The sequence below is a fragment of the Physella acuta genome, unplaced genomic scaffold (assembly GCF_028476545.2).
Source record: "Physella acuta isolate Inbredline_101_S28 unplaced genomic scaffold, ASM2847654v3 ptg001742l, whole genome shotgun sequence".
Taxonomy (NCBI): domain Eukaryota; kingdom Metazoa; phylum Mollusca; class Gastropoda; family Physidae; genus Physella; species Physella acuta.
The window spans coordinates 157,501-217,500 of record NW_026733253.1 but is presented as its reverse complement, the minus strand read 5'-3'; the positions used below and the strand labels follow the sequence as shown (position 1 = coordinate 217,500).

The window sequence follows — 60,000 nt, the reverse complement described above, 5'->3', positions numbered from 1 at the left end:
TATTTTCGTGTTAAATTGTAATATCCATCATCTTTTTTGTAGTGAGGTGTGTGTCAGACCACATTTGTGTTTTTTTTATTATTCTTTTGATTTATTTTGGGGGTAGCGAGATTTCTGGTTGTTTTTTCTTTCCTCCAATTTTCGCCAGCTGGTCCGCAATCTCGTTTCCTCTTATCTGGCAGTGGCCCGGAATCCACTGCAGCACAATCTAGCTGCAGGTATTATTTAGCCTTTCAAGTACTGTCCTGAATGCTCTAGTTTCTTTCTCTGCTCTAAAATTGTCGGATAGGCTTTCTGTGGCTATTGACTTTTCCAGGCTTTCTCTGTTTGGCCATTCAATAAGGACGCCAGCCACGCCATTTTTTGTGAATACTCTAATCAAGGTATTGCTGGGGAACTGATCCTTAATGTGCTTATTAGTTATTTTCTTTAGTTCTTCTTGATCAAAGTCATATTATTTTTCTATGGTGTCTATTGAGTCATTGGTGATTAAATGACAGTGGGAGATCAACGGAGGTTAGAGATTTTGAGTTTTGATTGTTTCAGGAATGATGTTTTCGATTTCATATTTCGTTTTTAGATTCTTTGCTTCTTTGATAAAACTTGTTCTTTGAAGTCTGTTTAATAGACTGGGCTTCTGGAGTTTGTGTTTTAGATTATGGTTTTTCAGTGCCTCTAGCTTTGTGTATTGAGTGAGGATTTTTTATTCTCTTCTTTCTTTTATTGAGCTAAGAGCGGCTATTTCCTCCATTGCTTTTATAGGCGTTATTCTCATAGCTCCTGTCATTATTCTCAAACAGAAGTTCTGAACTTTGTAAAAGTTTCCCTTTCAAACCTGACGGTCTATGGTGCAAGTGAAGTAGAGTTCACTTGTTTCTGTGACCTCGGCATATGAACGTTGTCAATTTTGCTAATATTTGTTTTTGCTGCTGAGCCCCAAGCCGAAGAACAATATTCTAACGTAGGTCTCACATAGCTGGTGCAGGTTTTTTATCAGAATGTGATAATTTGCTACCTAGTCTGTTTCTGCCAGTTTTCTCATTAGATTAAGTCTTTTAATCCCATTACTTTGTGTGTTTTCTATTTGTTTTCTCCAGGAAAGTCGAGTTTCAAAAGTTACTCCTAGGTATTTGGGGTTTTCATTTTTTTTAGCTCTTGGTTTTCTAGGGTTAGTTTCATTTTTTTCATGTTTAGTTGATAGGGTGAATATAGAGGTTGTTTTCTTGGTATTTATAGATAAACCCCAGTTTTTTCCATTTGCTGAGCTTGTCAAGTGTTTCCTGGAGCCGAAATTTTGAAGTACCAATATATTCCTCTGTGCTGATTAGTGAAAGGTCGTCTGCAAGCATGCTTCTTTTTACTCTCCTTTGGATGTTTTCATTTAAGTCATTTATATAAATGACAAAGAGAGTAGGAGACAAGACTCCTCCCTGAGGGACTCCATTTTTATAGTTACAGTATGACTTCTTTTTCCTTGCATGGAGACTGATGCGTTTCGGTTGTTTAGGCAAACTTTGATCCAGTTTAGCATGTTATGAGATACTTAATGGTTTATTAGATTTAGATTTAAACCTTGCTACCAGACTTTGTCAAAGGCTTTTTTAAAGTGGACCCACACTATTGAGATAGTTTTTTTTTCTTGGAAGCCATCTTCTATTTTCTGAGAAATCAAGGTGATTTGGTCTTCCATAGATCTGCACTTTCTGAAGCCTACCTGTTCGTCTGCTAGTAGATTGTTCGATTCAAGAAACCTGGTCAGTCTGTTGTTTACTACTCTTTCCATCAGTTTACGAACGCAGCTTGTTAAACTTATTGGGCGATAGCTATCGACTTTGTTCCTGGGATTTCCTGTCTTGAGAACAGGTATTATGATTGCTTTTTTCCAAATACTTGGGATTTTCCCAGATTTCCAGCTTGCATTAAATATTTGGAGAAGCTTTTCTTAGCAATGGGGCCCAGGGCACGAGCATATCATTTGAGATTTTGTCAGGGCCTGGAGCTTGCTTAAGTTTGAGGAGCTTCATTGCTTCTCCAAGCTCCTTCTTGCTAATTAGAGCTAACATTTCAGTGGAAAAGGGAGGAGAGACTTTTTGTAGTTTTACTTTAACTTCAGTTTGTTTTTTAACCTCTTCTTCTCTTTGGTGGCTGATATTTATTCGTCCCATTTTGCTGAAGTGGTTTACAAATTCTTTAGCTGCATTCTTTAGTCTACCCTTGGCGTTGAAATATCACTTTCTGTTAATATTGCTATTTCAATTACAACACCTGCTTCCATCACCTCTACACGTTTACACCCATTTAAAGGAAGCTACTATTTGACTGTGTCATCGTCCCGGTATTTGAATGTGTTCGTCGTTTGTATGGTTGAATAATGGTCCTTGTTGTGTTTATGAAAGCTAGCGGTCTGACCTTTGGGGTCAAGGGTCAAAGCCACCACACGTCTACCTGCACAAGCTAAGACAGTGGTCTGCCGTGAAAGCCTTATTTTTGTAGGGCTGAGTGGCAGAAGCGGTTACACGTCTGACTTGATGCATGAAAGGCGAAGGCGAATATGAGCCGTGTGGAATGGTAGGTTCGGATCCCGTTGGTTACTGGTTCATCTCATAAGTATAGAAAAATAAGTGATACAGCTATAATAATTCGTTAACAGGGACGGAATAATGGGATGAACAAGTAAAAGTTTCCTTTTTAAGCCTGACGATCTATGGGGCAAGTGAAGTAGAGTTTACTTGTTTCTGTAACCTCGGCATATGAAGAGATAGTGTGGTCAGCACTATGCCCAGCTGCCCTTACTTCCCCTAATGTGAGTTAGGTACCCATCAGAGTTGGGTGGACTCAGGGACGGTCTACAGACTTGAACCCGGATTTGAACTCGAGACTTACGAGTTAGCAGTGGAGCTCTCTACCGCTAGATCACTCCGTCCCATGGGATGAACAAGAGGCCACCAATTTTCTGTTAATAACGATCGTTAAAAATTACCACTAAGATTGTGTTCGTTTTTTGCAATTTAATTGAATGTTTCATGTTCAAACCAGAAGTAGTCTCCCTAAAATAACAATTTTGTATACGATTGACCTCGCTTATAAAAAACTAGTAAAACTAAATCACGCAAGCGCTCTTTGTCAGATCTACAAGTGTCAAGTAGACTGATCACACATAAAAATAAAATACAAATTGACTTACCTATTATAACCCTGCCCCTTCAATTGTATCTACCTACACAAGCAGCAACCATAAACCTAACAAGTTTACAAAAGTAGGCCTATTTAGTAAGAAATAAAGATGTTTTCAAATGTTATTATCTCTATCAAATTGTTGTATAGTTATACTTTTTCAAGAGAAATTACAACATAAACAAGCACGATTTTAAATGTAAAGTAGTTGGAATATCATATGTATATATAGGGTATCCTGAATTTGCACTCCCTAGGTCATATAAATTATTATTGAGTATTATTCGTTTAAGCCCAATACATTTAAACTTAAATTTAAACAACGATGTTTGTGTATTAGTAAACGATTAATTAGGATCGTTGTTAGACAAATTGAGTTTTAGTTAGTCGACGCGTGTTTGTAACGCTAAGTAATTGTTCCACAAAGGGTGGTTTAAGCTATTCTTTGGTGGTTTTTTTTGCCCTATCTTAGAATACTTGCGTAATTTTTACTAGAGAGATAGAGATAGAGGTATTTATTTATATGTAGACCCCCCCTTGGTGTCCGATTAAAAGCCACCAGGGAATAATCCCCCCTACGACATAAGCCACATGAACATTAACCCGCCGCGATATTCACCTTCTAACTTGTGACTCGGCTCCAGAATCAAACAGAAGAAATTGTCCATCTTGTCTCATCGTATATTGATCAGGAATAATTATATTATCAACATTCCTTAGATCAGACAGTAGGAGTTTTAACGTTTGACATTGAAGCCTGATGATACGACCTATGTCTTGAAAAGAGGTCAGCTTGGCTTTTGCATCTCCACTTTATGTTCCTTATACGGAAACTGGCTCAGGGCTGGGCTCCCATTGGCCAGGCAAGCCTCAATGTAGCAAAGCCCGACCACGAGAGTTTCCTACACATCGGTCGCTACTTCCATCGGCTCTCACCGGGCTTTCCTTCCCCACCCACAAGACGCGGGACGTCGTCCTACAGCCTGGTACACAGCTTGATCGTGGGGGGGGGGGGGGGCGTTTGGCCAGATCAAAAAAAATCTAGCTGCTGTTGGCTACCACTAGCCATTCCGCACCCATTAGGGAGGTCATGAGCTTGGTCCGACTAAGGGCACTCTTCCGAAGCTACGTGAAGGCCGCAGCTTAACGTCAAAACATCTGGTTAGGGTCGACAGCGGACCCCTTTTGGTTCCCGGCAGTCTAACACCTCTCTTCCCCACGCCATAATGTAGGGGACTTGGAAGTCCGACATACCAGGCTTTTCGGAATTGCATCTCCACTAATCATTGTAATCGACTGAATGATGATCTGCTTGGGTGTCGCTTCTGTTTCTACTGCCAGTTGTTTTTCGTCTAATAAACCTCAGTTAGGGGGTTATTATCCACTGTATTTATGTCGTAGGGGAGTTTATGTCAAGGGGTTTTTTTTGTAAAGGGGGGGAGTTGTGATCGGGAGCCCTCCCAACGCCCAAAATTTAGTTTCTGCAGAGGGAACCGCTCAAAAAAATATTCGGCTCCTGCCGACTACCTAACTAAGCTTTAATGAAAAACACTCACCGAACTAAACTCTGTAAATGGCTGGCTTTTCCATGACGTTTCGAATTTTTAAATGGCTAGGATTAGGTTAAAATGATATAATTTATTGATTATCTAATTATGGATTGTTCTTTAATGAAGTGTGTCGAAAGTAAAAAAAAATCTCTTTATATGTGAAGAATTCCTAAAGCCACAAAACAATCAAACGTATTTTTAACCAACATTCTTTAAACAAAAACATAAAGTTTCTTTCACAGAAAGTTAATGAAATGATAAATAATTACAATCTTTATAAAATTCATAAAGAAATTAGTACAACAGACCATAAAATATGCATATTCTACCATTTAATGATCGGCAAGGTATTAATAACACGCTTGACATGTATTTATAAATATACTAACTTTTAAAAACATCTTTTAAAAAATGCAAGAGTTAAAAGTATTGTTACATTTAAAAAAAAACTATCTATTACACTAATTTACATATTTTTGTATTGTATATAAGCCATTTAAAAGATGTTTAGAATAACTTGATTAAATCAAATATTTCATTTTTAACCCCATTTTTACGTCAACCGCAGTGGTCAAAAAGATAAAACAATGGAAGTCCCAACAATTGTTTTCTATGATACAAAACACAATAGCGGTCAATCGGTATAGCCTAGTAGTTTATTTATATACAATTATATACCGTTTCTTATCACCACAACACGCTTACTTTATTAATCCAAATTAAAAATAAAAGAGTTTGCTTTGCTAATTTACTATAATATTACTAGTAATTATTTGTTTGAACATTTCCACCCTTACAAAAAAACAAAAAACATTTTATACTTTTTCTCAAATGTTATAAAATATTCAATTTTCGTTGAAAAATACGCTTTCGATCAAAAACATTTTGAAACCATTTGAATAATCCTTTCAAACTTATTATAATTAAGCTTAATTACTCGTTTCTACCTAAAACCATGAACACATTTCATTGAGTATTTACACTGAATTTTCTGCTGGGTTACCATGACTGTAACCCAATTTCAAAGCCAGGCTGGGAATAAAACAATAAATTACACCATTTTATTAAACGATCAGATATCTCAAGATACACCGAACTCAAAGTATGCACGATTGGATTTTATCCGCGCGGACAATAAAACTATTAATAAGGGTTTAGTAAATGCATATATGAAACTGGTTGGGTTTGGTACTCCCAAGAAGTATAATAACCACTGTGCTAGAATTTCGACATTACCAAACTCTGAGTGGTAGACCCAGATGCAACCCTCTAAACACGGACTCCTTTTGGAAGAAAAACGTGAAAATTTGAAAACTGACTATCTCTAGCTCAATCTACTCTTAAAGGTGAATTCTTCAGAGCATCCTTGATGACTGGTTTTGAAAACAAACTATATTTAAACCTTAATGGCCAAAATATTAAGCTGCTAGATACCGCAGAGACTTTGTATAAGTAATTCGCCATCGTATAGCGAATAACGTATTTTTTCCGCCTTCAACATAAATAATGGTTGCATTATATTGTCCGGTATACACAACATTCAACACACCCTTGGGTGACTTGAATGAAACAATTGATTACACGTTCATCACTCTTTGCAAGTGTGAGTTAAAACACGCTCTTCAAATAGGGCGACTTAAAACACGCTCTTCGTGTAGGTGAGTTAAAACACGCTCTTCACATGGGGTCAGTTAAAACACGCTCTACGTATAGTTGAGCTAAAACACGCTTTTCACACGTGTGAGTTAAAACACGCTTCCAACAAGTGTGAGTTAAAACACGCTATTCACAAGTGTAAATAACAATTCTAAACTAAGCGGCGACCGCAAAAGTGTCTGGGGCCCCAACGATGCTCTTGTGTGCAACTTGCTACATTAACGCGTGTGGCGTCTGCCCTTCCCCTGTTCGTTTTATTCATCAATCATAGTAGACAATGTTTTCTTGTGTTCAGCGCTCTTTAGAAATACATGGAGTCGGTGCGCTTACATCAGTGCAAGTTACATATTATGTTCATTTTATATCATTTAATACATCTTACATAAGTAAACCTTTCATCAGTGCATCTTAACATCGGTGAAGTCTACAGCAATGACTTACATCAGTGAGTCTATTGGTCAAAAGCCCCCTGAACATAAACCACCATAACTAACACCCACTGGACATACCATCCCAACATAAATCTCTTAGACAACCCCCACCCCCGCCACCCCCCCCCCCCCACCTCCAAAACGCGACATAATCTCATTGGATATTAACCTCCATTTTTCAACAGAGGTTTCCAAAAGGAAATAATAACTTGATGGTGATGAGAATTTCACTCGTGTTCATTTTTCGCCCTTGTGGAGGGCCAACAGTTTTAACTTAGGGCCTAACCATATACATAGGAGCATGTTAAAAAATGAGCCTGGTGTACAGGCGGTAAGTATCCTATAATCTGTGTTGCAATTACCCCCTGTTTTTCACATACATTTCAAAGATTATATAAGAAAATACAAGTGGTCAGCTTTGAGAGCTTTACAGATTTTTCCCGGATTTGGCATTTATTTTCTAACGTCCCAAGGCGTTTTTCTAGAAACTCACAAAATATCAAAGTGTGGGGGTCATTCGGCAACAGTCTTTTAATATATAGCTCATATAAGGGGCCGGTCAGACTTTGAGGCCGATAACTAAATGGATATGAATATAGCGATACAGGTATGGTGGTGGATATAGATAGGGGTAGGTAGAAGGATAGATATATTAAACAATTTTTAGCTTAATTTATTTATTATGTTAAGTTTTTATATGAATGTGTAAATCATCATTAAACTGTTGTCTAAATGTAGAATTTAGTGTTAAATAAACAAAAATATTGCTGGCACAAGAAATTGAGCTAAAAATAAAGAACAGCTCCCACATCAATGTCGAGAGATTGACGTAAGCACCTAAAAGTATATCAGGCAGTAGAAGATACACTCCCGTACTCATAAGTCTGGGAATGTTACAAACTGTATGGGTAATTGCAAGTTGAATAACAATTTTGACTAAACGTCTTTCTTTGGCTGAAAGTGTGTCCGTACTTTCCTGACTTGGATCAACTGACTGTTTGCGGACTCTTGAAGTCGCTTTGAGAGAAAATACCATTCAGAAACTACAGAGTACTATGAACACTTGTGATGGCACTGACAGAATAACGCCTGCGACTATGTTTATAATCAGTTCCCATTGACCCCCTTGTTCCGTATAAACCATCTGATATTGCATTACCAAATCACTGGAGCCATTTTGGTTTATTTTTCCGAAGTTGGATAAGTTCAATGTCAAAGGTTCAAATATGTAAATAGGAATAATTACACCAGCATGAATTATGTAGACTAATATTATCAAAACTATACATCTTGATTTCGTGAATACCTGCTTAACACGAAACGGTTGGGCAACACAGTAACATCTCTCTATAGCAATAAGCGTAGTTATCCAACAGGAAGCTAAATATACAATATACATTGCCCAGCCTAATACAAAGTATCCCATTGACCATGGGTCGACTGGGGCGTCTGGGTAAAGGTAAGCCACGAGGTAAGACACACACCCCGCCAGTTGTAACACCGACACCACGAGATCTGTAAAAGATAACGCCCAAAGTCCAACACTCATGCTGTCCTTGAGACCAAGTCTAGTGAAGACGAGCACGTTGACGCTGTTGGACAAGACGCCTGCTAGAGATATCACCCCGTGGAGGATCGTACTTAATCCAAGCATTAGTTCCAGTCGCAGGGATTCCGATATCAGGAATTCTTTTGTCTCAGCAACAAATTTTCTGGATTCCTCGTCGAGATCTTTAGAGGCGTAGTCAACCATTGCTTTTCTATCTATTGGGAAATTATCTAGCTCACAATACACCTGAAGAGCTAACTCTTGAAGTATTGATCATCAATCCTAAAAGAAAGAATAAATTCTAGAAGTTAAACTTACAATTCTAACACAAAAGATGATTATAAGGGTGTTAAGCTAAAATGTTAACTATGGCTACTTACTAATCAAAACAAATTAGTAGCTGTAAGAATTGGTATCAGTCAGTACATCCTGTAAACGAAACAAATGAACAATTTTTCATTTTTTAAAAATATTTCGTTATTGAAGACTATAATAGTTTACCTAAATGGCTATTAATTATTGTTGCATGGCTCAATCTTAAGAAAAATGATTATAGATTAAACGTAACACAGACACAATGTATTACGGACAAATTATCTTAGAACAAAATCTAATAGGACAAATTATTCTAGAGTGATATATAATAGGATACATAATTTTTGAACAAATTATATTAGGACAAATTATTTTAGAACAAAATATATTTGGACAATTTTTTTTAGAGCAAAATATTTTAGGACACATTATTTTAGAACAAGTAGACCGTCCTTGAGTCCACCCAACTCTGATGGGTACCTAACTCACGTTAGAAAAAGTAAGGCGGCTGGGCATAGTGCTGACCACACTATCTCTTCATATGCCGAGGTCGCAGAAACAAATGAACTCTACTTCACTTGCCCCGTAGACCGTCAGGTTTGAAAGGGAAACTTTACTTATTTTAGAACAAAATATTTTAGGAAAAAAGAAAACAAAATATCATTCACAAGATATATCTTAACGTTGCAGAGAAAAGTTATTCAAAATTTTTCTAAAATAAAAAACCGTGATTTAACTCTTGGTAGCAGAAGACCCAATCACTTTTTATAAACTTTTATTACAAGATTTTATTTAACTTGCTTCCCCAATGGAAATGTGTTTAAAAAAATAAATTAAATTCATAAGAGAATCAATAAAAATGTTTGAATCAAATAAAGTTTTACTAAAAACTGCGAAGAACAAATGAAATAACTGAAAGAAACAGTAATTTTTTTCAAACTGAATTGTAACCGTTGTTTTGAATGTTCTAAATCAGCTTTACACGCGTGTTAATATAAATTATAAATTGTTCTTTATATAATTATTTTAATTTTAAAACATATTCACAATTAAATTCAGCCAAATAAACTCACTTGCGTAATTTCGAGGACTATTATTTAAAAAAAAATAATTTGTAATTCTTTGTTGTCAGAAATAACTCAATATTTTAATCGTAATAAAAAAAACAACTATTTAATGATTAATCAAAAGAAAAGATTTCTTCTCAGACCAAGCGATTCGTCGAATGTATATGTCTATCGACCACGGCACTATGCCCAGCCGCGTTTATTTCCCCAAAAGAGCTGTGTCTACTTAGCAACGTTATACTGACTTGACCCGGATTTGAACTTGAGATCTTTCAAGTTAGCAGTCTATCGCTCTACCGCGAGGCCACGCCGTTCCATATAATAAATGATTCAAGTGGCTTAAAAATAGAAACAAATGTTATGTTCATTTAAGTCTAACAAAATTACAATTGTAAACATCATTTTCATTTATTAACGCCGATTATTACTATAAAGCAAGAACTATTTACCCGAAATCATAAACATTGTGTAAGCACTTAGATTTATTTTTTGGAGTGGTCAGGTGGCGTAGAGCGAGACTACTAACCCAAACCTGGTCGAGTTCGGATCTCGACCCGGAGTGCAGTAGTCATACACCGAACTTTCTAGTGTACATTCACATCTCATGGTACCTTCATCACTATGGGGAAATAAACGTCGACTGGGATTATTTCTGACCACACTATCCCTTCATGTGCCAGATTAGCAAAATTTACTCAGATGGCTTAAAACAACATTGCTTAATATGATGGCAGACGGGAATTAAAACAAAACTCACTTTTTAAATTGTCATACTGTTTTTGTAAAACTCAGATATGTATCTGTATGTAAATCATACAATTATTCTCTTATAAATTTAACACTTTATTCAAGTACCTTATAAACACAGTGGATAGGAAATTATCAAACTTTGTTTTAATACAAGTGATGATATTTATCTGGCATTTTTTTTATCAAAATACATCAATTAGTAGCCCCCGTGTCGTCTGTCGTTAAAGTCAATTTATTTTCGCTTCAACTTGGCCGTGCAAGCAATCACAAAACATTTACTTTTAATTATATTCCTGTCGTAATAATAAACGATACGAAAACATTAATTTTTGTAAAAAGGCACAGTAATTATTTAATTTTGTATAATTTTTTGAGTTCCATGTAATAAATTTCGCAGTGTTTATTCGATTTCCTTCCAGCTTGAAAATTGCTGTCAAACGTCAATAATCTAAATTTTAGTTTTATCGACTCCCGAAATGGAATTTTCTTTTTTTCTCTCTAAATCTTTGGTCGATTCGGGTTTTTTTTTTGCTTCAGGCGATTTTCATTGCTTGTAACGTAAATTGTGATTTTAAATTGCCACCTCTTAACAGAGTATTAATTTTTTTTTAATTTTACTGGATCACTATGCTTTCATTTGTAAATCCTGATTTTTATTAAAAACTTTTTTTTAGAATTATTTTACACAAAGAAATCAACTTTTATTATAATAAACTGCAGAAAGAAGTCAATATAACATGATCAAAATATGTATTAATAGAGTCGTTTTCTACTCTCGTTTATCTATATTGTACTGACACATTCATACATAAACGAGTGAGAAACACGATGAATGTGCTACACAGAAACAGAACAGGTAACAGGTAGATTCTGGTAGATTCTGGATTCAAATTTATTTAATATATTACAATACAACATTTGAAAATAATGTATATATATATATATATATATATATATATATATATATATATATATATATATATATATATATATATATATATATGTGTGTGTGTGTGTGTGTATGTATGGGTAGCACAAGTAGTTTGATATATGAAGTGGAAGTCCAAACCTTTTTCTGAGGATTCAAGTGACGTTTTGATATCGAACTCTCTACAACACTCGTTTATACTATCTCACAATCAAGATCCTGTTTGTAGGGATATCTCCAATAGGCGTCTTTTCCAACACCGTCTACATGCTCGTCTTCATTAGATTTGTCTCAAGGACAGCATGAAAATTGGACTTTGCACGCTATCGTTTTCAGATTTCGAAGTCCCTTTCCAGGTGTCAAAATCAAGGTTTATTTGTTGTATGTTTATAATCTACGTATTTCATTTTGATGTTCTTTTTTTTACTTATTTGTATGAACTATATTTAATTTTACTTACTTTATAGGAAACAGCCGGAAATAGTTCTCTTACCTACTTTGTTCACTTCATGGTTGTATTTGCAGTAAAAGAGGCATTCTGGGAATTCGTTTTTCATTTAATTGGGAAAGTAATTCAGTATTTACCCACATCAGAGGTCTATATACTTCTGCAGTTTCTGGATGGTCTTCTTGAGGTGATATATTCTATATTATAATTTCACATGTATAGGATGAAATGATGATGTCACATAAATGACGCTAAAAATGAAAGGCCTAGATGTGAAACAGCAGAACAGGAAAGTTAGGTGAGAAGGACTATCCTGGAGAATTGCAATGTACGTTGCCAGAGAAAGGTGGAGCAAAGCTTTATTGTTGATAAAACTATTTAGTCGGTCCGTGATATAAACGTGACAGTAACACTACCTTGTTGTTAATACCAGTAGTGTTGTATCTTGTTTGTTATAATTATATTACTGTAACCGCTGAAGTTATCAAAAAGATTTACGAAAATGTCATCTACCAGATCACAACACAAACGTGTAAGTGGCCTCTTGTCGAACTGATCCAAGATGCATACTTTCCTTTGTAACTCATGTTACATATTTGCTCTTTATGTGCTCTGAGTTTTCGCAGTAGTTTCAGTAGCGGAACTACTGTGTCGTCAAAGCAAACGAAACTCAAAGTGTAGATGCATTGCTACATTAAATTCTAACTAGAAGACTGGTTAGTTTACATTGGCAAGTTAGCCTTGCCATTATATCCCACTATATAATTTTAAGGGCGACACCACTTTACCCTTGGCGTTGAAATAACACTTTCTGTTTACATTGCTATTTCAGTTACAACGCCTGCTTCCACCCCTCACCATGTTTACAAAACATCGTGAGTGTGGGTCCACACCATCTCTCACAACAAAATGTGTGTGTGTGTGTCCATACCACCTCCAACAAAATAATGTGTGTGGGTCTACACCATCTCTCACAACATAATGTTTGTTTGTCCATACCACCTACCACAACATAATGTGTGTGGGTCTACACCATCTCTTACAACAAAATGTGTGTGTGTGTGTCCATACCACCTCCAACAAAATAATGTGTGTGGGTCTACACCATCTCTCACAACATAATGTTTGTTTGTCCATACCACCTACCACAACATAATGTGTGTGGGTCTAAACCATCTCTCACAACAAAATGTGCGTGTGCCCATACCACCTCCAACAAAATAATGTGTGTGGGTCTACACCATCTCTTACAACAAAATGTGTGTGTGTGTGTCCATACCACCTCCAACAAAATAATGTGTGTGGGTCTACACCATCTCTCACAACAAAATGTGTGTGTGTTTATCCATACCACCTCCCACAACATAATGTGTGTGGGTCTACACCATCTCTCACAGCATAATGTGTGTTTGTCCATACCACCACCCACAACATAATGTGTGAGGTTCCTTTTAAAGATTTCCATTACGCCTTATCGTTTAATATTAATATATTTGCCATTTTAAAAAAAAAAACTTTTAAATACAGTAATAAAACTATCAAAAATAATTATTCTATTAATAAAAAATTTGTAATAGAAATATCAAAAACAAGAATTCTTAATAGAAATAACATAATCAACCGTCAATAAGAAAATGTATTCAAAGTTGGAGTTTTCTTTAGCTTAGTTTTTTACATAAATACATATGTATATTTAACGATAATCCTGGTAGATTTGTCTCTAGCTAGGATTTACTGTACATAGCTACTTCGCACTAAGTGATGGCAAATTATAAGATCTGTGGACTGTCAAGCCAAATAAGAGTCTAACTTATTGATTTCAAGTAAAGTGGATTCGATCTTTAAAACCGTTACATCGATTCTGTACTACAGATATTTTGCGTTGAGATATTTCGTTTGTTTTATTTTATGTTCACGTTTTTCCTGTTATATTTTGTCCTGAGATCATCTATCCCTGACATATTTTGTCTTAAATCATAATATTAAATTTGTCAATAATAACATTTGCTTTGTGTCGGCAAAAACTATCGTTATTTTCCACACAATACATTTGACGAAAACGTTAGTCTTTAAATAATCAGAACGGTTGATTAGTACCAGTAAAGCCCCCTTTATACACCACTAAGTCCTGAACTTAATGCAATGTATTCCGTTATATGTTGTTTGATCACAATATTGAAGATAATCTTTAACACAATATAGCCTACACTATGAGCAACATGTTATTCAACCATCTACATCACTCTCATCACTGTATACGTCATCTTAGAGTGGGTGTTATAACACTTCGCATGACTAGTATTTCAAGGGGCGCTACCTTAAATAAGCCTTTACAAAGGACGGACAGAGTAGGTTCCCTTGTGTATTTTCTTATACTTTCAGTCTGCACATACCCGTGTTCAAGTTAAAACGACGTGAATGCTTCTCCAAATTTGAGAAGTACCTGACATAATTAGTAAATGTTTGGTGTCATAATACAATATGCATATTTTAGATGCATATTTTGTTAATAAAAAACAGGCCAAATTACAGAGAATAATCTAATTAGATTTTTTTTACTGTAATTATAGTAACGAGCCGACCCGCTGCGTATCATACGCCGCTATTTATTTTCTACTTTTCAGTAATTCATAATTTGTGAATTCGAAAGCACCAATGCTGCCACTGAAAATATTTGCTTAAAAACACTAACCCCCCCCCCCCCCCCCCCCACGTGAAAGCAGCCTCCCCTAAGTTTAAAATTGTTTCAAACTAAATTATCTGCCCCTATTAGCCGTCACCAAACCCGTCTCTATGATTGTAAAATGTAAACAGCGTGAACCACAGCTCACCAGATCATGTGAGGGGGTAGGGGTGGGGGGTGGTAGCAATAGAGAGGAAGAGAGGGGACTCTAAGGCGCGCTTGCAGCTTGTTTTCTAACGGCTCCCAGAAGAGAATTATATATATAGATTATCAAGAGATTGAAACCTCTTAATTTAACATATTCCTAAAAATTGTCATATTTCCCGTTGGTTACTATGTCACTTGGAGCAGATACAGTAGAGTTGATCGATTTGAACTAGCACAATATACAGGGAGACAGTGTGGTCAGCACACTGCCTATCCGTTTTGTTTCCTTTATGTGAATCCGGTACCCTTCAGAGCTGGGTGTGCTTATGGACATAGTTTCTTCCAGGCATCTCTTAGGGGAATTTATATAGAAAACATATACTTTTAACAGTGTCCGAGAATGTTGACTCCCCCCCCCCTTCCCAAAAATATCAAGTGCCCCCCCCCCCCCCCCCGGAGAACAAAAACCCTCGAAGAAACACTGCTTGTGGACAACTTACAACACAATAAATATCAAAAATACTTTTTGCTGAATTATGCTTCTAGAAAAGTATTTACATTAATAATTCAAAAAGCAGAATTTTAATTGTGTAACAGCTGTTAGAAAGAGAAAGAAACTTTTTTGTAGAAAGTTAAACACAAGTTAACGTAAAAATTTAGCAGTTACTATACTGCAACTGCAGCCGTAAAATTATATCAGTGGCGACTAACGATTTGTTTTTTATTTTAAAACTAAGCTCTATAATAAGGCTAAAATAAAGCATTTAAGTTTGGCTATAACATTCAGCCCATTTTGCCATTTGAAAAAAAAAAAAAAAACTTACTCCTAAAGTAATATTGTGTATAATATTTTACAATGTTCTGCAAGCAAAACTGCAAATAGTATTCTTGACAATAATCTACTTCTAATTAAATAGTAATCGTATAACACAGAGTTAAAAACACAAAACAACATAATACAAATACATAAATAAAGAAGTTTAACATGTTAAAACACAGTAGGTCCTATATACAATTTAAATAAAACATCAAACTTATATTTTGATTTAACTTTCTAAACTGAGACGATTGTGTTTAGTATTAAACTGTTCTGCAGCTTAATATGCCTTACACTGGTGCGCTAGGTCGGGTGTCAACCGGTGCGGCATTTCGTGGTGTCACCCCTCCATATATATATATATATATATATATATATATATATATATATATATATATATATATATATATATATATATATATATATATATATATATATATATATATCTGTGTTAACCTATATAAGCCAACATGTATGTGTATAAGCTTTAATTCCTGCAGACCTAATAGTAAATATGTTTATGTTTAATCTGTTAATAATACAGTTGGATGTAGCATTGTTTTCTCTATAGTTAGCGCTTTTGCGTCATGGTGTCACCCCTACCCCCTAGTAATAATAGTTGATTTAACTTTAATCAATCATTAATGGACCTGGCAAAAAAAAAACATTTTTCTTCTGTATAATTTGCAATTTTCGGCCTTGGTGTCCCCCCCCCCACCCCCACCTAAATGGTGTCACCGGGTGCGTTCCGCATCCCCCGCCCCGCCCTCGCATCTCATCTGATGCCTTATATAATATAACAATATTTGGGTTTTTTTTACACAATTCATCTATAGCAGTTTGATACACATCAAACACGTTAAACATTTTTTTTTCTAAAAATGGTTTGTCGATTTTACCCGTTTATCCGACCAGAACGAATAAGTGAATTATAAAATCGAAGAAAGCTAATACGTGTGTCAATAAAAAAAAACAGTTATGATTTGAAAAAAACTGTATCAAATCTGTTTAAAAATTATTATTATTGAATATATTTTTTCAGAATACTTTATTCTATTTTTTCTATAATAATACATGTTTAACACTACAATTTAGAGATCGGATTTGATACCGCTTATATTAATTCTAAACCTCGACTCGGCTTTAAATTAATTTCTGAGTTCGAAAATTGACGACGAGTTAATTGTACCATAGGTTTTTATTTAATTGCCTTAGGTCGTGCGTGTATTAATTTACCTTTATTTTCTACCGATTTTTACAAGCTTTTATTTAACTCACTTCCTCTGTCGTCAGTCTGTCGTCAGTCTAGACGGAAACGCAGGAGTGAAAATTCGGACAGTTCTACTTGACCGACACGATTCACAGTTGGCACGTGGGTCAAGACATGAAGACAATGCAATCTGAAACTAAATTTGACTTAATTGGATGCCTAATTGATTTTTTATGAATTAATTAAAATTTGGACTGAATTAGTAGGCATGTCTAGCCAACCACACCACACGCGTCATCAATAGCTGCGCCATCACGACCACGTAATGGCTGCGTTCAAAAACCATTGCGCGCCTACTGAACGTGATATTCAGTAGGCGCGCAATGGTTTTTAGTCATGTAACTCTATTGTAGATAAAACATGTAAAGTACTGAAAAAAAAATCATAAAAAACGTTTTAATAACAAGCTTTTATGTAATGATGCACTAAAAAGTAGAAAATAAATTATAGACTACTATTTAAATAACTATAAAGAAAAGCGTGGGTGTCTTCCTTAACATTAGTAAAGGTATCCAATAGATACTAAAGTGACCCACGCTTTTCTTTATAGTTATTTAAATAGTAGTCTATAATTTATTTTCTACTTTTTAGTGCATCATTACATAAAAGCTTGTTATTAAAACGTTTTTTATGATTTTTTTTTTAATTATTTTAATTTTTCGCCATAATTATTATTATATTTTTATAGTATTAAATTATTATTAAACTCAAATTTTAAACAATAATTTCTTGTCAAAGAAAGTCGTAGGTTAAAGTAAATACAAATGGTAGCTGCAGAGAGGTAAATACAATAAGTAATAAAACAGATAGTGTTAGTTACCTCACAAGTTAATGTAACAATCTTTGTAGTTATAAAGTAAACATCAGGTAGATCTCAACCAGTGAACCATATACATCTATATTTTTGGGCTGGCCGTAGACGTAAAACATGTAAATCTACGTTCAGGTTTAGAATACTCTGCCAGTCTACATACGGTAATTTAAGCCATACTAGAATAAATATACATAATGTAATGGCGTGTTTGATTGCTAGTGCACCTGATTTTGAATTGTGCTGTATTCGCTTTTCGAAGTATGATCGTTTACTTTTACTTCAATACAGGTGACAAACATATATTTTAGAAAATTATATTTGTGAAACGGAAACTTTAAAAAAATGATATAAAATAAAGAATCAATCATGTAAGACCGTGGAACGGAGTCGTAGCTAAGGGAGGGCGGTGGGACACTAGGGGTGCCACCATGACACACCAGGCGTCAGGTCAATAAGTTAACCGATTTTACTGAAACTGTTTCCTGCATATCTCGCCAGTGACACGGTTAACCAATTACATTCCGAAAATCTACGCAGATGTAAACCTGGTTCAGGTACACACAGAAAGACGTATGTTCAGCGATATACGGAGAACTAAAAGATACGGACTTTTGTTGAAAATAATATGTTTGAAGTTTTAAATGTATGAAATAAATTTTATTTAAAGAAGGAAAATAAAATTAATGCATATTCGAATGTAGAAAAACATTTTAAATTATGCAACTGGAAAAGTGTTTTTTGTTGTCACAAGAACGCACAATAACAATAACGTCACATGTCGCATGTTTAAACTACTGAATGTACACAAAACTAATGGCGTCATCTTGTATTTTTAGAGTATGAAGAAATGAACTATTTCATTCAAATTTTATTTAGATCTATAGATCTACCTAACAAGATGTACCCTAGGAAAAGCATACAATTTTCTAGGCCAAAAGTAATACGAATTACTTTAAAAAACAACATAAATACCATTAAACAGCCGGATTTTTAACGGAATCTTTTTAGTTTCTTAAATGGTGTTGTGTTGACTAATAATGTATATATTTTATTTTTTCTAATAGGTATTGGTAGCCTATGTTATTTCAAATGTGTCGGATTTTTAGCTATGTGGTTATTTCTTTGTTTTGTCACTAATAACGTGCAACGTGTGCAGCGTTTTGACCAATAACTATTTTATAAAATATTTTTTCTCAATCTAGTATCCCATTAAAATATATAGGCTTATAATTCACGAGTACCGGGTATCGACGGCTAGGGACTACCTAAACCCCATCCACTAACTGCCCATCCCCCTTATGCTAACCAAAAGGCGTAGCGAGGGGGGGGGACATATGTCCCCGGGCGCCGAGCTTAGGATTGAAAGTTTAAGGGGGGGGGGGGGGTGCAAATCGAAAGTTTGAGGGGGGGGGGGGGGTTGCAAATCGAAAGTTTGAGGGGGGGGGGGGGTGCAAATCGAAAGTTTGAGGGGGGGGGGGTGCAAATCGAAAGTTTGAGGGGGGGGGTGCAAATCGAAAGTTTGTCCTCTGTGCTCACCCAATCTTTGCCCCAAAGCCCTTCAATGTTACCATGCCTTTCTGCTCTTCTTTCTGAATTCACCTTTGATATTCTCCTCTGCCCACCCTTTTCCCCTTTACTTTCCCCATGCACTCTACTCTTCCTTTTTACTCATCTTTTCTACCTATACACTTTACCCACCCCCACTACACCTCTACTTTTCCCACTTTTTTTACCCCTCCACTTTGCCCAACCTCTTCCCCCCCCCCCCCCCCACTATACACATCCCCACATCCCTCCACTTAGCCCACCCTTTTTACCCCTCCACTTTGCCCAACCCCTTTACCTCCCCCACTTTGTCAACCCGATTACCCCTCCAACCCGCCCACCCACTCTAACCATCTACTTCACCACTGTGCACACCCACTGTGCCACACTATGTCATCAAAAGTTAATGTAAATTTAATATGTCCTGACCTAGGTTGTAAATTGTTCCGTTTGATGTAGTAATGTTGTTACCAAAAAAGTAACACAGGTTATTGCTTTGAATGTAGTCATGTCTTTATAGTCAACACATAAAGTGGCTATGAACTTAGTACGCTTCGTTTATTTCTTTCGTATTACTTCTCTAGTGAGGTCAAGGGTGTTAAGATATAATAGGTTCAAGGTGTCGTTATACCGTATTACTTAAGATGGCGGTGCCCTCAAACCACCAGTTAGATGCAAAGCGAGTTTTTGTATTGACCTTATAAACAGAGGTTGCTGGTGTGCATACATGTTGGTGATACTCTCACACATGTTGGTGGTGCCCTCACACCTATTGGTGGTGCCCTCACACATATTGGTGGTGCCCTCGCACCTATTGGTGGTGCCCTAACACATATTGGTGGTGCCCTCACACATATTGGTGGTGCCCACACACATGTTGGTTATTCTCCCACACCTATTGGTGGTTCCCTCACACATATTGGTGGTTCCCTCGTGGTGCTCGTACATGTTACCGGTGCCCTCATAGTGCTGCAAGTGACACAAATGAACACATTGGAGAAACATTTTTTTTAAAGCGAAGCCCTGACCCATGACCTAAGTTCAAAGTTCATTTAGGCTTCACTCGTACTGGCTGTCCTTATATAAATAGATAGCTACAGTCAGTATAAGCAGTATAGCTTCCGGCTACAGTGTGCTATATGTGCTAAGGCTGCCTGCTCGATATTAAATATGATATGTAAGTTACAAGCCAAACTTTGACACCCAAGAGTTTTAACATTATGAAACCAATGAGTTAACTTGGTTAAAATAAACTATATTTTTTGTTACTCAGAAATGTGATTAACCGTGTCAATTTGCCTTGCTATTTTAGCTTTAGGTGAAGGGAGTTGTATTTAAAATTGCCCTGTACCCCTGTCACAAATATTACGATATATAAAATATCATTACCATGCATTACATCATCATGCGCATGGTTCTAGGAGAAATAATTGAAAAGGGTTAAAACATAATTGAGGCCAAATTAGGCTGTAAAATAAATGCGCTAAAATATATATTATCTAGTTTTTTTATCGTTTTTACCAACAAGCTAAACTTCATTTTAACAATAATTACGACCAAAAAAAGCGGATTCGTTTTTTTTTTTTTTAAAATATAACCTCGATTACCTCCCTGAAATAGTTTTCAGTTTCTTTTTATACAGAGTAAGTCTATAGAGGAAGTTTTGTAATCGTGGACAAAAATCACATGGAATTTCGACATTTAATTTTAATCGGGCAAAAAATTCTAAATCCAGATATATCTAAATTTCGGCGTTTTACGCGTAATCGAGAAGGAAAAACTGCACTATGCAATTCATTCCGTGTGTGTCTATCTGTGTATGTGTGTCTGTGAACACGATAACTTGAGTACCGTTACAGTTAGGTTGATGAAATGTCATATATAAGTATTATATTAAATTTGTTTTTCTGTATCCACTTTTCAGAAGTTTATTTTCTCTAATGATAAGTGTGGACGAACAATAGAGCGTCATACTGCAAACCGAAAGTCTCGAGTTCAAATTCTGGATTAAAGACAGTAAAACGTCTCTGGGTCCACCCAACTCTAACATTAGTGAAATTTAAGGCGTTGCTGGGCAATAGCTAGTACAACAACAAGGAGGTTGAATCAAACTTAAACAACGATTGCAAACCTGGTTGTCACGATCAGGGTTTCTGGTTTATTTTTGAAATAGCCCAGAATCCAAAAGCGTTGGAAATAAAAGCCTAAGAATCAACCATCGATTTCTTTAACGTAGCAGCCTAAACTCTATTAGTGATTGCTTTAACGTAGGTAGGCCAAACTCGATCAGCGATTTTTTTAACATTGGTCAAATACTACAAGCAAAGTGCTAATTACAGTGACCGGAAATCATTCAGAATTAGACATCTTCAATAAGTTCTTATACTTATGTATACAATTTCGTCACCTGATTAAACCAGTACCTATGTTATCAGTAGTTTAGAAACCGGAAGTAGACTTAATTTAAGCAACGGAAATATAATAAAGTGCATTTTCGGATATCGAAAATAATTAAAAAACATGTGAGATTTTTGCATACATACTAACATTTATATTTTAAATTTCGTTCACCTAACATAAAAGGCTTAAAGCTGTAGTATTTTCACAAACCTGAAGTATATTAAAAGATTAATAATATGTACGCACTTGTTTGCAATTCTCAATCGATAACGTTTGACTCCAAATAAACTAAAGAAACACATGTTCAAATATTAGAATAATTTTTATTTGGAGATCAACAATAAAATTAAAAGCGATATTTTTTTCCAGATAGTGAAAGTTATGCATTTTATTATTTAAATTCCGTTTCAGATAAAGACAAAATGTTTTTTTTCTGTTTTTTTTTTTCGTTCTGCTTAAATTATTTGATGAAAGTGGGCTGGGTGATTACAAATTGCAATTGTAGTTTTTAAATCTGCGCTTGATCTCCAAAAGTTTTTGAGGCAACATTAATAGTACAACCCAGCTTGTCCATCTGAAGTACCTAGCGGCAAGGCCGAACGTTCCTTAAAGATGATGAAAAGCTAGAGGGATAACCATGACTAAAGAAAAAAAAGCAAATAATTATATATACATATATATATATATATATATATATATATATATATATATATATATATATATATATATATAATGTTAATTTTCTGGCAAATGTATTACTAAGGGTTTAAATGTTTTTTTTAAATAAGTATATTCGAGTTTGTAGTTATAACATTATGTTATATCAAATGTCACCCAACTCTTACACATACAGAAATATACATCTGTTATATAAAAGGCTAAAGTTGTGCAGGCCGATTATATCCGCTAAAGAAATGGGAACGCCTAACCATTACGATTTCTTTTTCCCCGATCCGGTGTATTATAACATTGGGAGTGTTTGTGAGCTCATATAGGCACAATTAGGTGAAAATGAATTGTTTTCAAATTTAAAATATTTTTATTGGCCACACAAGCGGAATCATTCGCGCCTGCGCTTTTTTGCAACGCTAGTGCTAATTGGTTTCATTGATTCTGTATTTACATATTTTTTTAAAATTTATTTAACATTCTGAAATTAAAAAAAGGTGCTTATGATGTAATCTTAATAATATAAAACTAAACATTTTTTAAAATTTAAAATGCTGCTACTATTTTAATTAAGATATTACTTTTTATAATTTTCTACTTTTTATAACTCCCTTGGTGTCGGTGTCGGTGTCGGGGAGGTCAGTGTCGATGTAGATGTTGGTGTGGGTGTGGGTGTGGGTGGGTGTGTGGGTAAGGGTGTGGGTGTGGGTATGGGTGTGGGTGTGGGTGTGGGTGTAGGTGTAGGTGTAGGTGTAGGTGTAGGTGTAGGTGTAGGTGTAGGTGTAGGTGTAGGTGTAGGTGTAGGTGTAGGTGTAGGTGTAGGTGTAGGTGTAGGTGTAGGTGTAGGTGTAGGTGTAGGTGTAGGTGTAGGTGTAGGTGTAGGTGTAGGTGTAGGTGTAGGTGTAGGTGTAGGTGTAGGTGTAGGTGTAGGTGTAGGTGTAGGTGTAGGTGTAGGTGTAGGTGTAGGTGTAGGTGTAGGTGTAGGTGTAGGTGTAGGTGTAGGTGTAGGTGTAGGTGTAGGTGTAGGTTCAGGTGTAGGTGTAGGTGTAGGTGTAGGTGTAGGTGTAGGTGTAGGTGTAGGTGTAGGTGTAGTTGCGGTTGCAGGTGGAGGTTGAGGTTGAGGTTGAGGTTGAGGTTGAGGTGGAGATGAATGAGTAGGTATAGCTTTAGGTATTATGTGTATAGCAACATGCAAAAGTGGAAATCGGGTTAGTGTTCGAAATACGGGAAATGAAATAGGATTGTGACAGGAATAGCGAAATGAATAGGTGTATTATACGATTAGAGACAGAGATAGAGATATGGACAAGGACAAGAATCTGGATAGGAATAAGGATAGGGTCTAACAAGTAAAGTTTCATTTTTGGAACCAGACGGTCTATGGGGTAAATGAAGTAAAGTTCACATTTGTCTATGTTTTTAGCATATAAAGGGATAATTTGGTAAGCACTATGCTCAGCTGAATGTTTATTGCAGTAGCCTAATTGTTAAATAGATTGGGACTAGAAAAGAGTTATGATTATATTTCTGGTTATGGTTGTGAGAGTTAGTGTTGTATTACTTTTCTCGGACGTCCATATTTGCATTTAGACAATTAATTAAAACTTATTTTTATCCCCGAATCCCGAGCTGAGAAAGGTATATGCAGCAAGTGTTAAATAGACACACTTCTCAGAACCTGCTTAGATATCCAAGAGCTTTTTTTCTAGCAAACGAATATAGGACCACTTTAGGACAACTTTGCCTACTCAAACAAAAACTTCTTTTCTCTTTAAAAAACCTATTATTACTGCCATTTGATATATAAACGCTAACAGAACAAGCATATTATCAATGACTACAATATATCATCAAAACTTTTGTTAAACAACAAATGGCGACTAAACTGATCTGCTAGTCTGGTTAACGTAAAACCCGTATAGTGTGTCTCATTTCCTCCCGCATGTCTTAACTCCATGTCGTGGCAGCCCATCATGAGATATGAAATTGTCGCTGGCTGAAGAGAAAGAAACAAATACGTACAATAGTTAAAGTGTATACACACGCAGTAAAAATCAATATACATAAAACAATGTATGTTTCTTTGTTTATTACTTTGTGTGTCTGTCGTATATGCATTACTACACCTTGGGGCTGGCAGGGCGTGATTTGATTTTTCTAAATTGGGTATATAAGAATAAAAGTCGATTGCGGTTTGACACCAATCATTAGGGAGTTGAATAAAACACTCTAGGATAGGTTTCTGTAAAAAAAAAAATCATTTTTTTTAAATTTAGCAAGGGCGGCACTATGGCGCCTACGTTCGTTTTAAACCGTTTGATAGAATATGGATAAAATTGGGTTTTAGAGTAGATTACTCAATATAATTAGGCGCGTTCGCCGGCGACCCGACAAGGTGCAATTTGGTGCCCAGGGCTTTTTTTTTGGCGGTAGTGTAGGAAACCAGTACCCCGATAAATATCATCCAAGTGCAGGCATTGTTTACATTAAATAACGCAGTTTTAGAAAACATGGTCTTTCGTCTTTTATCAATTAGTAAAGCATTTATGAAACCCTCCTTATATTCCGATTTATTTTTTCTTTTATGCATCACTACACCTTTCATCTGATTGCCATGTAACTTTGGGAAGTTGTTGAGAATATTCGTGGGGAGTCTTCTGCGAAAAACAAAAATCAATTTCGCACGAGCGTCGTCCGGCAGAGTGTAATGTGTTGCCCCGGATTATCCCGTGAGCACTATGGGCCTAGTTTCAAACAGTGAGATAGACTATGAATAAGATGGGGCGTTTAATCGTACACTAAATCTAATCAGACACTTTCACCGGCGTCCGAGAGTTCGCGATTTGTCGCTCTGGGCTACATCGGTAGAGCTATGATGGTGGATAGAATATTGATAAGAAATAGTATTGTAGTCGTTCACTAAACTGAATCAGGTGCGTCTGACTGCGCCCCAGCAGAGTACGATTTGCCCCGGGTTATCCTGTGTTTTTTTTAACCCCGCGGCAACGCGCAGGGACAGGCATGCTAGTATATTAAGGATAGACAATACGGATAAAAATTCATTTTTATTTAACACATTTCTGGGTGTTTAATAAATTCAAAAGTTGTTAACCTATTGACAAAAATAATGTATAGCCGCCAATAGCAGTACTGGGTGCCATGGAAATCACAAAAAAAGGTGTGAAAACGAACACCTTTTCAAACATCTATAACTTTGTTATAAGAGATTTTTAAAACTGATGAAAGATGTAGATTTCTTAAACTACACATGTATACGTTTATTCATTGCGGTAGCTCGTACTCAATTTTTAATACAATTTTTTAGGTACATTTATATACACAAATTAGGGGGTGGTGCTACATAAATATCAATATTTCCTAAAATATTTTAATAAACTTAATGTTCAAACGTAGTTTTGTAAATAGTATAATGCTGAATAACTTGGAATGCGATTTTAATGTTGAACTTTGAGTAAAAATGCAATGTTGAGAAAACGTAAAAAGAAGGACGAAAAAAGGCATTGTGCGTTTATTCTTGTAAAAAACAGAAAAAAAAAACGTCTTGTTATGTTTGAAAAAAAAAACAATTTTAATACTAAAATACGCTTTGAATTATGTTGTAACTTTTAGACAGATTTTTCTATGTAAGCAGAAAATATTTGTAGAACAGGTAATGAATTTATAACTATTAAATCTAACACATCCTATCAATCGAGTGTTAGTCTCAGAACAGCTATCATCAAACCTGATTAAGTTTTGTTTGTAAACCGGTCTTCTCACTGCAATACTCTATCTATCTCTACTTAATTTGTTTCTTACAAACGTTTATTGCCTTTTGATAACAGCCTACTGCACAATCCTTGGTACAGCACTTGAGAGTAAACAATCCCCCTATCTCACACCTACCCATTAATACTAATAGTTTCGCTGTCTGTCTATCTGACAAGAACGCTCTGTCTGACAAGAACGCTCTGTCTGACAAGAACGCTCTAGAGAAAACACAAGCAAAATAAAAACATGCACAGTAATTCGAAAAACGGAATATGACGTCGACACATTTAGCGTAGAGTAGAACATAATCTCAAACCAGAGAGTGCACACAGTAAAATGACGTCATTGATTATCGCGTAAACATTGAAAAAAAGGAAATGTTGTCTAATCTAAATGGTTTGCGTGAAGAGTTTCTTGCATACAATTCTTCGGGTAGGGGCGAAGCCCCACCCCCCGCGTAAGAACGTCTGAGCCCCCCCCCCCCCCCTCCACAACTCAAAAGAAATTTCCTCATCGATACTCTATAATAAAATTACCGCCTAATTAATGTGTCTAATCTAAAAAGTGGTTTTCTTGCAATGGGACGGTAGACATGTTTTTTTTTTGGGGGGTGGAGGGGTGGGTGTGTGGGGGGGGGGGGGGTGGTGTTTTGGGGTGGGGGGGGGGTGGGGGTGGTGTGTGGTGTGTGGGTTGGTTTCAGTGTTTCTTTCAGACTTTTTCCTCCCCGGAGAGGGGTGGGGGTACTTGAAATTTTCGGGGGCGGGGGTAGAATTTTCTGGGAGGGGGCGGACACTGGAAAAAGTATATAATTATATTTCGTTGAATGGGACGGTAGACATGTTTTTTTGGGGGGTGGGGGGTGGTGGAGGGGTGGGGGTGGTGGTGTGTGTGGGGGGTGGGGGTGGGGGGTGGTGTGTGTGGGGGGGGGGGGTGGTGTGTGTGGGGGGGGGGGGTGGGGGGTGGTGTGTGGGGGGGTGGGTTGGTTTCAGTGTTTCTTTCAGACTTTTTCCTCCCCGGAGAGGGGTGGGGGTACTTGAAATTTTCGGGGGCGGGGGTAGAATTTTCTGGGAGGGGGCGGACACTGGAAAAAGTATATAATTATATTTCGTTGAATGGGACGGTAGACATGTTTTTTTTGGGGGGGGGGGGGGGTGGGGGGTGGGGGGGGCGGTGTGTGGAGGGGGTGGTGTGTGGGGGTGAGGGGTGGGGGTGGTGTGTGGTGGGGGGTGGGGGTGGTGTGTGGGGTTGAGGGGTTGGGTTGGGGGTGGTGTGTGGTGGGGGGTGGGGGTGGGGGTGGTGTGTGGGGGGGTGGGGTGGGGGTGGTGTGTGGGGGGGGGGGGTGGGTTGGTTTTAGTTTAGAGAAAAGAGACAGCACTATCAGCCTAGCGCCCGTTGTACCCTTCCTCAACGGGCCATTTTTCTCGTATATTTATAATCTTACTGAAAAGTCAAAAGCACAAGCCGGAACATGTCCTTCCGCAAAATGTATATTTGACATTCCAAATGAGGCTGTGCAGGGCGGGTCACGGATAACTTCGGAGTCAGTCACATTATGATAGATGTGAGTTCTAAGGTCAGCGCGAGTTCCGAGCCTGAAAAAACATACAACATTATACACAATACTAGTATATTAACTAGTCATGCTGCCTAGCTTCGCTTAGGTATTCAAAACATTGAGAATTTGAATGCTTAATTAATTAGTGATTGGTTGTTATGTGTAGTGCTTACGTTTAAACAGTAACGCTAATTTTAGAGAAATTGTTGTTGCTGTTGTTGTTTGTTATTTTTATCTTGTGTTTAGAGAAATTTTTGTGATGTTCGCGATATATGAATCAAAAGGTAATAAGAACTACAGAGGTTTCCCGAACAGTATAACTCATAATTGATATTACTTTGAAATTTAAAATTAATTTTTACAATAACTTAGAATACACTTCTTAATTTACAATTTTATATAATGCTACACTTCGACATTTTTTGTTTATGTTTAAAATAGTATAAAATTGTTTGAAAAATAATTATTTTAAAACGTTATCTCCCTTGTAAAATGAACGAATGACGTAGACTGTTTATTATTTTTTTCACAGATAGTTGCCATGCTTAAATAAGAAAATACGTACAATTTCAACGACCATAATGTTGTTTTTTTTAACGACGGGAAAAATAGTTTTTTTGTTACACTCAATGGTCGGTCTACGACCTCACAAAATATCCGGGTTATCGTTCGGCAAGTTTTTTATTTATAGATCATGTAAGAAGAATTTCACTCGTGGTCACTTTTTAGCCCTCGAGCAGAGGCTGACCGATACTATATCCAAAAGGCCGATTCATTTACTCAGCTCAATGCAAAAAATTGGCCAGATGTACAGAGCTAAAATTCCAAAACATTGTTTAGAATATAGTCATTGTTTTTCACCAAATTAACAATGTTTATATAGGGAATTCGGACCGGTCAGCTCTAAAGCACTTCTGGAGTTTTCCCGAATATAACGCCTACCGTATAGTGACCCCCCCCCCCCCCCCCCCACCGCGGGTATTTCTACGACCTCAGGAGTTATGATTGGGTTTGTTCGTTCAGATTTTTGTATTTATTTTTTTTAACAAAAAAAACCGTACTATATTTATATAAGGAAATATGGCCTCTGGTCAGTTAAACCATTCGTTCCGGAATTTTTCCGAGGGTAGCACAATTTATGTGTGGACACCCTGGGGCCGATGTACATCTCCAAGGGTTTTCATAGGGTTCCTACGTGAGACATTTTTTTTATATATAGCTCATTTAAGGAGAATTTCTCTCTTGGTCACTTTTTAGCCCTCGCCGTGCGAGCAGAGGCTGAATGATAGTTTATCCATAAGGCCGATTCATTTACACGGGTTTATGGAAAAAAAATAGAGCGATGTACAGAGCCAAAGTTCCAAAACATTGTTTTGAAAAGAGTCATCAGTTTTCAGAAAATTAACAATGTTTATATAGGGAAAATTCGGACCGGTCTGTTCTAAAATTCTTCCGGAGTTTTCCGGAACATATCATAGTTTTTTTAACCACCCCCGTGGGTCGGTCTACGACCTCAAAAGTTATGAAAAAGTTCATACGTGGAATTTTTTTCCGATATATAGCTTACATAAGTTGAGGTCAGTTTTGACCCCCTAATCGTGGACTTTTCGGGCAACCGGCACCGGCCTCCGATTTTTGTCGCCCCAAGGCAAGAGCCTGCAGAATTCTAAGCGCCAACGGCGGCGGGAGGTGCCCTATCGGGCACCCGACAACTCTGCTTTATATATATATATAAATTAGAAAATAGCTAAACAAAGATTTCATTGATAAAGTAATGAGGGCCTGAAAATACTGAAATAGTTTGTTATAGAAATGTATTATTGCAATAGATTCTAGATCTAGGTGGGGTCTAGATCTGTCTGTCTCGTTTTTCCGTAGATCTAGATCATCTAGATCTAGATCTAAAATCTCTAGATCTAGAAGATCTAAAATATCTAGATCTAGATCTAGAATATCTAGAATCCTAATAGATATTTTTTTTTTTAAGTTTAGGCTGAGAAATTTGTATTGTATAAATTTTATAGCTTACGTAGATCTAAATCATATTTGAATGAAATAGTTCATTTCTTTATTTTCTAAACTCGGAAAATGACGTAATTAATTCTTTGCTCTTTTTTTGTGTAAACATTAGTAGCGTCATTGTTTCATACGTTCTTTATCACAACTATAAACACTTTTCCGGTTGCATGATTAAAACTGTTTTTCTACATTTGAATATGCCTTTATGTTTTATTTTTCTTCTTTGAGTAAAATTGTGTTTATACATTAAAAACATCTAACATATTATGTTCAACAAATATTTTGCGGACAAAGAGAGACAGACAGAGAGAGAGAGAGAGAGAGAGAGAGAGAGAAGATTACACAGATATATCATAACAGATTCACATTTACATTAAAGTTAACATGCATAGGATTATCCATGGAATAACTAACAAACAAATTCACATTTGCATTAATAATTTAATCTTTATACTTATTAATAGATAAGCTGTATACCTAAATATAATACACACATACACTGAACTAAAACTTACCAGAAGTTACGGGTTCTAAATTTTGCAAATTCTACATGTGTGTTATGTCCATTTTTGCTTACCCCCACCATTGCAGTATACGTACTATGCAAGTAAGACGTTCTCAGGTAAAACCAGAGTTCCTAGAAAAACAAAATATAATAACTTGATTAAAAATGTAATTGCAACAAGCGATAATTTTTCCACTAAAACAAATACAATTTTAATATTCTACGGCTCCCCTTTTGCACTACTATCAAAATAACCATATTGTAAATGAATGTGACTGTGACTGTGACTGTGACTGTGATTGTGATTGTGATTGTGATTGTGATTGTGATTGTGATTGTGATTGTGATTGTGATTGTGATTGTGATTGTGATTGTGATTGTGATTGTGATTGTGTACGTGTACGTGTACGTGTACGTGTACGTGTAAGTGTAAGTGTAAGTGTAAGTGTACGTGTACGTGTACGTGTACGTGTACGTGTACGTGTACGTGTACGTGTACGTGTACGTGTACGTGTACGTGTACGTGTACGTGTACGTGTACGTGTACGTGTACGTGTACGTGTACGTGTACGTGTACGTGTACGTGTACGTGTACGTGTACGTGTACGTGTACGTGTACGTGTACGTGTACGTGTACGTGTACGTGTACGTGTACGTGTACGTTCGCGTTCAGGTTCACGTTCACGTTCACGTTCACTTCACGTTAACGTTAACGTTAACGTTAACGTTTACGTTTACGTTTACGTTCACGTTCACGTTTACGTTTACGTTTACGTTTACGTTTACGTTTACGTTTACGTTTACGTTTACGTTTACGTTTACGTTTACGTTTACGTTTACGTTTACGTTTACGTTTACTTTTACGTTTACGTTTACGTTTACGTTTACGTTTACGTTTACGTTTACGTTTACGTTTACGCTTACGTTTACGCTTACGCTTACGTTTACGTTTACGTTTACGTTTACGTTTACGTTTACGTTTACGTTTACGTTTACGTTTACGTTTACGTTTACGTTCGCGTTTACGTTTACGTTTACGTTCGCGTTCACGTTTACGTTTACGTTTACGTTTACGTTTACGTTTACGTTTACGTTTACGTTTACGTTTACGTTTACGTTTACGTTTACGTTTACGTTTACGTTTACGTTTACGTTTACGTTTACGTTTACGTTTACGTTTACGTTTACGTTTACGTTTACGTTTACGTTTACGTTTACGTTTACGTTTACGTTTACGTTTACGCTGACGCTGACGCTGACGCTGACGTTGACGTTGACGTTTACGTTTACGTTGACGTTTACGTTGACGCTTAAGTTTACATTTACGTTTACGTTTACGTTTACGTTTACGTTTACGTTCACGTTCACGTTTACGTTCACGTTCGCGTTTACGTTTACGTTTACGTTTACGTTTACGTTTACGTTTACGTTTACGTTTACGTTTACGTTTACGTTTACGTTTACGTTTACGTTTACGTTTACGTTTACATTTACGTTTACGTTTGCGATTACGTTTGCGTTTGCGTTTGCGTTTGCGTTTACGTTTACGTTTACGTTTACGTTTACGTTTACGTTTACGTTTACGTTTACGTTTACGTTTACGTTTACGTTTACGTTTGCGTTTACGTTTACGTTTACGTTTACGTTTACGTTTACGTTTACGTTTACGTTTACGTTTACGTTTACGTTTACGTTTACGTTTACGTTTACGTTTACGTTTACGTTTACGTTTACGTTTACGTTTACGTTTACGTTTACGTTTACGTTTACGTTTACGTTTACGTTTACGCTTACGCTTACGTTTACGCTTACGTTTACGCTTACGTTTACGTTCATGTGTTTCGGTAAAAAATTATATCTTTGCTAAGTTATGATTTTTACCGTAATACATGCGTTAATGTTTACCATAACCCAGGTATTAAAAGTCTTCCTGGAAAGTTTTCTGCGATAAAAGGTTTGAGAAGATGGCGCCAAACATTAGGGTGCTAAAAAAATATCCACCGGAGACGAACGACCGACCCTTTTGTGTGATGTGTGTGTTTTTTAACCCATATTCTGCTAGCGTCCCACTTATGGGACGCTTGTAAAAAAAATTGCTAAAATTTTTAAAAAACTAATTAAAACACAAATTATGTTTCATTGTATTTGAAAATGGTTAGACTATTGAATTTGTGTGTGTTTTGTGAAAAAAAATAATTTAGAAAAATGTTATAGTGCCGGATTTGCAGGACTTGTCAAAATGGCGGAAAAAAGAAAACATGCGCACAGGAAAATGCATATCTTCTAAAATATTAACATTTTAAGTGCAAAATACATTTGAAACTTGTAGCAGTACCATATTTCTATCTGATAAAAATTTAAGAATAACATATTTTTTTTACTACATCGTTATATCAAGTGTACAACAAGCGTCCCATAAGTGGGACGCTAGCAACGAAAGGCCCCATGTAGATTGTTACACAAACGTCACATTTGTTGGACACTAGCGAGAAACACAGATGCAAATGTTTATGTTAAATGGTTATTTATTGTGAAACAATGGTTGACTTTGTTAACTGCTGACTTTGGGGTGTTAAGTAGTATTTATAGATATTTAATTATGACCTTGACCTATATTTATGCAGATTGTTACACAAACGTCACATTTATTGGACACTAGTGAGAAACACAGATGCAAATATTTATGTTAAATGGTTATTTATGGTGAAACAATTGTTGACTTTGTTAACTGTTGACTTTGGGGTGTTAAGTAATATTTATAGATATTTAATTATGACCTTGACCTATATTTTCTTATATATTATTGTATTTAAAAATTGCAAATATTGAAAAACTTACATTTTATTTTAAGTTTTCAGAATTACACTTACTGAAGTATTTAATACCATTGAATACAAACTAATTTAGTATTGCTGTAAATTTACTAGCGCTTGATATTAAATTTATAACAAACCAGAATAATAACAATGGCCACTATTTAGGTGAAATGATTCAGTCATGGGGGTTGGTTAACTCTCTTCATATAAGAGAGCTTAGGCTACATATAGCAGAGATGTGAATTAGCTGTGTACAGTTGTCATGTCCCAATAATATTCCCCTCCAAAGGTTCCCAATACCAGTTTTACTTTGTTAACTTTTTAAGGAGATTCCTGGTGTTAGATTGGGAGCTGTTCGCATAGTGAGGTGCATACATGGATGAGAGCCATGAACACTCAATACAAGCCCCCAGAGACGGATCCGTGCCCTAGAAATAAGATGTCTGATGTCCTAATGTACGCCTGTGAGGGGGGTGGGGGGAATAGCGAGGGTAACAAAAGAGAAGATGGCTGGATGACATCTGGGACTGGACCGGATCATCTTTTGCAAATTCACTGAGGGCAGAGTTTCTTTCAGGCATCATTTCGGAGGAGGGGGGGGGGGCTCTGCCCCCAGAACAAAATGGAATTTATATACAAAGCATACTTTTACCGATGTCCACCCTTCCCCTGAAATTTAAGTCCCCACCTCTGAAAATTTCAAGTACGCCCCCCTATAAAATCAATTATTTATATTTAATTATATTACATTTTCGATGAATAATAATAATATTTGTGATCATGTGTGTATAATTAGATGTACTAGTCACAGCTTTACTTATTTCCAAGTGTTGTTCACTTTGATGGATGCTAGATTGAAAGAAAACTAGACTTTTGAACATAATTTCTGCATTTTCGACCATGGTATGGCTAACCCAATTGATCATTATCAGTATTTTTAGCTGTCCTAAACAATGTAATCGTTGTTCTAACAATACAACATCAGTATACAGCTTTATTTTCGCGTGATTAGCCATATTTTGTGATAAATCATTTTATTTTTCAATAAATTTACATGGGGCCGTTCGTTGCTAGCGTCCCATTTATGGGACGTTTTTTAAAAAATCGATATTTAAAAAAGTATTGATTTTTAAAAAAAATCCATAGTCATTCCTTCATTCAGTGCCCAAAAGCTAAACCATATCCAAAAATTATAAAAATTATAATATGGGTTAAGGTAATGAAGCGTGGTCTGTATGGTGTACGATGAATGATTTTGTGTGTATCTTCGGGAAAGTAGGTGCCCTGTTGGAGTGTTGTGGTGGTGTTGTGTGACTAGAATAATCGGGTGTGATGTGGAGTGGTGTCGGGTTTTATTCGGAGAACTGTACATGTGATGTGAGGGCTGTATGTGGAGTGATTAGATTTCGTATGTGGGGCAGGTTTGTTAGGATTCGGTCTACTCTGTATGAAGTGAGGTGAATGTTTGTCGTGGGCTTTGCTTCGGCGTGTCGTTCATGATGTCTTGATGCGTGAATCTATCAGCTAAGTGGTGTATGTTTATGTTTTGATGTACTCCGAGTGTTGTGTTTTGTTTGTGTGTGTGGTGTATGGTGATTAAAGTGTATGGTGAGGGATCAGAGGCGTAGCGAGGGGGGGCGGGGGGTGCGGACCGCACCGGGTGACACCATTTAAGGGGGTGACACCAAGGCAAAAAATAGCAAAATATATAGAGAAAAACTTGAGGAGGGGGGTGCAAATCGAAAACTTGAGGGGGGGTGCGAATCGAAAGTTTGAAGGGGGGAGGGCAAATCGAAAATGTGTCCCCGGGAAGGGTCGCTACGCCTCTGGGGGGTAAAACCATTAAGTGCCGCACCGGGTGACACCCGACCTCGCTACGCCACTGTGTAGGATGAATGATTACTTTTGAATCGTGTCGATAGTTACACGTGTCGTGTATGTAAGCGTATGGCAGTTTGAAAGTGGGGCGTAGGGTTTGGAAGTGTGTCCTGCGGATCGAAGTGCATTGTACTCTTCTGTTATCCTCTCCCTTTAACTCTTTGTAATATATGATTTATGAAATTAATATTTCCTTCACGATAATTTCAAAATAACAATTGTTTTATGTGTAGTGCCATTATTTTCTATTGTCCGCTGTTGTGCGGGTTTAGATACTAAAAAATAAAAAATAAAAACAAAAAGAAAATACAAATACAGACCGGTGCTGTGAATTGTGGGTTTAGAGTCAGTGTCGTATCAAAAGGCAACATTTCAAAAGTAAAATCAACTCTTGTATTGTTACTTGAGTGCACAGCCGTACCCCATTGGCTAGAAGCAACACGAAGCACGTTGCTGTATAAAATGTTGTTACATTCCGCTAGTCCAATGCCAAAATAGAAAACAATTTTTTTTAATGTGTTTAACTAAATATCAATTATTTAAAAAGGTTATTTATTTTAAAAACTGAAACTGTTCTAGAGTTGTTAACTTAAACTGTATGAGACAAGGTTCTAACCGTAATATTTCAGTCTCCCTAAAACTTCGCCCCTCTTCCCTTGCGTTTCTTTTGAAACTTTATAACATACTAGCGTGCCCGTCCCAGCGTATTGTCGCGGTTTCAGAAAAAAAAGTATGATGTAAAATTTTAGGAGGGTTTTATCATTGCGTTACCAATCCTATATTCTTATGCGTGTGACCTATTTTTCTAAAACTGACATAACAAAAATGTAAACTGTGCCTGACGATATATATTTCTTTGATAGTATTTGATTGTATTTGTCAAAACGATATCGACTTTAATTTTTTTATTTACCGAATATTGAGAAAAATCGCACACTCCCGGGAAGCTACCCCTAACGGACTAAAAAAAAAACAAATTTGAAAACAAAACGGAATACTCACACATTCTGGCAAGATTTAGCAGAATCATTAAGCTAATCAGGATCATTTTCATGTAGTCTTGTAATAGTTCACTGAATACAATATCGTAACACATAATAAATACATATTGTATTCTTAAACATTTTAAAACAACAAGATTACTAAGACTCTTGAAACTTCAGCACTCTACTTAACAGTCTGAGTAATTTCATGTCAAAGAGTTGACGGAATATTCACAAACCGATTTCTTGGATGGTGATTAGAACTGCTAAGTATTGCTTAATAGTATAATTCAAATAATTGAATGAGAAAACGAATGGTTAAAATACCATCTTTATGACCCTATTAATCAATTTTAAAAACAATCATTTTTCCCAAGCTTGCATGCTCTCAACGAAAAGTTTTACATCCGTCATCATTTTCTATTTGGCATCTTTGGAGCGTTGGATTTCTTATTTATTTGATAATCGTATTTTCCGTCCTCTCGGAAACACCCAAACCTTACAATAGGCTTTTTAAATAACACACATATGGTTTTTTTCGTGTCCTAATTTTCCTTGCTTTTTGCTGTTTATCTCATATCGCAGTTTTTGTGTTACTAAAAAGCCTAGCACTGTTAAACTTGATTTCAACCCTGTTTTGCTTTTTAATACTTACTTTCATCTGCCAAAGATAGAAAAAATATTCAAAAGGCTATAGATCTTAAATTGTAAAAAAAAAAAATAAACTGAACTTATCCCCTTAATTAGATGATTAATTAACTTTTTAAAAATTAATCAAGATTTTCTATGTAAAGTACTAATGTTCCAAACTATGATACACTATTTTTTGCTGTTCATTTGGTATGCAATTCATTTTCCTTTGAGATCCTACTATATGTTTTTCAAAGTACTCATACATTTCTTTTTAAAAAATGTAAATATCCCGACTGCATTAGTTTTAGAATCCCCTTAGTGTTATCTAAGAATATTCGATAAAGTTTAGTGGAGATCACTCCAATTTTATTTAAAAGATTTTCATAATTTTCCTATAAATACATAGCAAAGCGGTCAGATCCCGGTTAGGGTATTACTCGGCGCCACAGCAATTCAAGTTTGGCAGGCTCCTGCCTTTTGGGCAATAGAACAAGGGGGCCGTACCGGTTGATCACAAGGTTCAAGAAGATGGGGTCAAAGCTGACCATGACTGACCGGCGTCTAATAAGAGCTATATATCGCTCAAAAAATGTTTGCCAAAAACGACCCACCTTGAAAATTTGTAAGGTCGTAGAAAAAGGTCTAGAGGTGTTATAAAAATTCGCCATATCTTGGAAAACTTCGTAAAGTGGTAAAACTTGACCAGTTGTATTTCCCTATATAATCTTTGTATTTTATGGAAAAAACAGAAGGAAATTTCAACAAAGATTTTAGGGCGCTTACCCTCTGTACACCAGGTTAATTTTTTGCAATCACCTCTGTAAATGACAAAGACGTATGGGAAAACTGTCGGTTTGACTCAAGTCAATCGACGAGGGCTAAAACATGAACAGCAGTAAAATTCTCATTATATGAGCTATACATAAAAAAAAAACTTTTCCCGAACGAACCCCTTTGATAATTTGTGAGTTCGTAGACGTACGCTTAGTGGTGTCAGAAAAAAAAACTTGCCATATCCGAGGAAAATCTTGAAAGTGGTCAAAACTAACCAGTCGTGTTTCCCTAAATAATGTTTAATTTTATTTGAAAAACAGGGTAATTTCAGCACACATTTTTGGGTACTTAACCTCTGTACACTTGACTAATTTTTTGCATGGACCTCTATATATGACTAGGCCGTTTGGAAAAAAACTGTGGATGAGACTCTAAGCTCTCGTCGAGGGCTAAAAGTGACCGCGTGCTTAACAAAAAAATCTTTATTCCCGTCGTAAACACATATCTAACACGTGTTTGTGAAAAAGTACAACTTTTTAACTTTTTATTTTATAGTTTTTAAATTAATATAAAAAATGTTTTTATCGTATTTTATCGTATTTTCAACAAAAACAGAAAATATTAAAGTATAGCATTTGTTGAAATAGAATATTTGTTATTAGTTGAGTTATGTGTGAACGGGTGAATGGATGATTTATTTTGTATTATTTTAATTGGGTGCGAATCTGTGCATGAATGTTCTACTAGACAGAGGCTGCGGGGTTTCCCCTTCCGGCCAGTCACAGGTATTTAACGCCGAGTGACCGCCAGCATTAGTCCTTGTTCACCTTATAACCAGAATGTAGATCGGGTCTGTTTCTGTGTGAGCTCTTGGCGCACCTTGTGCGTGAAGGTATTTGTTTTTTTATATTTTATTTTTATAAGTTATGTGTATGAAAGCGACTGCCGATGTTTCTCGTTATCTTTCTTTTTCGTGTAAAACGAGATAGTGGGCATCGGTAGGTCAGTTACACACGTAGTGTATTCTTTTTGTTGGTTTAAAATGTATTTTAGTATTTTCTAAACCCTTGGCGTGTGTTTTGGACCTCGTGGTTTAGGTCGTTATGTTTAAAAGGGTTTCTTAACAGAATTTAATGCGTGTGTGTATTTTACTTGATTATTTTAGATATCTTTAGAAGAGGTTAGTAATATTTAAACATCTATATATATATAATTCTCTTCTGGGAGCAGTTAGAAAACAAGCTGCAAGCGCCTCCTTGCAGTCCCCTCTCTTTCTCTCTATCACTATCACTACCACCCCCACCCCACCCCCACATTGTCTGGTGAGCTGTGGTCACGCTGTTTACATTTTACAATCATAGAGACGGGTTTGGTGACGGCTATTAGGGGCATATAATTTAGTTTGAAACGATTTTAAACTTAGAGGAGGTAACTAAGAGGAGGCTGCTTTCATGTGGGGGGGGGGGGGGGGTTGAGGGGGGTTTAGTGTTTTTCCCACGTTTTCTTTAACTTGCTTTCTCTGTTTGTGTGTTTGTCTTTCCAATCAAATCTTGCGATCGAAATTTCTGGCACTTCCCAGTTAGCTAGCGCGCTGAAATTTTCAGGGAAGCTTTCTTTTGGATGACCATTGAATATTCAATTGTTATTATTACTAAATTGATCAATGGAAACATTTTATTGAGCATTTTAGACCGCTATATAATCTATATATATATAATTCTCCTCTGCTAGCCATTAGAAAAAAAACCAGCGACGCGTACCTCGCGCGCAGTGAAGCGAACGATCACATGTCGCCACAGGCTTAGGGGCAGAGAATTTAGCTTGAACCGAGTTTAAACTTACAGGAGGTAGGCCAGTTTGGGGGAGACGATATGGTCGAGTGGTTGGGCACACGATTGCTATCCCACTCGACACGGGTTCAAATCTATGTGTTCTAGTCAGTAACGTATTCAAACAACGTGTTTTTTACGAGTTGTCTTTTTACGAGTTGTCTTTTTACGAGTTGTCTTTTTACGAGTTGTCTTTTTACGAGTTGTCTTTTTACGAGTTGTCTTCGTTTACCCAAAAAAAGTGAAAAGATAAAATCGATAGCAAGATTTTAATGCAAACAAACAGACAAAGACTAAAAAGTAGAAAATAATAATCATTAAAAAAGTTTTAAAAAACCCACGTTTTCTGATTGAACTAAAAAGTAGAAAATAAATGCTATAGGCCCTACATCACAATAATGCAAGCGATCACTCTACTATAAGCGAGCAAAAACGTGGGGCGCCGTGATTTTCTTACAGTTTCTAATACTGTTGACTCTCTACAAGCTCCCTAATAAAAGTCAATAGTATTATCTAATCAATAGTAATATAACTTTTACTTCGGCGCCCCACGTTTTTCATCGCTTATAGTAGAGTGATCGCTTGCATTATTGTGATGTAGGGCCTATAGCATTTATTTTCTACTTTTTAGTTCAATCAGAAAACGTGGGTTTTTTAAAACTTTTTTAATGATTATTATTAAGCAAATATTTTCAGTGGCAGCATTGGTACTGTCGAATTCACAAATTATAAATTACTGAAAAGTAGAAAAAAAAAACTAAATTGCGGCGTATGAAACGCAGCGGGTCGGCTCGTATGTATATATTGATGTATGTATTTGCCATGCATTTATTTGTTTTCTTTATTCTTTTCGCTCCCCCCCCCCCTTCCGGCGAGGTTGCTTGCGCAACGTGGCTGAGTATTTTGTATGTATTGTTTTGTACGTATTGTTTTATACGTAGTGTTGTGTATGCATTGTTTTGTTTGATGTGGATATTAGATGGCGTTTCGTAGGCCGTAGCGGATAGGAAGGTTGTCTGTGTGGTAAGAGCCTAGACTATCCGAGGCACCGAATGTACATAATATTCCATCGAACATTGTGTGTTTTTTTTAGTGTTTATTAGATGATTGTTCAAGATGTTTAGAGTTTGACTTAGTGTGTACGCTTTCCTGTTTCTATTTTTTATGTATTAAATTTGATTAAATTGTTAAAGTTTTTTTGTGTTTTTATCTAGACTAAGGTTAGGGTTTAACCAACGTGGGTTTTACCACGTTGCACTGACCGGACAGTTATTAGTTAAGCCTAGGGCAGAGTAGATAGTGTAGTTATCCCCCACCCCTAGCAGGGCTTACGAATTGGTAGCACGCGTGGGGTCTGTGCTTTAGTCTAGGTAAATTTTTGTTTTTCTATTAGGGCTAGGTTAGTATAGGTAAATTTTGTTTTTGATAGGTCACCATGGAACAATGTATGTGTTTAGTCTGTTTGTCTAGAGTAGGGATTGTTCAAACACCCAGTCAGGTTGGTGGAGATCGGTGCCTCCAGTGTGCTAGGCTGGACAAGGCACGGTGTGTGGCGCAGGATCTGGTTTGTAAGGCAGACCGGTGACTTGGAGAACGGTGGCAGTCGACCTGACTATAAAAGGCTTATGGCGTCAAAGTCTTGACCCACAAAGAGGGCTAACTGGACACCTTCCCCACGCGTGTGTCGAGGCGGACATACGATGATTGGCGGCGTGTAACAGCAAGAGAGGCAGTGGTGTAAGGCGGTTGCGTCATCTCCGGACCAACCAAGCCGACGCTCCACCAGTGGGCCTACGCTGTGACGCAAGACCAGACGGCGTGTGTACAGATGAGACGTTGCCACAGCGTGTGTCTAGTGCACGCGGTGTGTGATATGGTCAGCCGTCCATCGGACCTTGCTTTACGAGCAAGTCGGGCCACCTGTGCCTCGCCCCACCTGTTGTCTAGATGGTCAGCACGGCGCAAACTTCACAATCACCCAGATAGGGGATGCTACTCTACATGAAAAGAGGGGTGGACCATCTGCTATTCGCAGTGTAGCTAGAACTCTGATTAAAATGTTTGTGCCTACTCGCACCCAGTATGGGTTTTAACAACCGCCAGGAAATCTTCCCGCCCCCACACCAGTATGCCAGGCTATAAACATTGTTAAGTAAGAAATGTTGCTACCAATGCACCAGACTACCGGCATTCGGGTAGCATGGCCACCCCGGATAAAGTTATCAAATCTGCTCTCAGTTGATGGTACGAAATGGAGAAAATATTGGGACACTGCGTCGGTCAACTAGGGATCGCGATACGCAGACTGCTGTATTTGTAACTGTGTCATGCTGTATTAATTTTGTTACTCCCTGATGTATATTTTTTGTATATTTTATTTGAATGGCTTACATGGACTGCAAGTTTTAAAACAGGGTGAATGTGAGCGGGTGAATGGATGATTTATTTTGTATTATTTTAGTTGGATGCGAATCTGTGCGTGAATGTTCTACTAGACAGAGGCTACGGGGTTTCCACTTCCGGCCAGTCACGGGGTATTTAAGGCCGAGTGACCGCCAGCATTAGTCCTTTTTCACCTTATAACCAGAATGTAGATCGGGTCTGTTTCTGTGTGAGCTCTTGGCGCACCTCGTGCGTGAAGGTATTTTTTTTTTTTTTATATTTTCTTTTTTGGAGGTGATTTGTAAGAAAGCGACTGCCGATGTTCTTTTCTCTTCCACCCTCCCTTCCAGTGAGGTTGCTTGTGCAGCTTGGCTGGGTGTTTTGTATGTATTGTTTTTTTATATTGTTTTGTAGGTATTGTTTTATACGTAGTGTTGTGTATGCATTGTTTTGTTTGTTGTGTTTGGTGCGGATATTAGATGGCGTTTCGGTGGCCGTAGGGGATAGGAAGATTGTCTGTGTGGTCTGTGTGTTTAGAATTTGACTTAATGTTTACGCTTTTTTGTTCTATTTTTTATGTAATAAATTTGATTAAATTGTTAAAGTTTTTTTGTGTTTTTATCTAGACTAAGGTTAGAGTTTAACCACCGTGGGTTTTACCACGGTTGCACTGACCGGACAGTTATTAGTAAAACCTAGGGAAGGGTAGATAGTGTAGTTATCCCCCACCCCTAGCATGGCTTACATATGTATCGTAATTAAATTGTAAAAATTAATTTCAAAAGTTAATTTATTTATATAATGTTTGAGCAGTCGTGACCAAGACTTAACCATCAACTAGTTGGTGAAGCTATTTATAGTGGTTATTTTTGTTTAATCCACTTTTGTAATTTTTTGTATTAAAGTAATCTTTTAATTATGTTTTTTTACATAAATCTTTCGAGTAATAAAATTACAATACTAGATTGTGTTGAATTTTCAACGAAGAAGAATGTAAACTGCGTATTCTGTATGTCTCATTAACCATAAATAATTATACACGTAAGAGCCTAATTTAAAAAAAAAATCATGATATATTTTTTCTATCAAACTTTTAAACGTCTTTTGTTTTTATAAAACTTCGCTGTTTTGAAGCCAAATTTGTGAGTTAGCCTTCACAGCTTGCTCAAAGCAGATGCTTAAAACTAGAATCATAGATATCCACGCCGATACAATATACATTTATTTAATAAAACTTGCAATTAAGGCACATTTTCTACATTAATTGACTTACTCAGTTGCATATCATATTGTATTTTTCATCTTGTTAAAAATCGTTACTATCACATTTTAAGAAATTAAATCACATGCTTCTTTAGTTAACAACGTAAAACTCACGAAAAACACGAACACATTTAATCCAACTTACACTTTACAACCTAGGTTCTTCGTAAATTTACTGCTATCAATCAACGGTCGCCTCTGAGAGCAGCAGAGTACGACTAAACATCCCGTTTTATAGAATGTCACTTACAGCTTAGGAGGCTGGGCGTGTTGGATCATCATCCAATAGGAATGTTTCATTAGTCAATCAACGAATAAACCCATCTCTACCATATAAAACACGCACACGGTAGGCGTATCTGTTGTATAGTATTTCTTTAGCCTATTAAAATAGAATGACTATTGTATGTTAACTATAAGCGAATTTGTTTAAAAATATTATTTTTGCAAACAAAGATGTGATAGGTTGTTGGTAAATGGTGGTATTGTATTAACTGGTAGCTTTAGGACTAGATCAGGGAACAGTTCACGTTAACTGGAAAGAAGTGCAACGGAAAAATGCTGACGGGAAAACTGCGCACACAAAAAATGCGCAAGGGCATTTTTTTTTGTTTTCTTAAATCGAACATTTATAAAAAGTAACATAGAGTACATGTACATTGTAGCATAAATAAAGCATTTTTCCTCGAAATATGACAAAATTGTATTATACTAGTTTTCTTTGTTTGTATTTCTGAATTTTTCTGTTTGCGCAGTTTTTCGTTTCGCAGTTTTTTAATTGCCCATTGTTTGTGGGAACTCTTTTCATAGTGAATTCATTAATCTTACTTTACTGCGTACATGTACCGAACCTACCTCAGAAATGTAATGCGGTTAGTGTCAGACAATAGATTTTCTGAAAATAATTGCTAGTATATAGCGATATCAGGATCAGGATTGAGCTTTAGGAATTACGTGTAGAGATTTAGGCCTAGACTTTTTTTTTATATATTCTCCTGTTAAATTCTATAAAAGAGACATATTTGGGTCAAAGGAATTGTGATGAGAATAAGGAAAGGAATAATTTTTAAAGTTATTGTAAGGGATATTAGTAAGATTTATGATAGGTATAGAGTGAGGTTTAGGTAAAAGAATAAGTTTTAAGTGGGAATCAGGGTCATAATCAATGATAGGGATATAGATAGGAATAAATATGTATCTCTATCTCTGCCTCGACCTCCTTCTCATACTCATACTCATACTCATACTCATACTCATACTCATACTCATACTCATACTCATACTCATACTCATACTCATACTCATACTCATACTCATACTCATACTCATACTCATACTCATACTCATACTCATACTCATACTCATACTCATACTCATACTCATACTCATACTCATACTCATACTCATACTCATACTCATACTCATACTCATACTCATACTCATACTCATACTCATACTCATACTCATACTCATACTCATACTCATACTCATACTCATACTCATACTCATACTCATACTCATACTCATACTCATACTCATACTCATACTCATACTCATACTCATACTCATACTCATACTCATACTCATACTCATACTCATACTCATACTCATACTCATACTCATACCCATACCCATACCCATACCCATACTCATACTCATACTCATACTCATACTCATACTCATACTCATACTCATACTCATACTCATACTCATACTCATACTCATACTCATACTCATACTCATACTCATACTCATACTCATACTCATACTCATACTCATACTCATACTCATACTCATACTCATACTCATACTCATACTCATACTCATACTCATACTCATACTCATACTCATACTCATACTCATACTCATACTCATACTCATACTCATACTCATACTCATACTCATACTCATACTCATACTCATACTCATACTCATACTCATACTCATACTCATACTCATACTCATACTCATACTCATACTCATACTCATACTCATACTCATACTCATACTCATACTCATACTCATACTCATACTCATACTCATACTCATACTCATACTCATACTCATACTCATACTCATACTCATACTCATACTCATACTCATACTCATACTCATACTCATACTCATACTCATACTCATACTCATACTCATACTCATACTCATACTCATACTCATACTCATACTCATACTCATACTCATACTCATACTCATACTCATACTCATACTCATACTCATACTCATACTCATACTCATACTCATACTCATACTCATACTCATACTCATACTCATACTCATACTCATACTCATACTCATACTCATACTCATACTCATACTCATACTCATACTCATACTCATGCTCATGCTCATGCTCATGCTCATGCTCATGCTCATACTCATACTCATGCTCATACTCATACTCATGCTCATGCTCATGCTCATGCATATACTCATACGCATACACTCATACGCATATACTCATACTCATATAATCATACTCATATACTCATACGCATACTCCTATCTATACCATCACCCTAATGTTTAAACAAAATACATAAAACTTGTCTAAAATTCAATTAGTTTTATTAAATATTGTAAATGGAAATCCGTTAATCACGTTTTGTACATTATAAAATAAACATTTTTTATGAGTAAAATATTTAATTAATTCCGAAACTATTACACTGAATTTCATAAAATGTATTTCTTTTTAAAGCCTTTGCTTTTGTTGTTTTGTAATAAAGTTATCTGTTATCACATTCCAACAACTAATTCACCTACAATTTTCAAACATGCTCCTAAGCAGATAACTAACCAAATATTTTCTTTACTATTTTTAAGTGTACGTAGAAAAAGCCACACAAGTAAATTAACACTCTTAGGTCGCTTAGTCAACTACCCTAAGGTGCGATGACTGGGCATGTCTTTCTAACAACTTAAAATTATGAGTGTCTGTGTGGTAACTGGACTTAATCCTCTTTAGGCCTTGTTAAGCATAGGGCCTCAATCACAACATTTTATCTACTTCTGTCCCCCGCTGTGGATTTTGCTGTCTCCCAAGCGTTTTTCCTAATATATAAAAGGCCATGTGCGCATTTCTCTCTCTCTCTCTTTCTCTGTCCGCAAATATTTTCGCAGGATATTACACCAGAATCTTCAGCGATATATGGAGAACTTGATACGGACTTTGGTTGAAAATAATATCTTAGATGTTTTAAATATAATAACATAATTTTATTTAAAGAAGAAAAATAAAAAATAGAGGCGTATTCGAATGTAGAACAACAATTTAAATCATGCAACCGGAAAAGTGTTTATAGTTTGGACAAGAACGCATTTAACAATGATCACACTTTATGTTTACACTCAGTAAAGAGCACGAAACAATGACGTCATCTTCCGAGTTTATAATAAAATTAATTAAGAAATGAACTATTTCATTCAAATATGATTTAGAGCTACGTATGCTATGAAATGTATACGATACGATTTTCCCGGCCTAAACTTATAACATTTATTTTATCTATTTGGATTCTAAATCTAGATATTCTAGATCTAGAATAGATCTACGCAAAAACTAGACGTAGACGCTAAGATCTAGATTTAGACTCTATCTACTCTAGAATCTATTCCAATAATACATTTCTATTTTAAACTATTTCAGGCCTTAATTATTTTATACGAGCCGACCCGCGGCATATCATACGCCGCTATTTAGTTGTTTTTTTTTTCTACTTTTCAGTTATTCATAATTTGTGAATTCGACACTACCAACGCTGCCACTGAAAAATGATGATTACACTTCATTAAGTGATTAATTTGAGTGTTAAATAATCTTATAAGAGGTGCAAATCGAAAATTTGAGGGGGAGTGCAAATCGAAAATCGAAAGTTTGTCCCCGGGAAGGGTCGCTACACCTCTGAGGGGGGACACCATTAAAAGCCGCACCGGGTGAAACCCGACCTCGCTACGCCACTGACTCTAACCCTTTATTTTCGGAACGGAAAACGCGAGGGATACCGAAATTCATTCAATATTTTGTAACTATAACCATTCGATGTCGTATCTCACCAGGATTTGCCTTCCCTCCAACTGGGATTGGGAACCCTTGTCTTACCAACCAATATCTGGCACACACCTCGGGGAAGCTGGACATTCGATACATACGGGTCTAGGACAATAAGATATGGATTGGCTTAGCTTAGATTAGATCTGATAATATCAAATTAAATTAGGTTTCATAAAGTTATGTTATGTTAGGTTAGTTTAGGTTGGATTGTTAGGTTAGGTTAGGTTAGGTTAGGTTAGGTTAGGTTAGGTTAGGTTAGGTTAGGTTAGGTTAGGTTAGGTTAGGTTAGGTTAGGTTAGGTTAGGTTAGGTTAGGTTAGGTTAGGTTAGGTTAGGTCAGGTCAGGTCAGGTCAGGTCAGGTCAGGTCAGGTCAGGTCAGGTCAGGACAGGCTAGGTTAGGTTAGGTTAGGTTAGGTTAGGTTAGGTTAGGTTAGGTTAGGTTAGGTTAGGTTAGGTTAGGTTAGGTTAGGTTAGGTTAGGTTAGGTTAGGTTAGGTTAGGTTAGGTTAGGTTAGGTTAGGTTAGATTAGGTTGGGTTGGGTTAGGTTAGGTTGGGTTAAATTATGTTAAATTAGTCTAAATTAGGTTACATTAAGTTAAATTAGGTTAGGTTAGGTTAGGTTAGGTTAGGTTAGGTTAGGTTAGGTTAGGTTAGGTTAGGTTAGGTTAGGTTAGGTTAGGTTAGGTTAGGTTAGGTTAGGTTAGGTTAGGTTAGGCTAGGCTAGGTTAGGTTAGGTTAGATTAGGTTAGGTTAGGTTAGGTTAGGTTAGGTTACTACAACGGAGGAAAAAATACTATTTATTAGTTTCTTTGGTGTTTTGGAAGCTTACTGATATAATTAGAATGGATTAATACAGTGGAATGTGGTAGGCAAAACAGGGATATTTTAGATACTGCCTTTTATTTGTTTTTTACACTGAACGTGCTGTTTTTTAATTAATTTTTTTGATCAATAACAGTTTATAAACCGCTCCTAGATGTGATCTATGTTTACTTCTATCTTTCGGTTTGCAGATAAGCTGTGAGTATTATAGTCGTTCACTAAATTGAGCAGGCACGACTGCTGGCACCCCGGCAGTGTACATTTTAAACAGTGCAATAGACTATAAATAAAAATGAGTATTATAGTCATGTAAAACGTAGAAACAGGTGGTTCCTCAGTCGACACGGCAGGGTGCAATTTAGCGCACCGGGATAAATAGTGAGCGTTTGTGTTTGCGTTTGTGTAGATGATGTGTTTGTGTTTTTGATTGTGTAAGAATTTGCGTCTGTGATTTTGTTTGCTTTTGTAAATGCGTTATTGTTTGCATTTTCATTTGATTTACTTTTGTGTTTGTGTTTGATTTTGTGTTTGCGGTTGTGTTTGTGTTTTTATGTTTCTGTTTTCCTTTTTTTTTGGCGTTTAGGTTTTTGTTTGCGTGTGTGTTTGTGTTTGCTTTTGCTTTTGTGTTTGTGTTTGTTTATGTGTTTGTGATTTTGTTTGCGTTTAAGTTTGTGTTTGTGTTAGGGTTTCTGTTTGCGTTTGTGTTTTCGATTTATGTTTTATGTTTTGGTTTTAGTTCGTTGTGGTTAGGATTAATTCCAAAAGTAATATATTTCATAAACCCGAGCAATGCCAGGTATAATTTATGCTTCTTCTTAAAGAGATAAATCATGGTCTTTTACATATAGGTTTTTCTCAGAGGCTAGTGCAGAGCCTGTGCGGGACGGCTAGTATATATATACTTATATATATATATATATATATATATATATATATATATATATATATATATATATATATATATATATATATATATATACTAGCGCACCCGTCACCGCGTGTAGCAGCGGGGATAAAAGAAAATCTGATGAAATGTATAAGAAGGGTTTCATCAATGCGTTACAAATCATATGTTCTTAGACGCGTGACCTTTTCTAAAACTGAGTTATTTAATTGTAAACAATGCCTGCGCTTGGATCATAAATATCGGGACACGGATTTACCTACACTACCGCATGAAAACCTTGAGTGCACGTTAATCACACACTGAAATAATGAGATATAACACACTTCGCTGACCGCCCATGTGTCATGGACGAAGGGGGAGTGGCACTCTCGAGAGCCTCCGATTACACTACCACAGAAGCGCCGCGTAACGCCTTTGGCGACTTAAAACTAATATAGGCGCCATGATGCTCACAGAATAACCCAGAGCGACGAATAGCAGCCTGAAACGATGATGCAAATTACGTCATTCTCTAAAGTGACACAAAACAACAGGATTTTTCCTTTAACACGTGGAAATAATATATTTTACGTATTATTAACATCAGTTTGACTGAAGCAATTTGTTCAAAGCCAAATCGCACACTTTCAGGGCGCCGGCTGACACGCGTAAATCAATTTAGTGAGCAACTGTAACGGCCCCTCTCATCCATTGTCTACCGCACTGTTTAGAACGAACATAGAGGCCATTGCTCTCACGAGTAAGCCAGGGCGCTAAATCGAACCCTTTAGGGGTGCCAGGGGACGCTCTTGGTTCGATATAGTCAACGATTAATGTTCCCAACAGCTCCACTTGTTTAAGTTTTAACGCTGAATATAGTAATACCCCTTACCCACTATGCAGGGCGCAAGATTAACGGATGCCACGTGCTAGATAATTTTGTAACATAATGATAGGGTATGGGTTAGATCACTGTATTGATCTCAAACCTCCATACAGGTAATTGCAAAAACAATATTTACAGAGTTTTACCTGTTTCAAAAGCTATGTTTTTAGTGGCATGGTACTTTGGTACCGCATTACGCGTTTTCCAAATGTACTTGACAGATCAGTTCGGGGTGGGTTGGGGGGGGGGGTTGTCAACTTCATTCACCACTTTCCGGTCACTTTAGGTCAATTATCCAACCCAGCGTATACTTAGGTGTGACGTTAATGTAGTTCTACACAACCTGTCCCGTTTTAGGTGATGAGGGGGGGGGTTAATAACCAACTCAAATTGAACATAGAGTCAGTTTGTAGATGTCTGTTCTAAACATACATATACAAGTACACATATATACTAATTCAGAAATATATTTAAATAAGTAACAGTGGTATTATGACGGTAAAAATTATTTTACAGAGGTTTCAACCTCACCCCCCCCCCCAGCCTACGCCACTGATTCATAATATTCACATAATTAACAGTACAATTCTTGATGAACGTACATCCTTATTATTCATATATTTACCCATCTTTGGAATTTGAGACATTCAACAATGATCCATTGTAGAGTAACGATAATCATTACAATAATCCAAGAACAATCCACGAACGGAGCGACGGTTCCCAGCCTTATATATAAAAGGCCATGTGCGCACTTCTCTCTCTCTCTCTCTCTCTATCTCTCTCTCTCTCTCTCTCTCTCTCTCTGTCTGTCCGCAAAATATTTTCGCCGGACATCACATCAGAATCTGCAGCGATATATGAAGAACTTTGTACGGAATTTTGTTGAAAATAATATGTTAGATGTTTTAAATGTATAACCACAATTTTATTTAAAGAAGAACAATAAAAAATAAAGGCGTATTCGAATGTAGAACAACAATTTTAATCATGCAACCGGAAAAGCGTTTATACTTGGGACAAGAACGCATTTTTTATTGTTTACACTACAAAAAAGAGCACGAAACTGATGACGTCATCTTCCGAGTTTAGAATAAAATAAAGAAATGAACTATTTCATTCAAATATGATTCAAGAGCTAGATTATGCGAACGCTATGAAATGTATACAATACGATTTTCTCGGCCTAAACTTGTATAAGTTTTTATATTATCTATTTGGATTCTAGATATAGATCTAGATCTCGATTCTAGATCTAGACTAGATCTACGAAAAAACTAGACGTAGACGCTAAGATCTGGATTTAGACAATCTACTAAAAACCACTTAACTACCATTGAACGCTTTGTCAGTAATATCGTTCAGCGTGTAGTGAAGCACATTGCGTTTTGACCAATAACTATTTTATTTATAGGCCTATAATTCACGTGAAACGGGTACCGATGGCTAGTTCTTTTATACAGGCACGCCCTTCTCTACCTTACACTCCCCTTTTATATCCTTCATTCTCTCCCCTCACCTCAGTGAGCGAAATGACAGAAAGCATGAATAAACATGATTAGTCGCTCACATAGTACTTCCGTTGGCCAGGTATTCTACTTTCATACAAATATAAAATAAATAAACAATACCAAAAGTACATTCTGTTACGTGAATTAATGCACGACGGGTACGTGAGTAAGAAATAAAATAAAGATTTAGAGAAAAATATCATCTTTTAGGCGCAGGCTCTTGTCTACCATTCTAATGGCCTAAGAAACTCCCTACAAAAAGTTTTTGTCCGTCATCAGTCTGTATTTTGCACCATTGAAAAGCTTTATTTCTCATATTTTTAATAATGTTATATTCCACATCTCGAGACACCCAAATCTTAAAATCGGCTTTACACATTACACACAAATGGTATTTTTCTTGATCTTTATTTCGTCAGTTCTTGCTAATTTTCTCAGTTTGCAGTTTTTTTTTATTTAAAAAGCCTTTTTCTTTTTATTTATTTTCATTAGTTGCTCTTCATGCAAAATATAAACTTTTGCCTCGAGGGAGCTGTGTTTGCATTTATAGAAAAAAACTTTATGATAAAAAATATGCAGATTTTGAAACTTCTCAAAACTAAAAAAGGGTGTGATTTTTTAGACCTTGTAGAAATATGATAAGTAGTTCTATCGAAAAGCTGCAGTGATAAAAGTTGTAAAATGTACTGAAGTATTAGCCGTGTAAATTCAATTGCAATAAATGCATAAATAAAAAAAAAACAAAAAAATAAACAACCTATTTGTTTTTAAAAGTACCGAAACATTCAAAATGGCGGACGAATTTTATTGGTTTCCATGTTTTCAAACGCGATTTTGCTGTTTATTACTTACTTTTATGTGCCGAACATGGTAAAATTAAGCTAAATGCTTTAGAAGTTAAATAGTAAAATAAGGGGGAAAAACTCGTACATCCCCTTAAATTTAAATAAAAATTAAAAACAGAAATCTACAAAGACAGGGGTCCGCATACGCAGGTGACGGAATATATTTCAAATAGACCAGGACTTAACATATCAAAATTGAGTGCTTTGTATTAAACTTATAGGAGACTTGACTAGTCCATCTGAGACCACTGACAGTACGCCTCCTCTATCAATCCTAGTTTAATGAATTGTCTTGAGTAAATTGTCTTAGGATTTTAATAATTTAATTCAATAGCGTCATAAGAAGTTTACCAAGTTTAACAGAGTCGATAAAAAACTATACGTTTTACGTTTTAAAAACAATCAAACACGACAAAATGCTAAACTTTTATCTCAAGTATGTGGACGATTTTGAAAGACATCATCATTTCAAAACACATCTAGGAGAAACATTTCTGAAATAAAAAAATTATGTCCTGAGGTGCCGCACGGGATGACACCCGACCTACTATTTGAAGAAAAGACGGATGTGCATTTAACTAATAACACTAGTTTATTTTTAGCCAATCTCTGAAAAATATAAAATCGTTTTCATTTGCCTATGGACAATAAGCGACGGTAACTTAGCTTTTTTTAAGTGTGGGGTGCAAACGGCTACTGTAATACAAAAACCAAAAATCCACCCGTGATTGCATTGAATAGGCAACAATCTACCAGCAGTTGATATAACATTGGCCAAACTACACCTGTAATTTTTAACATAGGCCGAATTCTACTAGCGATCGCTGTATGGGTAATGGGATGTGAGTCATGGGTGTGGTGCAGGGATGGGCTGTGTGGGGCTTGGCTCGGTATGTGGTTTATGATGTCATGTGTTGATGTGTGAGGTGAGGGTTGTGTGGGATTAAATCTACCCCGGGTGTTGTGAAGCGGATGGCGTGTAGTAGTTGCTTGTTTCCCCTAATTGCATAATCACCAATTATATTGTGAAAAAATATTTATATTTTTATAACAATAAAGAAGACTGCAATGTTATAAAAGTTTTAGTATTTAATAATTTTTTTGAAAATATGATAGAATCCAGTTGAAAAAAAATAATTGCGCTGCAAAAATGAACGGAAACAAAGTGTGCATAATAAATCGGAAAATTAGTAGGACCTACTTTATAAATAAAACATTAAACATTGATTTAAAAAAAAAATTAATTAGGCCTAAACATCTAATTAATTCACATTTTTACCGTGTATTATAATCGAGTCTTGACCCATGAAAATGTTTTGAAACAAATCGGTTAATAAGAAATGCTTTTTTTTTTTTTTAGAAATCGGAAATAACTTAAAAAACTAATTCAGGTAACCGGAAAATCATTCAATAAGCAAAAAGTTTATACTTATGTATACAATTTCGACTCCAAATTGAACGGTACCTACGTGATCTGTAGTTTAGAAACTGGTGAAAATGAAACACATTCATTTATTTGAAGCTCACTCAAAATTAGAGAGTATTTAAATAACATCTTATAATCATACATAAAGTGTTGTCTACATAACTAAAACACTACTCAAGTTGCCGTAATGCAATCAAAATATAATTAAGGACAACTTTTGATTACCTAACATAATTGAAAAGTTGTGAGACTTGTGCATACACACTAATATTTATATGTTAAAAAGAATAATAATATGTACGCACTGGTTAGAATTATAATTCGATAACGTTTGACTCCAAAAAAAAACTCGTGTTCAAATATTAGAGTAAATTTTATTTTGAGATAAGCAATAAAATTAAAAGTTGATTTTTTTTTCCAGCTGGTGAATGTTATGCAATTTATTATTAAAATTCCATTTTAGATAAAGACAGAATTTTTTTTTCGTCCTTTCAAATTGTGATTGTAGTTTTTAAAATATGCGCTTGATCTCCTAAAGGTTTTGAGGCAACATTTGCACAGCCCTGATGGTCCATCTCAAGTACCTAGCGATCCTGTATATCGGGGCAAGGTCTAACGTTCATCACATGGTCCCAAAAGCTATAAGGAATTGAAACTCTAAAGAGAAAAAAGTATGTATATATATATATATATATATATATATATATATATATATATATATATATATATATATACACACATAAACAAAGGCATATATATATATACACCTTTGTATACATAAGTGTATATATATATATACATATATATATATATATATATATATATATATATATATATATATATATATATATATATATATATATATATATATGTATATATATACTTCTGTCATTGATTAATCATTGGACTTTGTGAAATAATTAGAAATGAAATTTTTGATAATTTTATCTTTTGATGGTTTATTTTCAATACATTTATCTAAACGGGTGAATGTGCGTAATAGCTAAGCGTAAATAGGAATTTCCTGTTGGATTAAGTGTTAATGTAGGTTAAAACATTAGTAACGTGTTATAACGGTGTAAGTGCAGTAGTTTTATGTGTAGGTGTAGTGGTAGGTGTAGGTGTAGGTGTAGGTGTAGGTGTAGGTGTAGGTGTAGGTGTAGGTGTAGGTGTAGGTGTAGGTGTAGGTGTAGGTGTAGGTGTAGGTGTAGGTGTAGGTGTAGGTGTAGGTGTAGGTGTAGGTGTAGGTGTAGGTGTAGTTGAAGGTGTAGGTGTAGGTGTAGGTGTAGGTGTAGGTGTAGGTGTAATTGTAGGTGTAGGTGTAGGTGTAGGTGTAGGTGTAGGTGTAGGTGTAGGTGTAGGTGTAGGTGTAGGTGTAGGTGTAGGTGTAGGTGTAGGTGTAGGTGTAGGTGTAGGTGTAGGTGTAGGTGTAGGTGTAGGTGTAGGTGTAGGTGTAGGTGTAGGTGTAGGTGTAGGTGTAGGTGTAGGTGTAGGTGTAGGTGTAGGTGTAGGTGCTGATTGCAGTTGGATTTTGAAGTGGAGGTGGAAGTGGAGATGTAGGTGGAGTTGCAGTTAAAATGAGTAAGTATAGGTATAGGTATCATGTGTATAGAAACATGTATAGGTTGAGATAAGGTCAGGGAATGAGATAAGGGAAATAAAATAGGATTGAGTCAGAGATAGGGGAATCAATATCTGTAATGTACGATTAAAGAAAAAGATAGAGATATGGACAAGAATAGATATAGAAATGAGGATAGCGTCAGACAAGTAAAGTTCCATTTTCCGAACCTGACAGTCAAAGGATTAAATGAAGTGGAGTTCACATATTTCTGTGTGTTTAGCTTATGAAGGGATAAATTGGTCAGCACTGAGATTGTGATAAGGATTATGCTAGGGATTATTACAGTAAAAGGGACATGAATAGAGTAATGATTATTTTTCTGGGTATGGTTTTGATGGTGAGCGTTGTATTAATTGTCTCGAATGTCCATTTTTGCATTTTGACGATTAATTTAAAAATGTTGTGTTATCCCGGAAACCCGGGCTGAGACGGGTATATGCGGAATATGTTAAATAAACACACTATTCAGTAACATTCTTAGCTATCAAAGAGCGTTTTTTAGCAAATGATTCTAGAACCACTTTAGGACCTCTTTGCCTACTAAAACAAAAATTTCTTTTCTCAAAAAAAAAAAAAAAAAAAAACCCCACGTATTACTACATTTTACAAATTAATGCTAACAGAACAAGCATATTACCAATGACTACAATATTTCATCAAATCTTTTATAAGATTATGTTAAATTAAGATTAAACAAAAATGGCGACTAAACTGATCATCGAGTCTGTATAATAAAAAACCGGTATAGTCATCCGCAGTTCCTTCCGAATTTCTCAATTCCAAGTCCTCGCAGTCTATCATCATATATTGTATTATTGGCTGAAGATAAGGTAACAAACAATTTATATTTACTATAAGCACACAAGCTAAAAAATATATTAATAAACATATGGCAGTGAACACTTCTTATTCTTCGTTCTTAATTTTTAGTGTTGGAGGGATCGAGCCATATCTGCCAGAGGGTTTGAACTCGAGGCTTTTTTTCGAATTTATCAACCATGAGCTTTGCCGACTCGACCATGCTTCCATCACAATTAAGGATTACGTGTCAACTGTTTATGCGCCATTGGGGCCACTGACTCCGATTTCAGCCTGCTTTTCTTTTTGGATTTGCTTCCATAGCCTTTGTCCAACCAAGAACAAACTACAGGGCAGCAGTTGTTTGATTTTTGAGTTGTCTCTCCTAGAAGAGTGGCTGTCCCCAGCTAACGAGCCTCATCTGCCCGAGGGTTCGAACTCGAGACTTTTCGGTTTAGCAATCATGAGCTTCACCGACTCGACCACGCCGACCCCTATTGAACACGATAATATACACTCTAGATGAGACATTTTCGCGTCAGAGGCATGGCTAGAGGGAGATGGGCGTAAGTTCCGATAGCTAACCCTAGAAACGGGGATGCTAAGAGAGAGGCTCCGAGAGCTGACCCAAAGAACTGGGGTGCCAAAAGACAGGCTTCGAGGGCTGACCCAAGGAACTGGGATGCCAAAAGACAGGCTCACGAGCTGACCCAAAGAACTGGGGTGCCAAAAGACAGGCTCACGAGCTGACCCAAGGAACTGGGGTGCCAAAAGACAGGCTTCGAGGGCTGACCCAAGGAACTGGGGTGCCAAAAGAGAGGCTCAAGAGCTGACACATGGAACTGGGGTGCTAAAAGACAGGCTCACGAGCTGACCCAAAGAACTGGGGTGCCAAAAGACAGGCTCACGAGCTGACCCAAAGAACTGGGGTGCCAAAAGACAGGCTCACGAGCTGACCCAAGGAACTGGGGTGCCAAAAGACAGGCTTCGAGGGCTGACCCAAGGAACTGGGGTGCCAAAAGAGAGGCTCAAGAGCTGACACATTGAACTGGGGTGCTAAAAGACAGGCTCACGAGCTGACCCAAAGAACTGGGGTGCCAAAAGACAGGCTCAAGAGCTGACACATTGAACTGGGGTGCAAAAAGAGAGTCTCCGAGAGCTGACTGACACAAGGGACGGGTGTGCCAAAAAAAAATTAAACGCTCAATTCAAGCAGAATTATTTAATTAGTTAAGAAATTAAAGGCTACACGCCTTTACTTGCTGATTTCATTGCTTTCTACCTTGATTGTGTAACTAAAATAAGTACATTAAGAATAAGCCGGTCTTCCAAATCACCAAACACCATTTTTCAAGATAAGCGAGAGGCTTTCTAAGATTAAAACATTTTACTTCTTAACCTTCTAAGTAATTAAAGACAAGTCACAATAAATATTACTTTTTTTTTAAAAAATCCGATTTCGTTATATCTTTAAAAATTACAGTTTTTGAAATGTAAATATTCTCACTGAAAAGTCAAAAGCACAGGCAGGAACTGATCCTTCCGCAGCATTGTTATTTTCTGTTTGAAGTGAGACTATGCAGGGCGGGTCACGGATAAGATCGGATTCAGTCAAAGTATAATAGAAAAAACGTCGCAGTTGAATGCGACTTGCGGCGCTGAAAAAAAAACATACAAAATCATTACTAGTATTATTATTACAGAGATATATCATAACAAGTTCACATTTACATTAAAGTTAACATGCGTATGATCATTCATGTAATAACTAACAATCAAATTCACATTTACATGTATCATTTAATCTTCATACTTGTTGATAGATAAGTTATATACGTATATATAAATACAAACATACATTAAACTAAGACTTACTAAACAGTAGGAGTTCTGAATTTTGCAAATTCTACATTGAGTTTAGTTCCATTCTTGCTTAACCCCACCATTGCAGTATACCAATCGCCCTCGTAAGACGATCTCAAGTAAAACCAAAGTTCCTAGAAAAATAAAATATTAAACTTGTATTGAAAAATGAATTGTTATAATTTTGCACAAAAACAAATACAATCTAAATATTTAATTGCACTACTATTGCACTACTATCGAAAATACAGTATTTTTAAAAGTGTGTGTATGCGTATGTGTATGCGCATGCGTATGCGTATGCGTAAAAGCTTTAGGAAACCAAACTGGAACGTGAACTGGAGCGTGAACGTGAACGTGAATGTAAATTAGAACTTGTCACTGGCGCCTATTTTTAGATTAATTACTTACAGAGTTAAGTTTGTTTTTCTTTTATTTTAAAACTAGGTATAAAATGATCGTTATTCATTCCTTATTTATCAATAAAAATATGCATTGAGACTTTTCTGCAATGTAAAATAAGTGTTTCGTGCATGGAGACATGGCCTTTCATTGGGCACGGACGCCATTGAAAATATGGCGTTCGTGCTCATGAGATCGTCAAGTTGCATCCTAATGTCGGGCGCCGCCTCCTTAAACTTTTTTCGCAGAAAACTTTTGCTTTAATAATACGGTGTTGATTACTGATTTGAATCACATTATTAAATGCATGTGATGATATAAGCACAAAATCTCAGTGTGTTAGTGTGGAGTTTGATCTACTCGGGTGTGTGATGTATGTGTTTGTTAAGGTAATGAAGCGCTGTCTGTGTGGTGTTCGATGAATGATTGTTTGTGTATCTTTGGGAAGTGGGTGTCCTGTTGGAGTATTGTGGTAGTGTGACTAGAATAATGGGGTGTGATGTGGAGTAGTGTTGGGTTTAATTCGAAGTGCTTTTCATGTGTTGTGTTGGATGTGTGTGGAGTGATTAGGCTTCGTGTGTGGGGTAGGGTGTTGGGGTTTGGTCTACTCTGTATGTAGTGAGGTGTGTATGTATCAGGTGGTGTGCGTGAAGCGTTTAGCTAGGTGGTGTAAGTTTTGAACTACTCCGATCGTTGTGTTTTGCTTGTATGTGTTTGTGTGTATGGTAAATCAAGTGTATGGTGTGGGATGAATGAGTTGGTTTGAATCGTGATGTAGTCGGAGGTGTCGTGTATATAAGCAGTGGGTGGTTGGAATGTGGGGTGTTGTGTTTTGCTTGTACGTGTTTGTGTGTATGGTGAATCAAGTGTATGGTGTGGGATGAGTAATTTGGTTTGAATCGTAATGTAGTTGGTGGTGTCGTGTATGTAAGCGGAAGGTGGTTGGAATGTGGGGTGTTGTGTTTTGCTTGTACGTGTTTGTGTGTATGGTGAATCAAGTGTATGGTGTGGGATGAGTAATTTGGTTTGAATCGTAATGTAGTTGGAGGTGTCGTGTATGTATGCGGAAGGAGGTTGGAATGTGGGGTGTTGAGTGCGGATCGGAGTGTATTTTCCTCATCTGTTATCCTCTCACTTTAGCTCATATTAATATCTGATTTACGAAATTAATATTTTCTTCACGAGAAAAGCAAAAGAACAATCTTTTTTTTTATGTTAAGTGCCATTATTTTCTATTCTCCGGTGTTGTAAGTATGTTAAAGGTTAGGGTTTTGATAGTTGTTAAAATAATTTAAAAAAAATACAGACCGGTGCTCTGAATGCTGTGCTTACACTCAGTTGCGTATCAAAAGGTATTAATTCAAAAGTAAAATCAACACTTGTAAGGTTATTTGAGTGCACAGCAGAACCCCATCGGCTCATTGCAAGACGCAGCATGTTGCTGTAAATGATGTTTTCGTTACATTCCGCTAAAGTCCAATGCAAAAATAGAATACACATTTGTTTTGATTGTTTTAAATTCAATGTCAATTGTTTATTAAGGTTATGTACTTCAAAGACTAATCACTGAAGCTGTAGTATGGTTGTTAACTTAAACTGTATGAGACAAGGTTCCAACCACTACCCTTTCGTTCCACTAGCTCTCCCCCCCCCCCCCCATCTTCCCTTCCGTCTTGCTCAATATGTGTATCCTACGCTCAGTTTCTCTTGAAACTTTATAACTTACTAGCGTGGCCGTTCCAGCGCGGTGTCGCGGTTTCAGAAAAAAAATGTCTGACGTAAAATTTTAGGAGGGTTTCATCATTGCGTTACCATTCCTATATTCTTAGGCGTGTGACCTTGTTTTCTAAAACTGAGATAATGAAATGTAAACAATGCCTGCGCTATATTTTTTTTTGATCATATTTGTCGGGACACGGGTTTGCCCACACTACCTAAAGGAACTTAGGTACCATAGTGCTCACAGGATAACCAGGAGCGCCAAATCGCACCGTGCCGGGGCGCCGGCAGACGCACTTAATTAAACTTAGTAAACAACTAATCCATAGTATCAACAGCCTATCGCTCTTTTTAAAACGAACGTATGCACCATAGCGCACACATGATAGTCCGGGGTGCAATATCGGACCCTGCTGGGGCTTGTCGCCTGTCATGTCTTTAGTATGTAGCACTTTTTTTAAATGAACGTGGACGCCATAGTGCTCACATTGGAGCCCAGGGCGCTTTGGGTCACGCAATTGACGGGGC

General features: G+C 36.5%; 2 protein-coding genes across 2 annotated transcripts in view; both read right to left on the bottom strand.

Moving 5' to 3' along the window:
• Nucleotides 1-21,847: 21,847 nt before the first annotated feature.
• LOC131930227 (uncharacterized) lies at nucleotides 21,848-42,831 on the bottom strand. The gene is made up of 7 exons (XM_059286635.1): nucleotides 42,767-42,831; nucleotides 35,760-35,830; nucleotides 35,078-35,235; nucleotides 30,074-30,195; nucleotides 27,426-27,576; nucleotides 24,100-24,209; nucleotides 21,848-22,185 (listed from the first exon to the last, which is right to left on the bottom strand). Exons 2-7 carry the CDS (start codon nucleotides 35,809-35,811, stop codon nucleotides 22,128-22,130), a joined length of 651 nt encoding a protein of 216 aa, XP_059142618.1. The 5' UTR covers nucleotides 35,812-35,830; nucleotides 42,767-42,831; the 3' UTR covers nucleotides 21,848-22,127.
• Nucleotides 42,832-53,420: 10,589 nt separating this feature from the next.
• Nucleotides 53,421-60,000, bottom strand: part of LOC131930226 (uncharacterized) — a 9,674-nt gene continuing 3,094 nt past the window's right edge. The window contains exons 3-7 of the mRNA XM_059286634.1: nucleotides 59,062-59,222; nucleotides 57,364-57,485; nucleotides 56,996-57,146; nucleotides 55,403-55,509; nucleotides 53,421-53,723 (exon numbers count right to left, since the gene is read on the bottom strand). Coding sequence (XP_059142617.1) covers nucleotides 53,651-53,723; nucleotides 55,403-55,509; nucleotides 56,996-57,146; nucleotides 57,364-57,485; nucleotides 59,062-59,222 — 614 coding nt within the window. The 3' untranslated portion in view covers nucleotides 53,421-53,650. The remainder of the gene's footprint in view (nucleotides 53,724-55,402; nucleotides 55,510-56,995; nucleotides 57,147-57,363; nucleotides 57,486-59,061; nucleotides 59,223-60,000) is intronic.

Coding starts and splice junctions, on each gene's coding strand:
- LOC131930227 (XM_059286635.1), bottom strand. CDS start 35,811: ATGAAAATGATCCTGATTAGCTTAATGATTCTGCTAAATCTTGCCAGA. Junction 27,577..30,073: donor TTTAGAACCCGTAACTTCTG/GTAAGTTTTAGT, acceptor ATGTTTTTTCAG/GCTCGGAACTCGCGCTGACC. Junction 22,186..24,099: donor TTAACCAGACTAGCAGATCA/GTTTAGTCGCCA, acceptor TTTTTTCTTTAG/TCATGGTTATCCCTCTAGCT.